This window comes from Benincasa hispida, chromosome 12 (genome assembly GCF_027475165.1).
Source record: "Benincasa hispida cultivar pf3 chromosome 12, pf3_genome.v1.1, whole genome shotgun sequence".
NCBI lineage: Eukaryota > Viridiplantae > Streptophyta > Magnoliopsida > Cucurbitales > Cucurbitaceae > Benincasa > Benincasa hispida.
The window spans coordinates 17,663,292-17,724,239 of record NC_143489.1 but is presented as its reverse complement, the minus strand read 5'-3'; the positions used below and the strand labels follow the sequence as shown (position 1 = coordinate 17,724,239).

General features: G+C 34.8%; 3 protein-coding genes and 1 long non-coding RNA gene across 7 annotated transcripts; all 4 read right to left on the bottom strand.

The window, feature by feature from the left end:
• Window positions 1-3,815: 3,815 nt before the first annotated feature.
• Window positions 3,816-4,678, bottom strand: LOC150031825 (uncharacterized). Its single transcript, XR_016525340.1, has 2 exons — window positions 4,306-4,678; window positions 3,816-4,069 (listed from the first exon to the last, which is right to left on the bottom strand). It is a non-coding gene; the product is annotated as an uncharacterized LOC150031825 (long non-coding RNA).
• Window positions 4,679-6,836: 2,158 nt separating this feature from the next.
• On the bottom strand, window positions 6,837-15,457 carry ACD5 (Diacylglycerol kinase family protein). 3 transcript variants are annotated; one of them, XM_039021206.2, is made up of 13 exons: window positions 14,965-15,324; window positions 14,239-14,394; window positions 13,978-14,145; window positions 13,612-13,704; window positions 13,402-13,494; window positions 12,681-12,894; window positions 12,241-12,267; window positions 12,012-12,108; window positions 9,204-9,353; window positions 8,402-8,503; window positions 7,859-8,176; window positions 7,643-7,709; window positions 6,837-7,202 (listed from the first exon to the last, which is right to left on the bottom strand). In XM_039021206.2, the coding sequence occupies exons 1-13, from the start codon at window positions 15,127-15,129 to the stop codon at window positions 7,065-7,067; spliced, it is 1,788 nt and encodes a 595-aa protein (XP_038877134.1). In that variant the 5' UTR covers window positions 15,130-15,324; the 3' UTR covers window positions 6,837-7,064. The 3 variants fall into 3 exon arrangements, with proteins under 3 accessions (XP_038877134.1, XP_038877138.1, XP_038877137.1); XM_039021210.2 differs by lacking the exon at window positions 12,241-12,267 and having other exon boundaries at window positions 12,786-12,894; window positions 14,965-15,457; XM_039021209.2 differs by lacking the exon at window positions 12,241-12,267 and having other exon boundaries at window positions 14,965-15,374.
• An 8,907-nt stretch (window positions 15,458-24,364) lies between these two features.
• On the bottom strand, window positions 24,365-27,595 carry LOC120069435 (protein NRT1/ PTR FAMILY 5.10). 2 transcript variants are annotated; one of them, XM_039021185.2, is made up of 5 exons: window positions 27,108-27,595; window positions 26,632-26,911; window positions 26,331-26,548; window positions 25,646-26,193; window positions 24,365-25,465 (listed from the first exon to the last, which is right to left on the bottom strand). In XM_039021185.2, the coding sequence occupies exons 2-5, from the start codon at window positions 26,738-26,740 to the stop codon at window positions 24,649-24,651; spliced, it is 1,692 nt and encodes a 563-aa protein (XP_038877113.1). In that variant the 5' UTR covers window positions 26,741-26,911; window positions 27,108-27,595; the 3' UTR covers window positions 24,365-24,648. The 2 variants fall into 2 exon arrangements, with proteins under 2 accessions (XP_038877113.1, XP_038877115.1); XM_039021187.2 differs by having other exon boundaries at window positions 26,632-26,856.
• A 3,605-nt stretch (window positions 27,596-31,200) lies between these two features.
• On the bottom strand, window positions 31,201-45,931 carry LOC120069442 (GroES-like zinc-binding alcohol dehydrogenase family protein). The gene is made up of 5 exons (XM_039021200.2): window positions 45,457-45,931; window positions 45,106-45,247; window positions 44,209-44,435; window positions 43,463-43,720; window positions 31,201-31,658 (listed from the first exon to the last, which is right to left on the bottom strand). The coding sequence occupies exons 1-5, from the start codon at window positions 45,679-45,681 to the stop codon at window positions 31,353-31,355; spliced, it is 1,158 nt and encodes a 385-aa protein (XP_038877128.1). The 5' UTR covers window positions 45,682-45,931; the 3' UTR covers window positions 31,201-31,352.
• Window positions 45,932-60,948: the final 15,017 nt, after the last annotated feature.

Below are 60,948 nucleotides of genomic sequence, written 5' to 3'. Positions count from 1 at the left end.
ATTTAAAAATATTTTCAATAATTTTCTCATTTAAAATAATTACTCTAAAATTTTTAGTATTTCGGTTAAAATAATAAGGATGTCCATTTATTGTGTAATTTGAATATAAAGTTTTAACTTTTATATTTGTATTATTACTTCTAATGGTGATGACAAATTTCTATAGGGTGGCTTTTCTTGATATGTTACCTCAGTTATGAATTTTAAATTTGTATCTATTTAATGGCTAAGATTTGAAGAAAACTTTCAAGTTTATAATGTAAATTTAACTACGTGTTAGTTCAAACATAACTGATTGGATAAAACATTTATAAATCTCACAAATGGTTGATCTCAACCTTTTTAAGACTGTTTGATAACTATTTCATTTTTAGTTTTTAGTTTTTAGTTTTTTAAAATCAACCATATTTGTCCTCCATTTTTTACTATGATTTATATCTTCTTAATTATAGTAGTTGAATTCTTAGCCAAATTTCACAAGTAAAAACAAATTTTTAAAAGCTACATTTTTAATTTTCAAAATTTTCCTTGGTTTTTTAAATTATTGGTAAAAAAAACAAATAACAAAAGAAGATATTTGGAGATAGAAGTAATGTTTATAGACTTAATTTTTAAAAATAAAAAACTAAAAACTAAGACCTCATTTGGTAACCATTTTGTTTTTTTTGTTTTTGTTTTTAAAAATTAAATCTATAGAAACTACTTTTACGGTCAAATTTCTTCATTTGTTATCTACTTCTCATCAATGGTTTAAAATTGAGAACTTAAAAAAGTAGCTTTCAAAAAGTTATTTTTGTTTTTGGAATTTGACTAAGAGTTTGACCATTGTACTTAAAAAAAATATAAATTATTATAAGAATTGTATATGAAATATACTTAATTTTCAAAAATAAAAATCAAAAACTAAATAATTATCCAATGAGATATAAATGATTATCCGAGTTTAATTGTTGGTCATTTAAAAATAGAAAACAGTTAAAAAAGTAAAATCTTCGAAAATTCAATGATTAACCTCACTTTCAAGCTTCAAACTAATAATGGCTTATTATATGTCAATTTGGAAGTTTAATAATGCCTTGAATAAACAACTTGTAAAAAACAAATGTTATATACAAAGTGTCTCTATCTAGTGAATATCATAGTGGTGCATAAAATGAAGTTTATTATATAATATGAAATTATTTACTTAAAATATATTGTAAATTAAAGATTTTATTTGAATATTGTATCTTTTCTTCAAAGTCTTTGAATATAATATGGTAACTTGATAGACTTGGAAAAAGCATGTCATGATAAAAATTTAAATCCAACTTTTGGCATTTTCAAAACCTCTAAAATTCTTGAATGGATGATAAAAAATGCTAAATTATAAATATATATAAATATATATCCTTGAATTTGATAGTGATTAGAAAAATACTCTTACTCTTTCCAAAATTTTATTAATAGCCTTAAAAACTTTTAAAATATTGAAAAATACATACCATTCGAATAATTGTTATAAATGGTACGATACTGCTGAAAATATTTTCAAATATAGCAAAATGTCACTGTTTATATGTAATAGACCGCGATAGACTTATTTCACTAAAGTGATAGACTGCGATATGTATAAATTGCCATTAGTATAGATTGAAATTATTAGTACTCTATGTTTATATTTTTATTTTTTAGGCTATATTGAATTATATGCGAACCATTGAGACTAAATTAAAACTTTTAAAATCATAGTAATGATATTAGATTTTGGTCGAATCTCAAATCAATCGGACAAAATTTGTAGGTTAACTTTTAATTTACATACGTTTAAGAATTAAAATAAAATATTTGAAAATTAATGAGTTTAAATTAAGATATTTGAAAGGTTTAGGAAAATTAAGATATTTGAAAGGCTTAGGAACCAAAAAAAACCAAAATTAAATTTGAACTAAGTCATCTATTGTTTAGAAAATTGTTTTGCATTTGATTCTATATAATTCCTTGGTTTTTTTTAATATTTAATAAAAGAAAATTATTTCAAATAGTAAAACTGTTGAAAATATTTACTAAAATTTTAGAACTATCAATGATAGATGTTGATAGATATTGATAGACTTCTATCAGTATCTATCAGTGAGGTTGATAGACACTGATAGAAGTTTATCAGTGTCTATCAGCATTTATCATTGATAGTTCTAACAAATTTTGTTATATTTTGTAAATATTTTGATTCATTTTTCTATATTTAAAAACAACCCTTTAATAAATATAAACATGATACCAACATAAACATAGTTCAATTGAAAAATTAAGTTTTTAATACTACATCTATTTATTGTTTATCACAAAAATAGAATGGAGTGGGATTCACAAAATAAATAAATAAAAAATGAAAGAATATATGATTTAATGACATTATTTTCAAATGAGTAAAGTCTAATATTGAGACAGGAAAGAAGTCACAAGTTCGAATAACTTCTAAAATGACATAAATAGATGGTCATACAAAACCATATCAAAGTTGATGTGCATTTATGAACAAATATTCAAACACAACTTTACAAATTAAATACTTTTCCACCTTTTGAGTACCTCATAAAGTGCAATTAAGCCTTTACCTTACTATGATAATAATGGATGATAAGATTTGTAGGATTGTTCACCGTTCGATTAAAAAACTGTTTGTTTGGTCTAAATCGAATTTTACGAAATGTGATTTGATTTTCAATTTTTTTTTCTTTGTTTAACTTTTTCTTGTTGTATACTATGTTTTATTTATTTATTTTTACAAAGCTTTTGTTATTATTTATTCAACCGTAACTAATAATTTTTAGTTAGGAATGTTAATAAGTATAGAAAAATGAGTCAATTTATTTATAAATATAGTAAAATATTATAGTCTATCAGTGATAGATAGTGATAGATACAGATAGACATCTATCAATATCTATTAAACATCGATAAACATGACATTTTGTTATATTTGAAAATATTTTCATCAATTTTTTCATTTAAAATAATTTAATTAAATATCATTTATTTCCCATTTTTGGCATAATACCAAAACTTTGCACGTGAAGATGCTAAGAGATTAGATAAAACTTATGATTTTTAGGGATTTTTACATAAAAAAAAGTCATCTTTTGACCATATATTTTATAATGTCTTTAAATTTGAATTTTTCTAAAGATGTCTTTTTAGTGTTAATTTGGACAGTTTTACTCTTTTTCCATTTATTTATATTCGTTTTTTTATACATATTTTCCTATTTTTTAAGTTCATGAAGAGAGAAATATATTTATTATAGAGAGAGAAAATGTATTTGATATGTTTTTTCCCATTTTCAATTGGAGAGAGAGAAAATGCATTTAATATAATTTTTTCATTTCCATTTGGAGAAAGAAAATGATATTTATTATGATTTTATTTTCTATTTTCTATTTCATGTTGATATTTGATATTATATAAGATATTCCATTGTTTATTTGGAAATATTCTAACAAATATATGAAATATACTAGTAAATATGTTTGATGTGTACTCAAATACAATTAGTTTCATAAAAATTTGTTGGTTTTTTGATGGATTCATGATTATTTTTAAATATACCTTAGAACATTATATAGATGCTTACAAAGATTATAATCAATATATGAAATATCAATGTACTCAAATATATTGTAGTATCATTCGAAAGTTTCAATATAACTGTATCCATATGACATTATAATATAAATCACAGTATATATTATAATATATATATATCATAAATTCAAAGTAGTCAAAAATAAGCAAAAATATCTATCACAATATATAAATCACAAATGAACCTAATGTTCAACACAATATATATATATATATATATATATATCATAAAACAAGAAATCTAAATACAAAAACTCATTGTTTATATAAAGTAAACTACTATATATATCACAGTATATATATGTACATTTATTCCTTGGTTTGTGTGTCCAAGAACCCTCATCTCTTCATCTCTCTTTCTCCCTATCTTCATCTTCATCTCATCCAGAACCTGTGTCGTCGACTGGATTTGCTCGCCCCATGCCATTGACCAAATCTTTTCGCCCTGCGTCGTCGACCAGATATACAATAGAATGTCGCATACTAACTATATTTAAACAACAATGATAGACGGTACTACAACCGTATCTATATATATTTGTAATTGAATTTGAAAACAAAATATACAAACACAGATCCGTTGTCCATCTATTTTTAACCTCAGATTAGATTGACCATATATATATAGATTATTTGAAAGAAAGCCAAATATATATATGGATTATTTGAAATAAATCCGACCTGTCCAGTCTTAGAACCGTGTCCAGCTATGCCGTTGACTTACCAGATCTGCACACGCCGCTGCTCAGATTTGCCCACCGCAGTATCGTTGTTCATCGTCGACAACCTCCATCAACTTTGACCATTGCGCCACCATCGTTCATCTCTCGCCATCCATTGTGCCTCCATCGATTCCTCTTTCACCAACGAAACCGACTACTCATTGTGTGATCTTCATTCACTTGAATCGCATCATCATCATTAACCACTTATAACTCATGCCACGAGGAAGAAGAAAAAGAGAGAGGAGGAAGAAAGGAGAAAGAAGAATAACGACGAGAAAAAGAAAAAGAGAGAGGAAGAAAGGAGACTGAAGGAGAAAAAAATGGAAGGTACAACAAAGCTTCTTATATATATATATATATAAAGTATTATCAATGGGCATATGGGTATTAAACCCTAGGATATGCATGGGGAGAGATATACAAAAATCTAGTTTATTTATTTTAATATACATATATATATATATATATATAAAGTAGGTGAGAGTTAAATTGTAAATAGCCACTAAAATAGGGAGGCCAATAGATGATTTCCTTTTTTTTTTTTTTAATGTAAAAGATTAAATGTTCAAAATAGTAACGTAATGAGCCTATTTTTAAGGCTTTTATGTAGAAACCCCTAAAACATGTCATAAAGTCCAATTCTTCTTAAATAAAAGTAATTAGTAAATGGGTCGTCACAAGCCCAAGCTCAAAACCACTGACCTATAATACAATATAGGGAATTGGGTTTCGTTTTGAAACCTAACAAAACCGCAAAGAAATAAGATTTATGGCTATTCACATGACATGCGCATGATCACAAATTTCTAAATCTCTTACATGCTCTTGTTTGTTTCGTAGTACTTGTTGTTGATGAAACTACAAATACTAGATAATTGTAGAATAAAAAAACACGATCGAGTTGTGTATACAGAGTAATTGTTGATATTCCTTAACAACAACAACTCTCTTTATTTTAGATTCTGTTTGACCACTTTTCGAATTAATTTTATCTTAATTAAATTTCTAAATTTTTTCTACCTAATTATATTTTAAATATCCATATATTATTACTTTTATTTTATCCATATATTTTATTCAAATCTTTGAATGATTTTTCATTATATATTCAATTTTATTCAAATCTTTGAATTGTTTTTCATAATTTTTGACATACATTCTTAATAAATTAGTTGTATATTTCTCATATTCTTAATAAATTAGTTTTAGATACAAAAAGAAATATCACTACGTAAAAAAAATGATCATGACTGTTGTTACTCACACAAAGTGTTCATCGATTTTGGTTTTGTTGTGGTTTGTTTAATAAGTTACTTTTTTTTATGGTTTTACAATGTATTAGACTCCTCTTTGATGGTTGATGGGATGAGAATTCTCACTACTATAATTTTTAAATTTTTTCCCTCCACCGAGTTAACTATATTATTTGATAATGTACCAGATTGGTTCTGCCAATTCAAATATCGTTGAAGATAAAAATATTTTGTGGTTGATGTCAGTTTTATCAGAATCCCACCAAATTGATTTATGTGTAGTGGTTGATCATGTCTCCCCCGAACACTGGAAATACACTATATTTGAATAATGAATTAGCAAACATTGATCATTCTCCTTAATCTCGTGAGGGCAACACTGAAATCGTTGATTTCCAAGATTTTGATTCCTTTCAATCTTGTATTCCCACTAGAGTATGTTTACTTTTTAGGAGCAAGTTTGTATTGAAGAAAACAGTTTATTTCTTGTACACGTGGATTAAACATTTTGTCAAAATGCATTGTTTAATGGGTAATAATTGTCTAGATAGAATGTATTTGTTGTTTTTAAACGATTTTGAAACTCTCAAACCTTTAGAATTCCATGTAACGATAGTTTTGACAATTGTTAATCATTGTTTTCTAATTTTCTAATTTGTTTTACTATTTTTACAATTTTAAAAAGTTTTTACTATTTATCCAAATGAAAACTTAAAGTTTGTTATTTATTTAGTCAACCCAATAATATGAACAGTTTGGTTTTAGGTTCAATCCAAAATCAAACTAAACAAAAATTTTCAATTTCTTTATTATTTTAAACAAAAAATTAAGACCTCGTTTGATAACTATTTCATTTTTTGTTTTTTGTTTTTGAAAATTAAATCTATTTTCTCCCAATTTCTTACAACATTTTATATTTTTGTCAAGTACAATAATTGAATTCTTAAACCAAATTCCAAAAACAAAGAACAAGTTTTTTAAAGTTACTTTTTTTAATTTTCAAAATTTGACTTGGTTTTTTAAACTAAAAAATAGATTACTAAGAAAGAAATTTAGTGATAGAAGTAATGTCTCTAGACTTAAAGCCTAAATTTTTCAATTAGATTCAATGTGGTTTTGTCAATTATTTCATTTTGGTCGGTTTTAGTATTCACCCCTAATTGTTTTTTTTTTTTTAATCATCGTTTGATAATTACTATGTTTCAATTTAGGTAGATTATAAAACAAACAAGAATGTTATCAAATAAGTATTAACTATTGAAACGAAATGCAAAAATGTTATAAACAGGTTTGAAATAGTACAGATTATACATTCAAACAGTCGCATCCTTTTCAGATTCCCAAACGATCGTACATTTCATTCAACCCTGACCGTAAATGGAACCATTCTTTTCATTTTCTAAACCTGAAAGGACTCGAACAAATATTTAGAAGGAAGCCTATTTGTATATGAATACCTCATTCAAACTTCAGGGCCAGAAGCAAATAAGCTAATAAGGCCACGAAATACTTGCGCTGAAAGCTGGTGTGCTTCAAGTAGCTCCCCATCCAAATTCCAAACACTTTGATCACCAAATGAAGTGAATGTAAAAGCTGTAGTCTGTGCGCAATGCAGCAGAAATTAGAGAAACAGACCACGAAAGAAACTGGCTTTGATGCTTATACTCCGTCCGTAAACTTTAAAAAGTGTCCAATACATTTTTAAATTTGTGCTAAATGATGATATGACATGTCTGTTGAACAAACATCAGATATAGTCGTTCTTTTTAAAAGCAGTATATCAATTTGCCTAATTGTTGACTTTGTTTTCGTGTTTGTCGATACATTGAAATAAACCAGACAATATTTATCTAATAAACATGTTATGTCATAATCTAGTTATTAACATTGGCAGCAAAAACTACATAAATTATAATTCAAAGTTAAAAACTTAAATTAAACTTTAAAATAAAGGTACTAAATAGACACCGCTGTCAAATAGTTCGAACTACGTTTGTTATTTAACCAGAGTTGAAAAGGAGGATACTGCACTAAACATACCTTGTGATGTTCCACAAACTTGAAATCCATTGGTTTTCCACCTTTTCTGGCCAGCTGGGTAAGGTGCCTATTCATATCCATTTAAAACAAACTAAAGGCTTTCAGGAGAATGAAAAGTCCCCAAACAAAAAACAGAAGGAACTTGACGAATCCAATGGAGACTAATAAATGTGGCAGAAAAAGCTGAAACGACACAATGGATAGAGATTGTTTTACCAAAGATAGAGAGCGTGGTGGCAGTCTCTGATCAATATCAGATGCAGGAAGCCGTCTGAAAGGTGAGCATCAGCCACTAAGCCATCTGGTGCTTTTTCATTACGACAAGAGATTACAGCAGCACCAATACTTAGGAAACGTCCCTTGGATTTCAACCATCTCGTTTCATCCTGACGTGAACGCGAGCCAGTGTGAGAATGCTTTAAGTGTGGCTTTGTGTTACAAATACTACAATTGCGACGACAGAGCACTCTTTTCCCATTTGTATTAGTGTCTTCCGACTTTATATCAACATAGGCTACCTCTGCTTCGTATGAACTGTAAAAAAGTAAAGTTTTATTATAAATGAGAACATGTAAACTAATCAGCATAACATTAAATTATAAGAGGCATACGTATACCCTCAACAAGAAAGTTTCCATGACGCATCAACCAAAAAAAGAAGCCACGGGTTTATTCAGTATGAAATGCAAAAAGCATAAGTTCAATAACCGAGTTCAAAAGAACTTTGGATGTTTTTCAAGTAAATCTGACTGGAGATACCTATGCCTCAAGAACACTCTTGTGCCGGCATAATCATAACGTCTAGGCCCCATCCAGCGTAATTTTTCACTCTCTGTAATGACATCTCCATAAAATCCATAACTGAAAATAAAAAATGCAAAAATTTAGAGGGAAGCTTCCAAAAGCTCAACAAAGTATGTCAACAAGCAGTGGCTGAGAGATTGTGCTTATCAAGAAAGTTGTGCCACCAAACAACCAAATTAATGCTTTCATAGTTCAGAATTGCACGTTGATTCTTAATAGGGAAAAAGTAGAGAAACTTTTGATTATATAAATTGTAGCACAGACAGACAAGAGGTATGACCGTGTCTTTCCCACCAATCAGAATACTAATTATTTCCGAACGTTCGATAAAAGTCGAACCTAAATAATTTCTTAGAGAGAAACTAGACGGAAAAGAGAACTCCTGCGACATGTGCATGAATTAGATAGACCATGATTTTCTTTCAGAATGTATTGCATGCCAACTCAAGTTTCCATTTGAAGATTTGCTACTGCAACTAAAATAAGCCATATGTACATATGCTTCTTTTGAATCAATAAACAGTAGACATATAGCTTGTGTATTGTTCTTGCAAGAAGAAAATACGTTCTTTAAAGCCATTATGATTGCAACCAACTTCCTACACACTGCAAGTCTATGCACACAACAAATCAACTTCCTGGAAGATAACAAACCAGAAGTAAAGATTGGATAGAGTTGCGAAAAAGAAAAACTATTCCAATGAAAGCTTAATTATCATCCTATTTGAAGTATTACGCAACAAAAATGAGAAAGTACCCAGCAAAAGAAGCCGCATAGCGTACATAAGGATCAAAGTTTGATGTTGGAGTCTTTTTCCACCTAACTACTTGAGCAATATCAAGGTGGACTCTTTTACCCAAGACAATTTGCAAGGTTGAAGTAATAGGATCTCGACATCCAGTAGAACTGCAAGGATAGGACAGCCTCAGAACTGATCAAAAAGATGATTAATGATGAATGCAATTGGCTCCAGTAGAAAACAGTAAGTAAAATTTTCTACCACAAGTTGTAATACTTTTACCGTGAATAAATTAAATCTCCCAATTCATTTGTTTTGCAATCTGCTTTGAGTCAACTCAAAAAAAAAAAAAAACAAAAAAAAACAAAAAAAAAACAAAAAAACAAAAAAACAAAAAAACAAAACAAAACAAAACATGGCGTCTAGTTCAGGAACACAAACCAGAAGGTGGTGCCTCAATACCAAGCAAAGGTATAGGGGCATCAGGTTGATAGAGATAGATCTTTCATGACCAGAATATTATAACAAGAAACAAAAATTTTTTATTGACGAATGAGAACCCTAAACCCTAAGTCTTTCCTTCTTCTGCTTCTTCTTCTATTTATTTATTACTTTTTTTTTTCTTTTTTAATTACAAGAAATGGAACTTTTTGTCGAAAAAATGAAAAAAAAAACTAGCTCAAAAGATACGAACTTCAGAAACGAGAGACAAAATAGAACAATAAATCAAAATTATAAAGGAACGACAAAAGCATCCCAAACAAAAAATATATCAAGTAAACTACTAAAGTGTTGAGAAAGAGAACACCGCAGAGAAGTCCTGACACGAGCAGATTCAAAACGAAATGCCAAGGAAAATGTTTGTTACACCGATTGGCAGCTACAATGTAGCATTGCCCGACTGGAGATAGTTCCCAAGGGGGTGCCTAAATTTCAGCTACACGAAGGAAAATTGTTCTACAAGGACAGGTTAGTCTTAACTAAGTCATCTTCTTGTTGCACACTTTCCATGATTTAGTCTTGGGAGGGCACTCAGGGTTCTCAAGAACCTACAAAAGAATCATGAGTCAGCTGTATTGGAAAGGAATGAAATCCAATGTCAAAGCTTATGTGGAGAGCAGTTTGATTTGTCAAAGAAGTAAAACTGAGTTGTTGTCTGCAGTATGGTTGCTCCTTCCTGATCAAATATGGGAAGAAATCTCCATGTACTTTGTGGAAGGTTTGCCTAAATCATTGGGGAGTGATTCAATAATGGTGGTAGTTGATTGACTCAATAAATATGTGCATTTTATTCTTCGCTGTCATCCCTATTCAGGTAAACAAGTGGCAGAGTCCTTCATTAAGGAGGTCATTAGATTATACACAGGGTACCTAAGTCGATTATGTCAGATTGAGACAAAATATTTCTAACTTTTGGAGTGAGTTGTTTTTCGTTCAAGGCACAGTATTGAAAAGAAGCCCGACTTTTCATCCTCAAACCGATGGACAAACAAAGCTAGTGAACCAGTGCTTAGAGACATACCTGCATTGTTTTTGCAACGAGCAACCTAAGGTCCTAAACAATGGAGCACGTGGATCCCTTGGGTTGAATACTAGTATAATACCACCTTCCACATCTCTATTAACACCACCCCTTTCAACATCGACTATGGCCGAAAACCACTTCTTTTGCTTCCTACGAGGAAAAGAAAACATCTAACAATGTGATTGACAACAATTAATGGCTAGGAATGAAGCCTTGGTAGCTCCTTAAGAAAGTGGCAGATCAGAATCAAAGGGAGTTGGTCTTAGAGGTGGGAGATAAGGTGTTTTTGACGCTTAGGCCTTAACCGACAACATTCGTCAGCTAAGAAGAGATGTGAAAAGTTATCTCCCAAGTTTTATGGGCCATAAAAGTTATCAGAACACATTGTGGAAGTGGCATACTGGCTGCAGTTACATTCGAACACCTCAATCCACAATGTTTTTCATGTGTCCCAGTTGGAGAAGTTGGTGGGAAGTAAATATTTAGTCCAAGAGCATCCCCCCGACCTTCCTGACAATTCCGATCTACAAGTGAAGCCTGGATCTGTTTTGTGGGCAAGATGGAACATGGAGTTAGCAATGAATGAATCGTTAGTAAAATGGATGAATCAACCTGCTAGTGAGGCTACTTCGGAACCCATTGACTTTATAAAGGAACATTTTTCTTACTTTCACCTTGAGGACAAGGTGAATCTCGAAACAAGGGGTATTGTGAGACCCCCAATCCTCTATACATATGCTTTGAGGGGTAATAAAGGAAATGCATAAGGGGCAAATGGGTAACCAAACGACAAAAAGGGTTCCATTGCAGGTGAGAACCACTTGGAGGGTTTATGAAAGGTTTTGGGTTTTCATGGTGAGGCAGAGAAAAATTTGGCTGAAGGCTGAAATATTATATAGCAGAGGAATTTCAGCTCTCTCGAAAGTGCTGGAGTATTTCGTGACTGTTTTATCTTTTCTGTTTCCCATTGTTGTTTCTTTGTGTTATTTTGGCTTAGCAACTTTGATATCATTGTAAACTAGTGGTGGAATTCATATTTGAATATATCATCGAAACAGGGATCGTCTTCCCTATTTTTCTCTATCCCTTGTTGGGTTTTACTTGAGTGCAAGTGGAGTAGATACCTAACAGATTGTAGTTACAAGAGTCACTAGAAAGACTACATGATATAGAAGCAAAAATATTCGCTAGAATTTTTAATCTAACTCCTTAAATATTAAAGATTTTCAAACTCGAAGTTGATATTGGACAATTAAATACAAGTTGATGTGGACATGAGTTGCAAGAGAAGAAAAGGTACCACATCACAATAGCATCTGTTGAACCCGCAGGAATGATTCCAAATCTAAACCATGTATCAAATGGTGAAATTTCAGAATCATGATCTGTTGAGTTCCCTGTAAGAAGATTGAAAAGTGTTACAACTCAGTGACATCAGTTGAGGAGCAAAGAACCAGGGGACAGGTGAGGATTGAATATAGCCATTATAATACATTGGCTTCACCTCTAACAGTGTGAAATATTCTAACCTGTGTCCCAAGAACCATCTTTACTCCCTGAATTTTAGATATATCCAATTATACATCAGTGAACTACCTATAACCAAAAAACTAGATAATTAAGGCCTCATTTGGCAATGATTTTGTTTATAGTTTATTGTTTTTAGAAATTAAGCTTATAAAAACTATCTATACCTATATATACTCGCCTTGTTGGTTTTCACTTTCCAAAACACTTTTGGAATCTTAGCCAAATTTAAATAAACCAAGAACAGGTTAGTGAAAAGTGAAAGCTATTTTTCTTTTCTTTTCTTTTTTCTTTCCTTTGTTCTTTCCCTTTTTTAAGATTTAGCTGATTTTGAAAACAATTTTATACAGGTTAGTAAATAAGCATAAATTCTAAAAACAAAAACATTATCAAATGGGCCTATGATTTTCATTTGAAAATAAATGTTTTCCAAAGTACATACGAGAAGTTGAGAGTCCTAATCCACCATATTTAGCACTTGATAGGAGTGGTGCCTGATCTTCACTTCCATTGTCAATTTCAGTTATCGCTTCATTAGGATAGTTACCTTCAGCCTGTGGGAAATCTATGATATCAGAAGGTGTAGGTGGGTAATGTGCCAAATGCCTCGACAAAAGAAAACCATTGAGGATCTCATTGAAGAAACCATCTCCACCCTAGGGAAAAATGCAGCATAAATAAGATAGAGGCACAGACAGAGAGAAACAGAAAGCGCAGGAACTTGCAAAATCTTTCGGAGGAAATATCAGTTATTTAGGTAAAACTGAAATATAAACAATTAAAGCAAAATAAGAATAATTAAATATCAGGTATTTAGCCACAATGTTATGACAACCAAGTTGGAGCACCAACAGGCAAGCTTCTAGGTTTCACATTATGTAATACTCTATGCCTCTAAAAATAGAAAAATAAGCAGTATCATGTTCCCAAACAAAACTAATGATCAAATTCAGCGTTGAATTTAATAAGATGCAAATTCTTTTTACTGGGAAATCAATTATTAATAAGAAAAAACTTCTGGGCCAATGCCACCTTTATAGGAGAAATGGAGGGTTGAAAACGAACAATACTTATGATTGACTAATTGCTCCACAATAATATAGCTTGACATGATTTATCCATCTTGGAGGTAAAAATTAAAAATGCAGAGATCTCTTACTTACAACAGCAACAATACCATCATACATTTTAAGGTCCTTGTTTGCAGTAGATGCCATTACATCAAATGCATGATTTGCCCTTTCGGTCACAATCACCTGAAATCGGGCAATTACTTTCTACCATCAGGAAATGGAAAGATAAGATCAAATTGTGATTGATGCATGTATTTGATAACCATACATACCATCACAGATATTAATGCAAAGTTTTACCTTTGTGTTTATTTTAGCCCGTAAAAATATGGGAGCCACTGCTTCCCAGGTTCTGCTTCCTATCCCTTTCCCACTCCTTGGATTAACAAAAACCTAGTCCGTCAAAAAGAGGTTAAAAAATATATAAAAAAAAAATACAAGGTCACTTATATTAACTAATCAACAGGATTGGATCAAAATTTTGATTTTACAGATCAAATATGAGAAACTGTCATCCCATCCAATTAAAGCAGGATGTGATGATGTCCTGGATCTATCTTATCATTTTCTTGGTAGAAGTAACTAGAACTAGAAGCTCAAAAATTTGTGTAGTCAATACCCGATTACAAACAAAATGGAAATTGGTCTATGGTTACCACAACTTACAAGAAGATTCTTTGGTCTCCCAACTTGAAGGACCAAAGATGCATCAATCTGATTTACCCACATCTGACATGTTTGCTGGTCCTCATGCCCGAATGTAAACTTAGTCAGGACCCACTGAGCAGGCTGAGATTTTGATCTTTGGAAACAATGCACTGTAAATCTATACATCTGTTTCAATGGCAAAAAACAGTAAGCATAAGGTATTAACATTAAAAAATCTAAGGACATGAAGAAATAATAAAAAAACAAGCAATGAAAAACCTCGTATTCATCACATAATATACAGCTTGGAGCAACTGCAAGTTTTGATTTTTGAATTACTCCAAAGTTGTCAAACTCAACAGCATATATATCAGAAAACTTGACCTCTGCTGGAGCTTCAGGAACAAGCTTAATGCCCAAGCAATGTGAGCCCTCCTATCCAATTGAATTGTACAAAAGTAGATATTATATTTGTCATTAGCATCCTATGTCAGTTGTAAGAAAATCACTATCATTCCATTATAAGCCATATTGAACAAACCACTTTGCATATTTTGAGTTCAACAAGGTGGAAACCAAATCATCTACTTTGAGATGATAATTGGTGCCTTGTCCACTAATTATGCACAGATCGACACCACTTTCCATAGTTCACTAAACAAAGATAGCAGAATAAGATAGGCATAGAAGCGCTATAAAAGACAATGGAAATCCCCAAATTAGCTAGACAAGGATAAGTAAAGGGCAATATCTTCAATGGTTGAGGTATTCTGGGTGAAAGATAAAATAAAAGACAGCACAATATCATACCATTATGCAAATATGAAGATACATTGTTTGTTCCCAATACACATAATTTTCACCCAATAAGAGAACTAATGACCCATATGAAGCAAAGGTGAAAAGATGAACGGGGATAAAAAAAAAACAAGAAGGAAAGAAAGAATTCAAGAACGTGGGCCAAATTCAAATTTGGGGATACCCATATAGAGAAGAAGAAATTACAGTTTCAGGGGAGTCAACGGATTCCCAAGACAAGCCATCTGAATTGGAAGTGAGGAGGACCTCGCCGAAGCCATCCAAGAAGAAAATCGATTTCAGAATCAACGTTTGGGGATGATTTGGATGAGTTTCACCTCCCACGGCGGAGCAGCTTTGTTCCCGCTCCATTGAAGAAAAGGGATGAACTTCAAATGGCGCTGATTCTGAAACCCACAAATTGGCTGGTGGTTGGTTGATCAGCCATTTTAGTAAGCAAAAGTCATAAGGCGAACGTTGTGTTTCAGCTGAGAATCAGAGGATGTCAATGGGTCTTGAAAGGATGAAGAAACGACTCAACACGTGTTAGAAAATGTTCATAAATTTGGAGGAAAAATGTTAAAATCCAAATTTAAACTAAAAAAAAAAAAAAAAAAAAAAAATCATATTTTTGGAAACGACTAAACGAGTCAGAACATTGGATGGCTTCGTCGCTTGGAAGACGGATTAAGATTTTTCCATTTTTTCCTCTTTTGGATAAATTATATTTGTAGTCCCTTCGTGTCAAATTAGCCTCTAAATTTTATAATTAAATAAACAACTTTTGGATTTTTAAGAAATGATCTATTTCAGTTCGTCAATTAATAGGAAGCGTTAAACCCAGAAGTTTAAGAAATGATTTTAAATTTTGTGATTTGAAATCTAAAAAATGATTTTAAATTAATTATTTTATTTGAAACCAAAAAGATTTGAAATAAATGTATTTAAAATTTTGTATTTTAATAGTACATAAATAACTAATTTACTAATATAGGCTTTTAACTTTGTTGTGTTAATTGAAAACTATAATTTGACAAGGTTAACTGAGGTCCCGTTTGATAACCATTTGCTTTTAGTTTTTATTTTTTAAAATTAAGTCTATTTCATCAACATTTCTTACAATGATTTGTATTTTGTTAAGTATAATTGTTGAATATTTAACCAAATTCCAAAACAAAAATAACTTTTTGAAAGCTATTTTTTTAGTTCTCAAAATTTGGTTTGATTTTTTAAATTATTGGCAAAAAGTAGATAACAAAAAAAGAAATTTGGAGATAGAACTCGTGTTCATTTTCAAAAACAAAAAACAAAAAAATAAAATGGTTTCCAAACGGGGTCTGAATAATTTATTTTAAATCTTATGAAATCCTACAAAATTCGAGCATTCTAGTCTGGAAAGCTTTTTAATTAAAATGGGATTTGAAATCATTTCAGATTTTAAAATCATTTCATTTCCTTTAATACTAAACAATGCAATTCATTTAAAATCCATTATGAATTGAAATCCCTCAAAATCATGAGTTCCAAACTGACCATGTTGATAATTAATGGTTTTTGTTAATTAATGGACTAAAATCAAGCATTTTCTACACGTTAGAAACTTGTTTATTTGATTTTAAAACTTAAGGACTAATTGGCCACAAAACTTCAAATTTTAAGGACTAAAGTATAATTTATTATTTTCTTTTTCTTTCTTAAATTGTTGGGTGGTTAGATTATGAAATTAATCCATTTTGTCTAGATATTGTTATTATTTTGAGAGTTCCAATTTTAGACTTTTAGGGGCCATTTGGTTCAATATTTTAAAGATGTCCGAGAATTAAGTATGTCTGGAATAAAAATCCTGGAAATAAGATTGTTGAGAAACAAAGATGACTATGTTTGGTTATAGATGGGAATGTTATCAAAATTTTATGATAACAAATTAACTTTGTATTTTATATAAAATTAATCATGGATATCTCTATAAAATTTTGATAGATTAATTGATAAACAATAGATTCAATTCAAGGTTTTATGCAAAATCAATTATTTAACTATCAGATAATAATATTAATTAAATTATTAATTAAAAATATTTGTAAATTTGAGTAATTTATAATTAAAATTACTTGATTACATAATCTGATGTATCAATCTGAATTTATATAAATATGATGTATTAATTAATAAACAATCAAAATCAATTTAAAAATAAATATAACATTTTTTTTTAGAATAGGTGATATTATTATACAACAACAAGGATGATCCCACAGCCCGGGATTAAGGCATGAAAGCAACAAAGCACAAGCAAAGACATGGCATCAAAACCAAAAACTTGCAAACCACCAGGAAGAAAGGTAGAGAAAAAACCCAAAACCCCGCAAACTAGAGACTACAGCAAAACAAAGAACAACGTGAAGATCAAAAGGAAAAAAACATCCGTACACACTAGATAAGACCAAGAAGGTCAACCCGCTAGGAAGTAGCACAAACACGAACCATAGAGACCATAAGGTGAACGAAAACAGACACCGACCTCAGTCGACTTCCATGCAGCCACCGATTACGCTTCTGCCAGATGTAGTATATGGACGCACACCAGAAAATACGTAACAGCTTACTACGCACCCCCTTACCCAACCCCACTCGGCACAACCAACTTAACTCTACATCCTAACCAGCCACCCGATGCGTCGAACCCAACTGACGCAACACACTAGACCACACCTCTCTCCCAAACCCATACTAAAAAAAAAATGATCCCGTGACTCCACACCTCCCCCACACAGAAGACACCCCCTTGATAACACACCACAACTCCTCAACCAATCCCGCGTACCCAACTTGTCCTTCACTGCTAACCATGCACAGAAAAAGTGACGCGGAATACCAAGCCCACAAAATACTAGCCCAAGACACCCTAAGACGACGAGGACGTATACTCTCTCAAGCACTAGCAATAGAAAACCGACCACTAGCATCCGACACCCAAACCCAATAATCTTCACCCCTCACCCTAGGCCCCACTGCCTGGATAAAACCCTAGATCTCAAGCAGCTCCCAAGACATTGTTGGCCACCTTTAACCTCCTTCACCATCTAAGAACTCCGACAACTGCGCTTCCAAACTACTCCTTGCATCATGAACCACCGTAGACCCGTATGAATCTAAAATCGCGCCCCCCGACAGCCAAGGATCCTACCAAACTGATGGAAAAGTAGGCATGCGCAACGAAATTAAGGATCAATTTTACTCTAATCACATAAATTAAACATACAACCCTAAATTAATTAATTAGGGTTTTTTTAGAAACATTACCTTTGAAACTCCCGAAACTTGTCTATCTCTACTCGAACATGAACCGAACAACCACTAGAGCTGACCTACTATCCTCTGGACTCAGAACCAGGTTGTGGGATCCGATGGATGAAGAACCCGAGAGAGAGAAAAAGAGATGGAGATGGTAGAGTGAAAATTTGGTTAGGTTTGGATTTTTTCAGCCCAATTTTTAAAAACTAATTTTTCAAAATTTCCAAAAGTTTTTAATCCAAAATGATAAACCCATATTTATAGAAAAGGGCCATGTAAAATTACATGAAATAACTTCATAAAAACCCAACACCTAGAATCCATTATCTAAGTGGGTTTAATGTCTTCACTATAAGCCAACACCTAGCTCATTATTTTGTTAGTGGAATTATCCAACAAAAGTTTGGATTTTTCCACTAACTTTAGTCAAAGGGCAAAATAGTCATTTGATTAAAGTCAAAATTTGACCGAAAAGTCAACATTTTGACTTTTTATGTTTTTTTCCGTGTTGACTAATTTTGACCTCCCGAGCATGAATCTGCATTCATTTTCTCAAAATTCAAATCACATTTGAATATAAGGTCGGTCAAAGTTTGACTTTTCAAAGTCAAAAGTCACTCTTTGACTTTTTACATCTTTGATCATTTCCATTATTTCCGAGCTTCCAAATATGAATGTATTCATATTCTTGATATTTAAATCACATTTAAATATTAAAGTTGTATCTCTAAACTAAAAAACGACCACTATATCACATATACTTGTCGATTACTCTCTCTTCACCTAATTCGAACATTTCAAATTATTCTATCATACCATTCTAAGTTTATTCCATATGAGTTAGTAGGGGAACCTAATGGACCTATAGATCATGGGCTCCAACGATCCGAGATTAGCTGGCTAAACTCTTTAGATGGAGCTAATCAACATTCGTTAACTCACAAGTCATTCCATTATAGTCCCGTAGTTGCACTCCCATCACTATAGATATATTTGTGTCCATATGATATAACCATGATTAGTAAGCTAATCCTTCATAGATTGTTTGTAATCTCGATTGGGTCATAAAAACCGTTTTACCCCCGAGACTACATCTTATTCTTTAAGTTCCACTGATCCTCTAATGAACAATTGGTTTAAGGTCCAACCTATAAACCGAACCCCTCTCGGGCCAATGAGAGGGTGAGACCCTTCATTCAAGACCTGGATTCAGTACTAAAGGGAACAACCTATCTACTATCCCTATAACGAGTAGGAGTGAATTCCGTCTTGCACCCTATGTTCCTAGCTATCCACCTGATCTTACCCCTGAAATGGGAGGCTTATTGGACCAGCGATAATGAGCTGCCCTCACCTATGCAAATCTAAGGTTAATTTCGAGTGAACAGGAGTTCATAGTTAGCTCAGGATTAAGATTAAGTTTCCTAGGTCATCAATTAACGAAATAGTCAGTTTTATACATTAAACGACATTTAGAACATAAAAAGTGACTATTTCATGGTTCAGTCTTATGTAAACTCTTTACATAGGATACCCCCATTTTCATGTTTCCACATGAACGGTTTAGGATCACATCGTTTGTACTAACTACAAAAATGGGCCGCATCCATAGTGTCCCTAAAATAAGACACCCAACCTTATGCATATACTATAGACCATTTTGGCTATATATATTTGAACTTGATCCATATTTATGTCACTACATAAAGTTCAAACTAAACTTAATAGCCTCAGAATCTCAGTTTATTGAATTCATGAATATACAATTTAAATTTACTAAAGATTTTCAATAACATCTTTATTGAACAAGAATATGATATTAAAAACTACGAGTTTTAGGACATAAAATCCAACAAAAACAAAACAAGACCGTCCATCGCTAATCATCAAACGAACCAGATGCTTGAATCTATCTCTACTTTGCAAGATAGCCCTCAAGCACCAAAACCTCCCAACCTCACTCAGAACAGCCCACAACGACCACCCACGCAAAACATACGCCTCCACCCATGCCACCCAAAATGACCCCGATTTAATTAAGAGAAGCTAGAACAACTTCATAATAGTTCTTTACCGTTTATTAATGCATCAATTCTTTACCGTTTATTATATAATTAATTAATTTATTTATAATTATGGAATAGTTGAATTCAAATATTATAATTTAAAATTTAATATAATTTTCTAAACTATAAATTTAATATTCATATGTTAATGAATTTTAATAATATAAAATAAAAGAATAAATTCATGTATTAAAAGAAAAGAGAGTGTACATCAAGAAAACCCACACTTTTAAATATGTATCATTCATGAGTATAAGAAATGCATGGGAATAGCTTATTCTCATGCCTAAAGCTTCAAAACTTATACCAAACAAGAGGATACCTTACCCATTCCCACCCTTATTCACATCACAATTTGCTCGATCTAAATGCCCTCTTATATTTTTTTTAGTTCAACAATCAACAAGTCGAGATTAGAAGATTTGAACCTTTGATCTATTTTACCTATCATATAATTAGATCAACTATTAGTTAGATTGTTATAATTTGATTAAATTTATTAATCATTTTTCCATACTCAAGTAGTACCATTTGAAAAACAGACACCATGGTATGCAAATTAAAAACTATTTTTAGGTTGAATTGCAAGTTTAGCCTATAAATCTTTTATAGTTGTTTTTTAGTTAATGAAAAATTTAAAAAGAGTCTCATAAGTCTCAAATTTAATTTTGTTTCCATTAGACGTCTGGATCGTGTTATATATTTTAACTAGTAAAATTACGTTGAAGTTTCACATAAGGCTAGAAATTCAAACTTTTTTTTCTTTCGAGAAAGGATTCAACAAACAACCACCTAGAGAATTACATCAATAGAAATTAACGAAACAAACCAATTCAGGTGGGGGAAAAAGAAAAGAGGAAGCTTGCTTATCCAAAGCCCTTCTCGTAAGAGAATGTGCCAAATAGTTATGCTCGTGCTTCGTATGGGAAAAAGAAATTGATCTCAAAATAAATGCTGACGATTTAATCTCCTCAATGAAAAAAGATATCTTAGAATAATTAGTAGACTTATCATTGAGGAGGTGAATCATCTCAAGACAATCTAACTTGATCGTAATATTTGAAGTAGATGTGGATAGGACGCTTTCCAGAACGTCATGAGTGGCCATAACTTCCAAGACCTTAATCTCCATGGGTGTTGTGCGGCCTCTTTAATTGTTGAGTCTGGAGAATGAAGACTTGATTCATAACAATTTTATTCCCTTAAATGTGGAAGCTATTCTTCAGATTCTGCTACCGAGGCGATAACACGACAATGAGATCTATTTGGGATTTGGAGACAAAGGGAGTATTTTTCTCTTAAATTTGCTTACTATTTAGGTCATGAAATGGCTAGTTTATATGATGCTAGACCTTCAAATGGAAGGTTTTCTAATCAATGCTAGAAAGCCTTTTGAAAGGCTAAGGTCCTCCCTGAGGCTAAAATTTATTGTTGGAAGATTATCCATCATTTTATTCCTTTCAAGTGTAATTTGTCTCAGACTCTACTGATCTTTGGTATGTGTAGGCCGAATCCTGAAACTTCCTCTCACCTTATTTGAAAATGTCAAGTAACCAAAGACATTTGGTCTCGTTTCCTTAACATTAATCTGGACATTTTTGTGATGACAGGACTAGTTGGAGCAATATGAATTTTTGGTTTTGGATTCTAGCGAGGAGTTCCCCTTAGGAGCTAGTAAAGATGGTGATTATTGCATGTCAAATCTTGGAGGCTAGAAACAAGCTTGTGTTTCAAAGAAGTCCGACTGATATAGACTACATTTGTGCATCGATTGCTATGTACCTAGTTGAGGAGTCATCTGTTCATGTGGAGCGTAATGGAAAAGCTATTTCAATAAAGGCAGGATTTTACCAGTTGTCTCTCCCCTTTGAAGAACGGGTGGAAACTCGACCCTGATGCTGCTTAGAATCCTTGAGAAAAAGTTGGAGGTATGGGTTAGATGCTTTGAAACTATCTAAATCGTGTTCGTCTTGTCAGTTAGAAATTCAAACTTAAAACTAATAATGTTGTAATATAGTTAACCATTGACGTTACATTATTTAGATTTATATATTGTTTTGGTCCATGTAACTTTAGTTCATATTGATCATTACACTTTAAGCTTTTGATTATTTTAGTTATTGTACTTTTGAAACGTCAATTTTGGTCACTGAACTTTTAATATAGTGACTATTTTGGTTCACTCATTCACTTTTCCCTTATTTATCTCCATCAAAATTTTAGCATGATACTTAATTCATTAAATTTCTTAAAACTAACAATAATTTTGTATTAAATGGTTTTTGGTGTTACAATTTTTACAAATAGAGATCAAAGTGGTTATTTTTAAAAGTATGTGACTAAAATAATATTTAAGATTATTATTTATATAAAAGTAGATCTATTTTCTATTATCAAAAGAGAGTCATAATAAATATACACACAATACACACATCGTGCCAAAGTAGAGAAATAATTTGACTAGATTAGTTATGTGGTCTCTTAGTTTTCATGAATAAGTTTAAATAGTTCATGTACTAATTAAACCAATAAATAACAAGGATAGGTGGAAAAGAAATATATATTCTTAAATTGTTCCCTCCCTACTTTTTCTCCCACTTCTCTTCTTCTCTCTTTTGTTCTCTCTCCTTCCTCTCCATCATCTCTCTTTCTTTATATTTTTCAGCCAAATTCAAGTTGGGTGAGTTTAAATTATTAAATATATAATTAATAAGCATATTTGAGATTAAAAAAAAATGGTGGAACAATACTCTAAAAATATATATATAGTTGTAGCATAACTCAATCCGATATAAAACTTATACTATCAACTTTGATTTCCCCACTCTACATATGATAATATATATATATAAAAAGTAAAATCTTACCCATACAAAAGGGAGAAAAAGAAAGAGACTTGATGCTTTTTTAAAAAACCCATAATCGGATCTCCATTAATTCCTTTTAATAATTTTGTTTGAGAAATTACCTTTTAATTTTAGTTGGTAACATTACAAATTTGTTTACTTTTATCTTTCCATAATATAATATAACCTCCTTCATATGGGAAAAAAATTGATCTCAAAACAAACACGGACTACTTAACCTCCTTAAAAATAACCCAACCATTAATATATCCTCCTTAAAACAAAAAATTCATAGATCAAGCTAAAGATGCCTGTTGGGTTACAAGATAAGAAATATCCTTTAAATACAACTGAAATAACCAGTTAGGAGGTTTCCTGAATCCACAAAAAAGTAGACTTGGACAAACTCTTCTGAGCTAGACAGTGAGCGGTACTATTACCATTCACGAGAAATGTGGATTAACACCACCTCATTGAAAACATGAAATGAAAAATAACGACGACGTAAATAGATATCTCACAATGCATTTCAAGAGTACCTTTTCAACAAGTGAACAACAAAAGAAGAGTCAGAATAAACCTTAATCCTCTTAAAAACATACCTTTCAGCCAACTGTATACCTTCAGAAACAGCTATAGCTTCACCACAAATCAGAGACAAAAACATGTTATGGAGAAACTATGCATGGCTGCAAAAAGATTCATAGTTGATAAACCAATAACCATGTTTTGATCCAAAAGCTTAAGCTGATAGGTGAACTAGGCCTAACGAGCAACTAGTAGAACCTGTTTTGGTATCATACTAAATCATCGTCGATGATTTAACAAACTTCATGGCATGTGACCTCCACATTGGGGCAACAGGAAGCATCCCCAATTGAATCATCCAACTAACATGAACAAAATAGAGCTCCCGAAGGACTATCCCTCCAAGAGAAGACATGGACCCAATCACCTTATTGGAACGGTGGGATTATGAATACTCTTCTTAAACTTTTATTCCTAATTCCTATCTCCCAAATAGACCATTGCATCGACACAACTCATTTAAAGACAAGAAATTAAAAATATCTAACCATTTATCCTCACACACTTGTTTCTTAGTGAACATCTTCCAAGAATAAGGACATAAAACCTTCCAAAACACTTTAGCCCTAACACACTAAATAATAACATGCTCAATCGTGGACAAACTTAACTTCTTTCAGTCCTCAAGCAACTCTTCAAGATCTTTAGCCGAATCCACTAAAGATGAAGAAAAACACAGACACATAACTAGCTAGAGATACAAAAAGCTAATTCCGGCACCAACCACTCGTTTCCCAAAAACAAGAGAGAAAACGTGGAAATGACACAATCTCCAAATTCTTTTTTTCTAATAGAGAATTTGGAGATAAGTGATGAGAACAAATTCACTCAGATAGATTTTGCTATATGACATGAATATCCAATAATCCCATAGTTTTAAATTACAAATCTCCTAGATGGTGGAGTTCATGTGGTATTTTCTTATCATGGATGTAATTTCTTGTTCCAACAAAGCATGGGAAAGACTTCTAAACAAGTAAGTATCAAGATGACTCTAAAAATAGAATTCTCCAAAAATGAAGTTAAGTTTCAAACCTTTGAATGTCAGTACATACGTACCATAGCTTTAAATTACAATGCTCCCCATGAAATTATGCTCACGTGGTGTTTGCCTTGTTATAGATGTAAGTTCTTGCAGAACACAGGAAGGCAGCCAACCCAATAGCACTAAGCCCAACAAGCAACCAGTAGAAGTAATCAAGATGAGCTTTGTTGAGATTGCTGTCAAGCCAGCTTTGTTTGCCATCCCCACTGGTTAATTTTTCAATGACAGAGATGAGAAAGCTGCTTAAAAAGTTGCCAATGCCAAAAATACTCAAGTACAAGGAGAGACCAATGCTTCTTAATCCACTCGGAACCTGGTCATAGAAAAACTCCTGCAAGCCAACCATGGTGAAAGCATCGGCAACTCCAAATAATACATATTGAGGAACCAGCCACCATATACTCAAAGGAACAGTCGCCTTCGGCAGGTCAACCAAACCATATTCTTGAGCTGTTTTGAGCCTTTTTATCTCCACTAATGCAGCAATGACCATGGAAATAACAGATAATAGCATCCCAAATCCAATTCTTTGTAGCATTGTAATTCCAGAAGGCTTCCCAGTGAAATTTCTTGCAATTGGAATGAGTATACGATCGTATATCGGGAGGGAAGTGACAATGGCCACACTGATAAAAGATTGAAGTGAAGCAGCTGGTACTTTAAATCCAAGAATTAATGATCTGTCCATGGTGACTCCTTGTTTTGTAAAGAAAGTTGATGACTGAGAGAATACAACAGCATATGCTAAGCATGTCAGCCATATCGGAACAAGCCTCAGTACTGCTTTTGCTTCCTCAACTTCACTGATGCTACATACGTGACTGTCTTCCTTCGAACTATCAGGTACAATCAAAGCTTTGTTGAGAAACCTAAGAAATTATAGAATCCAGTAAGGAAAATGGTTACAATAATACATACAAATTAAAATGGATTCTAAGGCAATTACATATTATATCCACCTCAGGACTACATTTCTGACGAGAACAGATATAATCTAATGGTAACAAACAAAGCATACGTTTTACCCTTCTTTTAGACCTCTGATTTACCTGAATTGTTTAGAGTTATGATGCGGTAAAAGGCCACGGATTTCCTCTTCACGAGCTATTTCTGAAGAATTTACTCGCCAATTTCTTACAGCAATGATAAACACCCGTCCAATTCTTACAAATGGGTTTTCCTCATCTCCTCTGCTACTGAACCTGTATGTCCTAGTTCCAAGCAAGAAGATTACAAGTGCAAAAACCATAGCAATACAAGGAATTCCAAACCCAAGACTCCAGCTGAGGTTATCTTGCACATAGCTCAAGATACAAACAGTTGGAAAAGTGGCCAATGATATACCGAAGTACCACCAATTGAAGAAAGAGCTTTTAGCTTTGCTCTCTTTTGGATGTTGTCCATCAAATTGGTCAGCTCCAAAAGCTTGGACGCAAGGCTTGTGTCCCCCTTGAGACAATGCCACCAAATATAAGGAGAAGAAAAACAATATTACTCGGACAAGATTTGGGGAACATGGTAGGGATTTGTCAGTCTGTTGGCAGGCAGAAATGCTGGGAGAAGGTAACATTGCAGACATGGTCAACAACCCAAGGCCCTAAATTCCAGAGACAACAAAAGGAAAAATAATCCTGAATCACCATATCCCTAGACATGCATAGTCTTGTAAAATTTTATAGCTGAGAATGGAAAAAGAAAAGCAAACAAAATAAGAGAATAAGGTAGTGGAGGAACCAGAATGTAGAGGGCAGAGGAAAGAACAATAGTACGGTATCGTCCAAGGAAGGAATCAGCCAGAAAGGCGCCGAGTAAAGGTAGCAAGGAGGCGGTACCAGACCAGGCATTGACATTTTTAGCTGCAGTGGCCGTTGACTGCTGGAGCTGGTCCGTCAAGAAGTTAATCAAGTTGGAGGAAACTCCATAGTAGGCAAATCTTTCGGCAACCTCCACTCCTGATCACGATTAGAGAGGATACAAAAATTGGATAGGGAAAAAGAAGAAAGAGGATAAAGAGAAGGGGCTAATGATGATTTACCTATAATGAGGGCGGCGGATCTCCAGCCGCCAGAATTGGATCTGCAGACTGGGTGGCCATTGTAATCAACTGCGCCCTCCACCGTCTCATCCAATAGAAGCGCTTCCATTATTATTTATAAAGGCTTGCAAGTAAGAATCTTACTAAATGAACTTTGAACACTCCTCGTGGCTAGCACTTAAAAATCTCATATAATTGCATTAGCAAAACCATTTCCTCCAATCTCTATCATTGCATCAATCGCATCATCAGACCATTCATCCAATGTTATTGGCAAAACCTAAATCGATAATGAGCTCAGGAATTTCTATAGCTATCACAAGACAGAACAAAAAATGTATCGTTCTACGGTATCTCTTGGCCTAACAAAAGGTCCAAAAATGCAAACAGAGACTTTCCAGAGGTTAAAGAATGATCTAACATACTTTAGTCGAGATTGAAAGGGTTTAAATATAACTTTACCATCCAAATCTTACCAAATTGACATGAATTGCTGCTGGAAGGTGTTTGAATTGGTATGAAACTTCTCCGAATCTACTGAAAGACGCCAAACAGCATAAAATGTAGTCTGGTTGGTTATCGAATAAGTTCGATTTCTACGTTCTGTCCTCTTCAAGTTTTTGACAAACTGATTCGAGACCAAAAGTGGTGTGGATCACAGCCGAAAGTCGATAATCAGCCAAGAAAAGCCTCGCCGTTGCAGTTCAGGGGTGAAAGCCGCCGGCTTCTGTCGTCACTGTTGTGAGCTCGTGTAGCACCGCCGCCCTTGAGCCTAGCTGAAAGGCAATGCGCCGGAGAAGAAATCGGCAGGGGCGGCGGCTGGAAGAGAGCACGGTGAATGGGAGCGGCGGCTGGTGCACGGAAAAGAGAGGGACGGAGAGAGTAAGAGATCAGAAGTGGATGATCATGGTCACGGATCTCTCCAAAATATTTCAAATTAAAAAAATGAAACAATAATTCAGACGTTGCCCAATTGATTTTTTATTTTATTTTATTTTATTTTTATGATTTTGTCACGTTTGAATTTATTAGAAAAAAAATTGTTTTTTAATAAATTATTTTCATTTATAAATTCTTTTAATAAAAATTATTAAAATAATTTTGAAAGTAAAAAATTAAGAACTGATTAGGATTGATTTTTTAAGTATTTATAAATATTTTTTTATACTTATTACCACTTATTTAAATATTCAGAGAATCAATCCAAACACACCCTAAATCTAATAAATAACTTATTCTAAAATTAGAGAATTTATAATTAAACAAACGCACCCTCCTTCAAAGATAAATATGTGTGTTTGGATCTGGGTGATAATTTTAATTTTATTTTTAAAACTATTTTTTAATTCTACCATACAAATCTTGAAAAACATTTCTATGTTATTTGTGTCTAGATTTTAAAATATAAAATTATATTTACATAAATGTTTAGAAATATATAATTTCATATGATATATTCAAAAATTTAAAGAATGTATTATATTAAAATAGTAATCATAAAGAAAAATTAACATAAAACATGTTCATAATTAGTTAATATCCAAAATTAAAGTAAAAATTTTATCCAACATTTGGATTCAAGAAAGTTTAAGAAATGATTTTAAATCCTGTGATTTGAAATTTAGTTACTTTGTTTGGAACGGAAAATATTTAAAATGAATGTATTTAAAATTTTGTGTTTGGACGGTAACGAAAAAAGAAAAGAAAATTATGAATTTACTAATATAGGCTTTTAATTATAATGTTTTAATTGAAAATTAGAATTTGACAAGGTTAATCAATGTCTCGTTCGATGCCTATTTTATTTTTTGTTTTTGTTTTTAAATTTAAGCATATGGACACTACTTTTACCTCCAAGTTTCATTATTTGTTATCTACTTCTCACCAATAATTTAAAAAATACGCCAAAATTTGAGAACTAAGAAAAGTAGTTTCAAAAGGTTGTTTTTGTTTTTGGAACTTGACTAACAATTCAATCATTATACTAAGAAATGTGGATGAAATATATTTAATTTTTAAAAATAAAAACAAAAACCAAATAGTTACGCCTAAGTAATTTACTTTCAAATCCTTTGAAATCCTGCAAAATTCGAACATTTTAGTCATGAAAGTTTTTAAAGTAAAACAGGATTTGAAATCACTTTGAGTTTTAAAATCATTTCATTTCTTACAACACTAAAACAATGGAATTCATTTGAAATCCATTAGGAACTGAAATCCCTCAAATCATGAGGTTCTAACCGTTTATTGACCATGTTTTTTTCTTTTTCTTTTTTATTTTCTGACGTTTTTAGTGTGCGAAAATCATCCGAAAATCAAATGAAATTCCATAATTTTTGCATTTTCTTCTTTCTTTTCTTAATTCCAAATGTGTTAAGTACTAAAAGGATTATTGTATGTCAAGCATATCATTTTCACTCGTTTTTTTAAATATATTTTTTATCACTTAATATACGATAAATGGGAACCACACATATTTTTTTTTTTTTTTTTTTTTTTTTTTTTTGGAGGTGGAGGGGAGGGGAGACAAAGAAGGGAAGGTTTTGGCATACCTATAAAGAAAATAAATCAAATTCTATTAATCAAATTCATAGATGGATGACATTTAACAATTGTCATAACTTTTCTAAATTAAAAAGTCTCCATCTTTTCTCGCAAAAATGCACTTTTTTTTAATAAAAAATATTTGAATTAATTGTTTATATTTTATGACTGTCAATCATAATCAATTTGAATTAATTGTTTATATTTTATGACTGTCAATCATAAACATAAATCGGTGAAAAAATTCTGATAAATTTTCAAGAATACGAAAAAATATATGTTTTCCCCAGTGTTCGAAATATCAATGTTGATAAAAATATGAAGGTCTTGATTTTATGAAAATATTGATATCGATGGAAATTTTGGTCAACTTTATGGAAATGGATGGAAATTGTTATAATTAGTTAATGAAACTTTAATTGTGTAATTAGACTATAATTGACAATTTTATCATCGTTTCTATAACAATAAGACAACATTTAGATGTATATTATAACATATTTGTGTAAATGTCGATGCGAGAACATAAATTTTAAAAAATGAAAAAAGTAATTACAAAATAATATCAAATATTGAGAATTAATTACATAATTAAAGGACATGAAATATTTTTATATAAAATAAACTATAAATTGTTTATTATAAAATGAAATGGATACAAAAATGAAAAATCATAGCATTAAACTCATAAAACGTAACATAATAAGAATAGAAAAATAATAACATTAAACATGACATAATAGAATGAAAAAGAAAGAAGAAAAGGGAAACTCTACAAATAGATAGAGTTGGAGAGAAAATGAGAGAAAAATATTAGAGAACTCGCACTAATTCCAATTTGAGGTGAAATGATTAAGGCCACATTTACACCAGTTGAAAGGTAATCCATCAACGATAATGTAAAAAGTACAATGACTTTTGTTGTTGTTTACCTACTTTTCATAATCGTAATGAGATGTCGAGCCCACCTTGAAATTTGTAATCAAATTGTATAATCTAATTGAGAAATAAAGAGTGAAAATTACGCAAGATCCATTACCTTTACCGTTATCATTATAGATATTGTTATTGTAACAGTATGAAAATTATGAATTTGTCATATTTATTGTTGCCGTTAATATTACCATTATAGTTAGGATCAAGCAAAAACAATAACGATAACGGTAACAGTAAAATATGACGAATTCATAATTCTAGGTAAATGCGATAAAAAACAATCTAATTATGTTTGTGATTCAAGCTTATTACGATTCATCCATCAATGAAATCTCATTTCATTTACACTCATTTTCATTACGGTTTGATAAACGTGACCTAAAAATATTTGAATGAAAATGTGGTTTCTTGAAAATAAATATTTTGTATGATGAAAGAGAAAAAATTTCCCTTACATTTCCCTTGAACTAGCATAGCTAATTGCTTAAAAAAAAAACCTTCAAAATTTTGAATTTTTAAGAAATTAGGGGGAAATCAAAATTCCCCAACCAAAATTTTGAGATTTCAAATTTCAAGCCTATTGAAATCCCGAAATTTCGACTAAAATTTTGAACTATGATTTTCCCCCATAAAAACATGCTTAGTTTCGAAAAACATACTAAAAAATATGAGCATTGAAGGGAAGTCAAAAGAGCATACTTATAAAAAGCTTCTAATGCAAAAAGCTTCTTCCCAACAAATTTTTTTTTGTTCAAACTTACAAGAAATGTTTGTTTTTGTCCTTATACTTTTCAACTTTAGTTTATTTTGGTCCGTTTGTTTTATTTTTTAAGAATCAAAATGAATATTTTGAAAGTAAAATAAATTAGAATGAACCAAAGTCAAAGTATAAAGAATAAAATAATATTTAAATAAAATAATAATAATAATATGTAGTAGTAGTAGTTTACAAAAGCATGTTGGCTAGTTAACAAAAGATCGAATCGCTTTTGCTCCAAACATGCTGAGACTTCCTTCGAAGCTCGTCTAGCAAGCCTAAGTACATTTGTTTTTCCAGTTATTTTTATAAGCATATTGGCTACCACAAAATTTAATGGTCAAAACTATGCATAATTTTATTGAAAGCAAAGTCCCATAGCCTTTTTATTTCACAAAGTCATTACAAAAAAGGTACAAAGAGAAATGGTTTTTCATGTTATCAGCATAAACCAACTTGAAACCTATTTCCAAAGACAGTATTTTTACGGTAGAAGCACAACTGACCCAGTCGTTTTTCTGCTCTCAAGGTCAGCATGTGCTTGTGCAGCTTCAGATAAAGGGTATGTATGATTAACATGAACCCGTAAAGTACCAGATTCTACTTTTTCAAATACCTCTTTAGCAGCCTCCAGTAGCTCGTCGCGGATTACGGTATATTGCATGAGGGAGGGCCTTGTTAAGAATAGAGATTTCGCCGCAAGTGCCGAGAGTGGAACTGGGTCAGGTGTACCTGACGATTGTCCAAAACTCACCATGTAGCCACGAGTTTTTAGACATGCCAATGATCCCTGTTTATGAAAAAAAAAGGAAAAGTTTCATGAATGAGGCCATCTCTTCCTAAAAACAGTCCAGTAACTAAGATCCCAACTAAAATCAGATCAGTCCATTCCAATTTAGGTCCATTCCAGTTTAGGTTTGTTCAAGTTGGTTACCTGCAACTCAAATGCCAATCAATTCAGTTTGGTTATTCGCCACCCAAATAGATTGCACACAAATCAGTTCAAGACTTCTAGTAAACGGAAAAAAAATGTCCCAACTTATGATCGAATAGAATTTAATGAAGGAACAGTATATTCTTCCACATTTTACCATACTAACCACAGCTGAGACGTAGATACAGAAGTGTGTGACAAGAAGAACACAGTCAAAGCCAATGGTATAGATATAAAAAGACAATTCAGACAGGTTCAACAGACTTAAAGAGAAGCTTGAGCCTCTCCTTATAATATACAAAACTTCACTGCCCTTCCCCTGCATATCCCACAAGCCAACACAGGAGTGATTTGCAGACTCCTTAACTGACTCATGCTTAAAGTGTTCTAATTACATCATGTTGAAAATAGGGTTTTACCTTAAGGTTTTATTGTAATTGTCTCTCACCCTAAGGCTCTCTACTGTCTATTTATTCACCCTGTTCTCTTGTATTCAGTGTATCAATTAAAATAATAAGAAATAGATTTGTATCGTGGTTTTTCTCCCTGTTCTAGGGTTTCCACGTAAACTGTGTGTTGGTCTGTCTCCTTTCTTATTTTCATCATGGTATCAAAGCAAGGGGACAAAACCCTAGCCATTATGGAAGAGAACCATCCATAGTCGTCTTCAGCTCTTCAAGTTTTGATATGAAAACTGCTATTTGAGTAGTTGTGAAGGAGTGTTTTCAAACTGCCTTACTGGAATTACTTTCTGCCGTCCAGTTGCAGTCAACGGAGAGCCGCCATCAATGGGAGCCGCCTCACCTAACAGAATCCAGTCGGTTGTTCGCGCCGCACACAGACAAATCTGAAGAACAAAAGACGGATCCGATCCTGCCCGACTTGCGCCGCACACAGACAGATCCGATCCGCCTCGCCTCGCGCCGCCGTCGACAGATCCGGCTCCGATCGGGTACGTCCGAAGCTCTCCCAACTCGCGCGCCTTCGATTTGCAACCCCTCGACGGATAGACTCGCAGCCCTCCCGATTCGCGCCGATTAGCTTTGCGCCGGTGTGCCCTAGGGTTTTCGCTTCAGATCCGGCGAAACCATCCATTCGGCAAGGAGATCTAGACCATTTCGTTTCTGCCCTAGGCGCGTTCGACCAGCGACAGACCGGCGGAACCTTGAGCAGTACAGCCGACCGGGATCCTCATATATGCCGGCGATCTCTCAGCCGGTGACGACCTTCCCGTTTGCGACATCTGTCCAGTCGACAGTGGCAGCCCAGTAGCCGCTTGTAGTTCGGTCCATTACTCAGACGATATGAGACAACGGTTGGCCTCTCTGCACTAGCAGATTTTAGATTTGGATATAATGTTTGGCGCAAATCCCCCAACCAGTTCAACTTGTTTGTTCAGAGAATCCGGTAAACTCGTTCTCTATTTTGCCCAATACAACTTACTTAACTGGTTCAATTGGAAATTCTGCAGGATTTCTGGTTGGAGAGAAACTAAATGGGGAGAATTATTTCTCCTGGTCCCAGTCGATTAGAATGACCCTAGAAGGAAGGCACAAATTCGGGTATCTGACAGGAGAAATTCCGAAACCTATCCCAGGCGATCCTCAAGAAAGAATCTGTAAAGGGGAGGATTCTCTATTACGGCCTGTTCTCATCAATAGTATGGAGCCCCAGATTGGCCGACCCTTACTGTATGCAGCAACTACTAGAGATATCTGGGAGGCAGCCAGGGACCTATACTCGAAGCGACAAAACGCATCCCGGTTGTATACGTTACACAAACAGGTCCATGAGTGCAAACAAAGGACCATGGATGTTACTTCCTACTTTAATAAATTATCAGTGGTTTGGCAAGAGATGGACCTTTGCCGGGAGATTGTCTGGAACTGCGAATAGGATAGGACGTAGTACTTGAAACTTGAAGAGGCAGATCGGGTTTATGTGTTTTTGGCTGGATTGAACCCAAAATTTGACAGTGTTCGGAGTCGCATATTGGGTCAATGACCTACCCTGTCTCTCAGAGAAGTGTGTTCAGAGGTTCGACTAGAAGAGGATCGATCACAAGCTATGAACAATCCTGTGGCAGTTTCCATTGATGCATCAGCCTTTGTTTCAAAGGCATCCCGTTCCGACAGTGATAAAAAGCCCACACCTGTCTGTGAGCATTGTAAGAAGCCGTGGCATACGAAGGACCAATATTGGAAGCTGCACGGCAGGCCCCCAAATAGTAAGAGACGACAGTCACATGACAAATCAAACTCCGGGCGTGCTCTTGTAAGTGATTCAGTTACTGAGAATACACAGCATCAGTCCTCAGCCGATAGTAAGACCAATTTGAGTGCTGTCGGTGTGAGTGCCATTGCTCAATCAGGTACATTTCCATCGTTTGGCCTTATTAGCATTAATGGCAAGAAACCCTAGATTGTAGATTCAGGGGCCACAGATCATCTCACTAGTTCTTCAGAATTGTTTGTTTCATACTGTCCAAGTGCGGGAAATGAACATATTAGAATTGCAGATGGGTATTTTGCCCCGGTTGCAGGGAAAGGAAATACCTCCCCGTTTGATGGTTTAGTATTACGTGATACACTTCATGTGCCTAAAATCTCATATAATCTTTTATCAGTCAATAATTACAAGAGATTTGAACTATAAGGCTATTTTCTCACCAGATTCTGTTGTGTTTCAAGATCAGAAGTCGGGGATGACGATTGGCACTACTCGGCACGATAGGGGCTCTACTTCCTTTCTGACGATGCTTCTTCTAGGGAGGATCATAGAACTGGTTTTATGTCTTTAAAGTTTTCTACTTCCGAAAATGACTTTATGTTATGACATTATCGTTTAGGACATCCAAACTTTCAATATATGAAATATTTATTTCCGCATTTATTCCGCAATATTAATATAGCGTCTTTGAATTGTGATGTATGTATTTGTGCCAAACAAAGTCGTATTCTTTTTCGTTCTCAACCTTATAAGTCGTCCAGTCCCTTCTCCCTCATTCATAGTGATGTCTGTGGATCATCACCGACTACTACCTCCACTGGTAAACGTTGGTTCGTCACCTTCATAGACGACCACACACGCCTCATTTGGGTGTTCTTACTTGCTGATAAGTCTGAGGTATCTTCTACCTTTAAACAATTTTATACCATGATTGAAACCCAATTCCATGCCAAGATTGGGATTTTGAGTGATAATGGACGAGAGTTCTTTAACACCTCTTTCCATGACTTTCTCGTGTCTAAGGGAATTATCCACCAGAGCTCGTGTGCTTATACTCCCCAACAAAATGGAGTAGCCGAGCGTAAAAATCGCCATCTAGTGGAGGTTGCCCGGTCTTTAATGTTGTCCACCACTCTTCCATCCTACCTGTGGGGGGATGCCATTCTTACAGTGGCTCACCTCATCAATCGTATGCCCTCTCGTGTTCTTGACTTTCATAATCCCTTGGACCTTTTCAAAGAATCCTTTCCGACTACTCGCCTGATTTCTAATATTCCCCTCCGTGTCTTCGGCTGTGTCGCGTTTGTCCACTCCCATGGCCCAAATCGCACAAAATTCCACCTTCGTGCTCAAAAATGTGTTTTTGTTGGGTACCCTCTCCACCAACGTGGGTATAAATGCTATCATTCATCCTCTCAAAAGTATTTTGTCTCCATGGACATTACTTTCATTGAAGACTAGCCCTTCTTCCCCGTTAGTCATCTTCAGGGGGAGAGCTTAAATGAAGAGCCTAACTGGTCCTCCTATGATATCCCCTTAGGGGAATCCACCCTGATTCCTTCTCCTAGTTCTGAAAAAGCTTGTCCTGTCCTCCCTACCAACCAGATTCCTTGGATAACCTACTATAGGAAGAATCGTAGAAAGGAAGGGTTGCCACCTATTGAACAACCGACTCCAGTCCATGAATCAGACCCTGCATCTGGTTCAGGTACGTGTATTCCTGAAACTAATGATGTTAATATATGTATGGAGACTGACAAGTGTAGGGAAGATAAGGATGAAGGAGGTGGCAATACTGAATATGTGACAGATGAGAAACAGCTAAGAGTGATAGCAATAAAGGGAAAAGTCTTGTTGGTGACAAGGAAGTGGAAGATACTACTGAAATCCTTGATATATAGGTGACCGGTCATGCTGAGAAACCAAGAGAGTTGGAAAATCATGATGCCTCTCTCGATCTTCCAATAGCACTAAGGAAAGGTACTCGTTCATGCGCAAAGTATTCTATGCACAGCTACATGACATATAGCAATCTGTCTCCCGAATTTAAAGCTTTCACCACCAGCTTGGACACTATCATGGTCCCAAGTAGTATTCGTGAAGCAATGGAGAACTCTGAATGGAAAATGGCTGTTATGGAAGAAATGAGGGCGCTTGAGAAAAATGGTACATGGGAACAGGTGCCTTTACTTGAAGGGCACAAGATAGTTGGATGCAAATGGGTGTTCACCGTAAAATACAAATCAGATGGGACGATTCATCGATATAAGGCCAGACTGGTTGCTAAAGGTTTCACCTAGACTTACGGAGTTGATTACTCTGAAACGTTCTCTCCCGTAGCCAAACTCAACACTATCTGGGTTTTGTTGCCGATTGTTGTAAACAAAGATTGGCCACTGCATCAGTTGGATGTTAAAAATGCATTCCTTAATGGAGAACTTGAAGAGGAAGTCTGTATGAGCCCTCCTCCTAGATTCGAGAATCAGTTCAAGCACAGAGTTTGCAGATTGAGAAAATCTTTATATGGACTGAAACAGTCCCCAAGGGCTTGGTTTGATAGGCTCACCACATTTGTTAAAGCACAGGGATACAACCAAGGGTACTCAGATCATACACTATTTACGAAATGGTCCGACTCCGGGAAGATTGTCATTCTCATAGTGTATGTTGATGATATTGTTCTATCTGGCGATGATGAGGGTGAAATTACAAGGCTTAAAACAAGAATGGCCAGAGAATTTGAGATTAAAGACCTTGGTAAGCTAAAATACTTCCTGGGAATGGAGGTGGCCCGATCAAGAGAAGGTATTTCAGTATTGCAAAGGAAATATACACTGGACTTGCTCAAAGAAATAGACATGACTAGGTGTAAACCTGCTGACACACCCGTAGAGTATAATGCAAAACTTCGAGGTATTTCAGTATCGCAAAGGAAATATACACTGGACTTGCTCAAAGAAACAGGCATGACTGGGTGTAAACCTGCTGACACACCCGTGGAGTATAATGCAAAACTTGGTGTTATAAACAACGAAGTTCCTGTTAGCAAGGAAAGGTACCAGAGATTGGTTGGGAATTTGATCTACCTGTCCCATACAAGACCAGATATTTCATATGCAGTAAGCGTGGTAAGCCAATTTATGCAAGCTCTCTATGAGGAACATATGAATGCGGTTGAGCGTATTCTTCGATACTTGAAGGAAACCCTTGGTAAGGGTCTGATGTTCAGGAAGTCTGGAAAAAGGACTATTGAAGCATATACAGATTCTGATTGGGCAGGCTCTGTCATTGATAGAAAGTCAACCTCTGGATATTGCACCTTTGTCTGGGGTAACCTGGTCACCTGGCGAAGTAAGAAATAGGGAGTGGTGGCTAGGAGTAGTGTTGAAGCTGAGTACAGGGCAATGAGCTTAGGGATATGTGAAGAAATCTGGTTAAATAAGGTGCTGATTGATCTTTATCAAGACAGGGAGCTTCCAATGAAGTTGTTTTGTGATAATAAAGCAGCAATAAGCATCACAAACAACCCAGTCCAGCATGACAGAACCAAACATGTAGAGATCGACAGACACTACATTAAAGAAATACTGGATAATGGGAGCATTTGCATCCCCTATATTCCCTTAAATCAACAAGTGGCAGATGTTCTCACCAAGGGGTTACTGAGACCTAATTTTGACTATTGTCTTAGCAAGTTGGGTCTTATTGATATTTATGCACCAACTTGAGGGGAGTGTTGAAAATAGGGTTTTACCCTATGGGTTTTATTGTAATTGTCTCTCACCCTAAGGCTCTTTAGGGTCTATTTATTCACTCTGTTCTCTTGTATTTAGTGTATCAATTAAAATAATAAGAAATAGATCTGTATCGTGGTTTTTCTCCCCGTTCTAGGGTTTCCACGTAAACTGTGTGTTGGTCTCTCTCCTTTCTTATTTTCATCACATCATTTAGCCCAAGCAACTTTCTCCCAATGAACTAGATTGGGGGATTATTCTGCCAATCAGTACGGCAGGAGATTTTAGTACGTAGGAAATAAGAAAGCCTTGCAACAACGGAAAGATATACCTGATCTAGAGCCAAATGTCACTCCCCACAAAAATGGCCTTTCAAATTGTGCCAATGCAAGACCCAAGACTCCTTTAACACAGCCAAGAAGGAGTCAAGACCCGTTGGAAGGCATCCCCAAGTAGCCACATAAGGCCAACTCGTGGCCCCTATCCCAGGCGCAAGCCCATCACGGACGCCCAATACACCCACGTGCCCAGGCACAGGCACGCAAGGGCATGCCAAGACAAGCACACGCCTGGATAGGTGCCTAGACAAGCACCTTAGAAAGCAACCACGCACACAGCCATTAGCACGCGCAAGGCCAAGTGCGCGCGGCCAAAGTTCCCAGTGTGCGCGAGTCTAAACGTGCACGCCCAGACGGGCGACCCAGCATGTAGACAACAGACGCGCACACCACCCTGCGTCGTGCCTTAGGACCAAACGCCTCCAGACGATGCCAAACGGCCCGTGAGCGCTCCAGACTGTCTGAAAAGCTTGTAGAAGACTCTAGACAAGCCTGGGCAAACCCAGAAGGTGCTAGGCAGTGCTAGCACCCCTCATGCGCGCCCCAGATGCGTTTGGAATGCACTAGACAGTGCCACACAGTGCTAGAAAGGGTTGGATAGCCCCAGAAGCCTCTTGAAGGCCCGAGATAGTGCTAGAACATGCTAAATGGTTCCAGAAGGCCCTAGATCGTGCTAGAAGGTCCCAACATCAGCCCACATGTACATACTCTAGAATGCTCTATAAGGGTCTAGAATAGACTAGGAGTATCTAGAAAAGTTCTGTATGTACTTGGTAGCATCTAGAAGGGCCTAGTATGGCCTAAGAAGTATGGAAGAGACATAGAGAAGTCTCTAGGAGAGTCTTAACCAACCTCCTAGGTCAATTCTAAGACCCCTAAAGTTGGTGGGGCTTGCCTATATATAGCCCATTGTGGCTCATTTGTAAAGCATCCCTTGGACATTTCCAATAAAGCTCTCATTCACTCAAACTCTAAGACCCCTTGCCCACTTATCTTCAAACCTCTCAACGAGTTCCTTTGTGCCTTAAATAGGCCAAAACTCTTCTTAAGGCTTACTTGGTGCACCCTTTGGTAGCAAGAGCATCCAAGTGCCGCACGGTTGGTCGTCTCAAACACCGACCCTCGTGACAGGTGGTATCAAAGCCACGCTCTTGGAACCTAGACCCCCGACATAGCCTTAATCTCTTGCCAAGCATATGGCATCTGAGGAGGGACATCACTCCCCAATCGAGCAGCAAGTGGAAGGACCAACCCACCCGAGGAAGGGGTGAGCAATGCACCACATCCAAACGCTCCAGGTCTAGAGGCCCGACAGCGAGGGATCATGTCGACACTCGCCTGACCACCCTTGAGAGTGAGTTAGAGGATGTGAAGCTCATGGTTGGCCGGTTGAGTGATAACTTTGACGAGCTGGTCCAAGAGAACACGGAGATAACCCTGGTAGCCAAGGAAATGATCGGGGCCCTTGGACAAGAATTCAAGTCGGAGGTAAGTTTACTCTCCACAGAAGTATCTAATCTATGTAAGTTTGTGGAAGAGGAAATTCATAGACTTTGTAAAGAAATCGATGATGTTCGAGCTAAATCTCGAGCTCATCAACGCACTAGCACTCCCGCCTCTACTAGTGCCCCTTCCGTTGCATACTCCACATCGGGCATCAAAGTCCCGAAACCAGACATGTATGATGGCACAAGGAATGCCACAATGGTGGAGAACTTCCTGTTTGGCCTAGAGCGATATTTTGAGGCCTCAGGAGTGTTTCATGATGATGCATGCATAAACCATGCCCCAACATTCTTGAGGGATGCGGCTCAGCTATGGTGGCGAAGAAAACACGCCGAGCGGGAGCGTGACCAATGTCGCATCAACACTTAGGGCCAATTTAAGGCCGGGCTCCGTAAACACTTTGTCCCACACAATGCCAAGATGAAGACTCGAGGGAAACTCAAACGCTTGAGGCAAACTAGTACCATACTCACAACACTCATTCTTGAGATCGACGATCTATGGGATAAAGATGCCCTTATCTACTTCAAAGATGGACTAAAAAATTAGGCGAGGATGGAACTTGACAGGCGCAATGTCACAACACTAGATGATGCCATTATCGCTGTTGAATTGCTCATGGATTACTCCACCCAAAAAGGCAAGAAGTCCATTCATTTGAATGCAGAAGGAGGGTCTGAACCGAAGAAAGATCTTGCTTGGAAGGATGAGGAAAACTCGCAAACCTCGAATGGCAAAAAAGGGAGAGGTTCTTCTACGGGAGAAGGTAAATCTCTCAAGACCACACCTCCTAATCCATATTTCATTTGTAGTGGGCCACACTGGACAAGGGATTGTTCAAGCAAGAATGCCCTAAGTGCACTTATAGCACAACATCGGGACAAAGAGGAGAAAGAGCATACACGGGCTCATTGCAGCAAATAACGGTCATCTTCGAGACCCAACCTGCCGAGAAAGGCAAAGACAAGGGCCTACTCTATGCGGACACCACAATCAATGAAAAAGAGGCAACCGTGATGCTGGACTCAGGAGCTACATACAACTTTATGGACGTGCAAGAAGCTCAACGACTTGGCTTAAGATATACAAAGGACGGAACCTCGATCAAACCCGTCAACTCAGGAGCCAAAACAACAAAAGGGATAGCTTGAGGAGTGAAAACAAGGATAGGCGATTAACACGGTAAGCTAGACTTTACCATTGTACCTATGGACAGTGTTTTAAAAAGCCCTCTCGGGCGTGCGCCTAGGCTCAAGGCGCAAGTCTGGTGCCTCGGTTTGGAAAAGCGAGGCTCACAAAATAAGGCATGCCTTAGACGCGCGCCTTTTGTGAAGCCCAGATCAAAGCCCCGCACCTTGGGGCTTTTCAATTATTTTTAAAAATAGTGATAATTAAGGATTTTCTTTCTTTATTAACTAAAAAGATCAAGTTTACCAAACCTAAATGCAAATTTTCTTGTGTTTTGGGTCCCTTTTTTTCCATATTTCCACTTCAATTATACTATCTCTTTTTAATGTAATATTTTTATATATAGTGCACCTCACAAAAAAAAAAACTCGCGCTTTTTTGTGTGCACCTAGGCTCCAAAGGGCCATTGCGCCTTAAGGCGCCTTGGGCATTTAAAAACACTGAAGGTGACTTTAAGACGGTACTTGGTCTAGCCTTTTTCAGAAAAACTAATGCCCTATTGGTGCCATCCCGAAGCACTCTCTTGGTACTTAAAGATCGCAACCTCCGTGTGATCCCCCTAAAAAGCATGGAGAGGCCTTAGTAACTGCCATGCAAGTGATAAGGAGAAGGCACCACAAGAGAAGAAGCGCAACAGGGACATTGCGAAAACAAGTGGGGGAAGGTGTCATGCCCCACAAAAATGGCCTTTCAAATCGTGCCAATGCAAGGCCCAATACTCCTTTAGCACAACAAAGGAGGAGTCAAGACTTGTTGGAAGGCATCCCCAAGTCGCCAAATAAGGCCAACTTGTGCTCCCCTATCCCAGGCACAAGCCCATCATGGATGCCCAACACACTCCATGCCCAGGCACAGGCATGCAAGGGCATGCCAAGACAAGCACACGCCCGGATAGGCGCCTAGACAAGTGCCCCAAAAAGCAACCACACACATGGCCATTAGCACAGCCGTGCACGCGCACATCCTACAAGCACGTGGTCGAAGGCCTAGCATGCGCAAGTCCAGACGCGCACGCCCCAGCATGTGGACGACAGACGCACGCGCCTTAGGACCAGACGATGCTAGATAGCCTATAAGCGCTCCAGACTATTCGAGAAGCTTTTGGAAGACTCTAGACAAGCCTGGGCAGACCCCGAAGGGGTTGGGTAGTGCCAACGCCCCTCATGCGCACCCCAGACGCGTCTATAATGCACTAGACAGTGCCACACGGTGCTAGAAAGGGCTGAACAGCCCCGAAAGCCTCTAGAAGGCTCGAGACGGTGCTAGAACATGCTAGATGGTTCTGGAAGGCGCTAGACCATGCTAGAAGGTCCCAACATCAGCCCATATGTATTTACTCTAAAATGCTTTACAAGGGTTTAGAATAGACTAGGAGTATCTAGAAAAGTCTTGTATGTACTTGGTAGCATCTAGAAGGGCCTAGTATGGCCTAAGAAGTATGTAAAAGACAGAGAAATCTCTAGGAGAGTCTTAACCGACCTCCTACGTCAGTTCTCAAGCCCCTAAAGTCGGTGGGGTTTGCCTATATATAGCCCATTGGGGCTCATTTGTAAAGTATCCCTTGAACATTTCCAATAAAGCTCTCATTCACTCAAACTCTAAGACCCCTTGCCTACTCATTTTCAAACCTCTCAACGAGTTCCTTTGTGCCTTAAATAGGCCAAAAATCTTCTTAAGACTTACTTGGTGCACCCTTTGTTAGCAAGAGCATCCAAGGGCCACATGGTTGATCGTCTCAAACACTGACCCCTGTTACACAAAGCTTTGATATCAAATGATAAAGCAACCCTAACCCTCAGCCCAAAGATCCAAACTATTATGTAGCAAGAACCTTTGAATCTAAGAAATTAACACCTCCCTATACCATTTAGTTCAATCTCGAGAAAAAGGCTAAAATTAGATTGCCTCTTGATCGAAGATCTAGAAGCAAGATTGGGAAATCTTGTTCTAGATTGAGTCACTCCACAATCAACTTGATCAAGGTTAGATTGAATGGCTCACATGCATTCTATCACAAGAATTGTAAAATTCTAAGGGAAAAGTCTCAAATATAAGATCTCAGGTTTCATTCATAAAAATCATAATCTCATTAGAAATGGATGGGGAGAAGGCTTTAGCCTTATAGAGTTTCTAATACAATTAATGTAAAGTAGCAAAAGTCAACATAAAACATTAAAGAGTTCTCCATCTTCCAACCACTCTCTTCCATCCACCATCTTCCAACCACCATATTTAATTCAACTCTATTAATTGTAGACTCCATCTTTTCAACCACCATCTTCCATGCATCTTCATAATTACCAAGACATAAATTTAACACTTAAAAGCTAGAAATTAATTAAAGACAACAAATAACTCTAAAATTAAAATGTTGGGAATTAATTAAAATCAACTAAAGTTTACTAATGCTTCTCATAGGTCCCGAACATATCATAAGCATTAGTAATACTTCCACTCCGAGGACAGACTACAGCTTTGGACCAATACAAGATGGGTAATTGAAATAGCTAAGAAGTTTTGACGAGGAGATGGGCAGTTTATAGAGAAGCAGTTCTAAGAATTGCTGCAATGTTCAGAAGTTGGCAAAAACGTTTCCTTGCAAGTCACAACAACTTAGAGTTTCTGCAAGAGTACATAAAAACAAGATGAAAAGAATAAATATTACCTGAAAGGTATCCTTTCCTACAGAGTCATAAACAATATTAACTCCATTTCCCGAAGTTATCTCATTTACACGAGCCACAAAATCCTCTTTTGTATAGATAATAACATGATGGCATCCATCCCCCTTGGCTTGAGCTGCCTTCTCTCCGGTTGAGACAGTACCAATGACAGTGGCACCAAGACTGTTAGCCCATTGGCATAACAGGGATCCAACTCCACCCGCTGCTGCATGAATGAGGACAATATGTCCTGGTTCAACCTGGAGAGAATATCAGATCAAAGCTTGTCGGTCATAAAAATATTTTTAATGCTGGGATAACATATGTGGGGAAAGCCAAGTTAGAAACTCTAACATCCCAATATTTGAAGTTTAGAAGATTGATGCGATGAAATGAAAAAATTACATCATGTAACAATATTCTAACCAAGTTACTTGTCACGTTGTTCTGATTTATTACTCATATTTGATGCCTCATTTAGGGAGCACTTTTAAATATTATAAGAAGATATCATTCACAGAATCATATCCAACCAAATGTAGTTAATTGGTCCAAAATGAAGTACAAAATAAATCTTAATTTCACCTTTCATATAGGCTTATTAAGCGCCAATTCTTTTCCTGAGATATACAGCACATCCATGTAAAGTAGATGAAAAAACACTCTAACTGCCCTCAAAGACATGTAAACGAAACATATATACCTTAAATCTAACATCCGAATATAAATACTCTGAAACTAAACCAACCTTGTAGCAACGTCGGACTAGAAACTGAGCTGTCATTCCCTTCAGCATGACAGATGCTGCAATTGTAGGATCAACAGAGGGAGGAACTGGAACAACTTTGTCAGCAGGAAGTATCTGTTCTTCAGTATATGAGCCCATTGGGTTCCCAGCATAAGCAACAAGATCCCCAACTTTCCTGTCGTTTACTCCAGGGCCCACAGCGGTCACCACCCCAGCAGCTTCCATGCCTGCATTGTAATTTTTTTTTTTCAAATAATGCAACATGTAAAATAAGGATCACCTCTCCTGCACTCTAATCGAGTATTAGCAAAGTAATTTTTGTAACTACACTATATTATATATAAAAAATTTAAAAATGTAAAAAGAAATGGTAACTCTCAGAATACAATATCTTATGGATACCAAAGGGACAATAGTTAAAAATTTAAATTTCAGCCTTGAAATTATATTTTGAGTCCCCAAGGGCAAGGACCCTGACTTCTTCCACTTATTTCAAGCATGAAGGAATTAAACAAGTTGAGAATTGTATGATATTGCAAAGACCAAACCTATTGTAAGCCACATGGAAAACCTCTAACCTACAGAAATTGATGTCAATATCATCAATAGTCCACAGCTCTCAGTTTAACCAATTTCATACAAAACTCTTTATCACACAGGCCAGTACTCGTACTTTTTGAAAAAATAAATAAATAAATAATACACAGGCACAACCAAAGGCTGCATTAGAGGGGAAAAAATCCCATAAGAGAAAAATGTGTCCACATGTAAACCAAAGCCTTCAAACTCACAGACAGGAATAAATCACCTAAACATCGAAGAAGGATAAGATGCCATTAAAGAAACCTTACACATAATCCATGATCTAACAACTAATTTTAAAGAAGAGGACAGAACCTGGAGTAAAGGGCATGGTAGCAGCCTTGTAAACTCCTTTCCTGAAGTAGACATCAATAAAATTTAGACCAATCGCCTTATTTCTAACTCGAACCTCACCCTCATTTGGCTCTCCAATATCCACATCCTCCCATTTGAGAACCTGTTACCATCATTTTCAATCATAAATCCAACAAGAAAGCAAAAACGTACTAGTTATTCCACAAGAAAACTAATTCAAATCCTACAGCAGGGGTTTTTTCCCCCTCCTAATACATACAGAATCCACATAAATCCATGCTCAACCCAAAGAAAAGAATCGAATACTGAATCAAGAAACGAAGAAAAGACGATGAGAGAGGGGAAACAAACCTCAGGCCCACCAAGTTCATGAACTCTTATCGCCTTCACCATTTCTAGGGCCGACGATTCTGCTCGCGAAGAAATTGCTTTCGCTATGAAATTTTCAGTCCTGTCCTTCAAATGGTAGCGATGAGTGGCAAAGGAGCAAGTGGGTGACGACGGAATTCGGTAGAAGAACTGCTGGAAAACAATGGGTTTGCAGTGGAACTGGAAATTGGTTCTTAGCAAGAACATCTATGGCTGATTCGTAATGCAGTTGCATGAACTGACGGAAGCAGATTTTGATAGCATTACACCTCACAGACCGTAGAAATTCATTTGATTGTTGTAAATTGTAATCAAACTTTACTATAGTTCGTCATTTGTCGAGCATTCACTGTTTTCTCCATGGGGAGTTAACATTGTTTTGGGCCAAATTATAGTGAATAAATGTAAACTTTAGGTATTTCTCAAAAAATAATAGTAATAATAATAATAATAATTCAAGAGTTTTATGATGATTTTTTATTTTATACTTAATATTTTGCCATTTAAAATAAAATGTTAAATTATAAAAGTGGTCCATATTATTTTTAAAAAGGTTAGAATTTAGTTAACTTTGTACTCATAAAAATGGCCAGAATATTCTAACAGTATGATTTTGCATTTAAAAAAGTGACAACTATGCCCTCCTATATAAAATTTCTATATTTTTTGTGGATTTAAAAACAAAATCTTTTGAATAAAAAATTCCCTAGTATCCACATTTATAGTGATAAATGATACTAATAAAGCATATCTCCATTTTCTATATTCATTACTATATCACCATTGTTACATAATATATAAAAAACAAATCAAATCAAAATTAAAAATCAAATCAACATTTAATACCTCAAAATAGAAATATGTCTTCTCCCAATCTTTATATATCCTAAGGAGAAACCCTTCATCTTCCTTCAACCTCCCATACCCCAATCCTTCATCTTCCTTCAACCTTCCATACTCTGTTTCATCTTCCCACGCAACTCTGAAATAAACCACCATTTCATCTTCAGAAATCCTCGAATCCAAATTAGAAACATATATCTAATTTGGAATGCCAAAATGCCGTGTATGTGAAGAATAAAACCTAATTTGGGATTCTCCATATGTGATGGGAATGTCCTAAACTCGCAGTTCGTAAATGTTGTTAACATATTCTATTTATCAATAAAAAGGTTGTTGAGTTTTTTATTCAATAAATTACTATTGATATTGCATCCTTTTATGAAAATTCAATAAACGAATCCATGGCTATAACATGAATAAAACATAAAAATTGATCAAGTTTTAGTATGTAGCCAAAATGGTCTATAAGTATACGGATGAGATTGGGTACCTCATCTTGGTGACAATATTGGATGTGACCCATTTTGTATACTGATACAAGTGATGTGATCTAAAAATCATTCATGTAGAGACATGTGAGTGAGGGCATCCTATGCAATGAGTTTGCATAAGACCGGATCTCGAAATAGTCACTTTTTTTTATAACAACTGTTTACTGTTAAAATTGACTATCTCAACTTCAATAACCTAGGGTAACTCAATCTTAATCCTGAGCTAACTATAAACTCCTGTTTATTCGAGATTATCCTTTGATCTGCATAGGTGAAAGTAGTCCAACATCACTGCTCAATAAGCATCCCATTTTAGGATAAGACTGGATAGATAGTAGGGGACATAGTTTTGCAATATGAAATTTACCCCTACCCGATTTAGGGATAGCAGATGGCTTGTTCTCTTAAGCATTGATGCCCTGTCTTGAATAATGGGGCTTCACCCTCTCATGGAAGAGAGGGTTATGATATAAGTTAGACTAAAAATCAATTATTCAATGGAGAATCATGGGAGCTTAAGGAGCAAGATGTATTTACAGAGGTAAAACGGTAATCTTTGACTCGATTGTAAATACGAATGACCTATCAATGATTGGCTTACTGATTATTGTTAAAATGGACAGAAATATATCTACAATGAGGAGAGTGCAACTATCGAGCTATAATGGTATGTCTTGGGTAGTTAACGAATAGTAATTAATTCAGCTTAAAGAGTTTATCCACATTTATAGTGATAAATGATACTAATAAAACATATCTCCATTTTCTATATTCATTACTATATCACCATTGTTACATAATATATAAAAAACAAATCAAATCAAAATTAAAAATCAAATCAACATTTAATACCTCAAAATAGAAATATGTCTTCTCCCAATCTTTATATATCCTAAGGAGAAACCCTTCATCTTCCTTCAACCTCCCATACCCCAATCCTTCATCTTCCTTCAACCTTCCATACTCTGTTTCATCTTCCCACGCAACTCTGAAATAAACCACCATTTCATCTTCAGAAATCCTCGAATCCAAATTAGAAACATATATCTAATTTGGAATGCCAAAATGCCGTGTATGTGAAGAATAAACCCTAATTTGGGATTCTCCATATGTGATGGGAATGTCCTAAACTCGCAGTTCGTAAATGTTGTTAACATATTCTATTTATCAATAAAAAGGTTGTTGAGTTTTTTATTCAATAAATTACTATTGATATTGCATCCTTTTATGAAAATTCAATAAACGAATCCATGGCTATAACATGAATAAAACATAAAAATTGATCAAGTTTTAGTATGTAGCCAAAATGGTCTATAAGTATACGGATGAGATTGGGTACCTCATCTTGGTGACAATATTGGATGTGACCCATTTTGTATACTGATACAAGTGATGTGATCTAAAAATCATTCATGTAGAGACATGTGAGTGAGGGCATCCTATGCAATGAGTTTGCATAAGACCGGATCTCGAAATAGTCACTTTTTTTTATAACAACTGTTTACTGTTAAAATTGACTATCTCAACTTCAATAACCTAGGGTAACTCAATCTTAATCCTGAGCTAACTATAAACTCCTGTTTATTCGAGATTATCCTTTGATCTGCATAGGTGAAAGTAGTCCAACATCACTGCTCAATAAGCATCCCATTTTAGGATAAGACTGGATAGATAGTAGGGGACATAGTTTTGCAATATGAAATTTACCCCTACCCGATTTAGGGATAGCAGATGGCTTGTTCTCTTAAGCATTGATGCCCTGTCTTGAATAATGGGGCTTCACCCTCTCATGGAAGAGAGGGTTATGATATAAGTTAGACTAAAAATCAATTATTCAATGGAGAATCATGGGAGCTTAAGGAGCAAGATGTATTTACAGAGGTAAAACGGTAATCTTTGACTCGGTTGTAAATGCGAATGACCTATCAATGATTGGCTTACTGATTATTGTTAAAATGGACAGAAATATATCTACAATGAGGAGAGTGCAACTATCGAGCTATAATGGTATGTCTTGGGTAGTTAACGAATAGTAATTAATTCAGCTTAAAGAGTTTATCCACATTTATAGTGATAACTGATACTAATAAAACATATCTCCATTTTCTATATTCATTACTATATCACCATTGTTACATAATATATAAAAAACAAATCAAATCAAAATTAAAAATCAAATCAACATTTAATACCTCAAAATAGAAATATGTCTTCTCCCAATCTTTATATATCCTAAGGAGAAACCCTTCATCTTCCTTCAACCTCCCATACCCCAATCCTTCATCTTCCTTCAACCTTCCATACTCTGTTTCATCTTCCCACGCAACTCTGAAATAAACCACCATTTCATCTTCAGAAATCCTCGAATCCAAATTAGAAACATATATCTAATTTGGAATGCCAAAATGCCGTGTATGTGAAGAATAAACCCTAATTTGGGATTCTCCATATGTGATGGGAATGTCCTAAACTCGCAGTTCGTAAATGTTGTTAACATATTCTATTTATCAATAAAAAGGTTGTTGAGTTTTTTATTCAATAAATTACTATTGATATTGCATCCTTTTATGAAAATTCAATAAACGAATCCATGGCTATAACATGAACAAAACATAAAAATTGATCAAGTTTTAGTATGTAGCCAAAATGGTCTATAAGTATACGGATGAGATTGGGTACCTCATCTTGGTGACAATATTGGATGTGACCCATTTTGTATACTGATACAAGTGATGTGATCTAAAAATCATTCATGTAGAGACATGTGAGTGAGGGCATCCTATGCAATGAGTTTGCATAAGACCGGATCTCGAAATAGTCACTTTTTTTTATAACAACTGTTTACTGTTAAAATTGACTATCTCAACTTCAATAACCTAGGGTAACTCAATCTTAATCCTGAGCTAACTATAAACTCCTGTTTATTCGAGATTATCCTTTGATCTGCATAGGTGAAAGTAGTCCAACATCACTGCTCAATAAGCATCCCATTTTAGGATAAGACTGGATAGATAGTAGGGGACATAGTTTTGCAATATGAAATTTACCCCTACCCGATTTAGGGATAGCAGATGGCTTGTTCTCTTAAGCATTGATGCCCTGTCTTGAATAATGGGGCTTCACCCTCTCATGGAAGAGAGGGTTATGATATAAGTTAGACTAAAAATCAATTATTCAATGGAGAATCATGGGAGCTTAAGGAGCAAGATGTATTTACAGAGGTAAAACGGTAATCTTTGACTCGGTTGTAAATGCGAATGACCTATCAATGATTGGCTTACTGATTATTGTTAAAATGGACAGAAATATATCTACAATGAGGAGAGTGCAACTATCGAGCTATAATGGTATGTCTTGGGTAGTTAACGAATAGTAATTAATTCAGCTTAAAGAGTTTATCCACATTTATAGTGATAACTGATACTAATAAAACATATCTCCATTTTCTATATTCATTACTATATCACCATTGTTACATAATATATAAAAAACAAATCAAATCAAAATTAAAAATCAAATCAACATTTAATACCTCAAAATAGAAATATGTCTTCTCCCAATCTTTATATATCCTAAGGAGAAACCCTTCATCTTCCTTCAACCTCCCATACCCCAATCCTTCATCTTCCTTCAACCTTCCATACTCTGTTTCATCTTCCCACGCAACTCTGAAATAAACCACCATTTCATCTTCAGAAATCCTCGAATCCAAATTAGAAACATATATCTAATTTGGAATGCCAAAATGCCGTGTATGTGAAGAATAAACCCTAATTTGGGATTCTCCATATGTGATGGGAATGTCCTAAACTCGCAGTTCGTAAATGTTGTTAACATATTCTATTTATCAATAAAAAGGTTGTTGAGTTTTTTATTCAATAAATTACTATTGATATTGCATCCTTTTATGAAAATTCAATAAACGAATCCATGGCTATAACATGAATAAAACATAAAAATTGATCAAGTTTTAGTATGTAGCCAAAATGGTCTATAAGTATACGGATGAGATTGGGTACCTCATCTTGGTGACAATATTGGATGTGACCCATTTTGTATACTGATACAAGTGATGTGATCTAAAAATCATTCATGTAGAGACATGTGAGTGAGGGCATCCTATGCAATGAGTTTGCATAAGACCGGATCTCGAAATAGTCACTTTTTTTTATAACAACTGTTTACTGTTAAAATTGACTATCTCAACTTCAATAACCTAGGGTAACTCAATCTTAATCCTGAGCTAACTATAAACTCCTGTTTATTCGAGATTATCCTTTGATCTGCATAGGTGAAAGTAGTCCAACATCACTGCTCAATAAGCATCCCATTTTAGGATAAGACTGGATAGATAGTAGGGGACATAGTTTTGCAATATGAAATTTACCCCTACCCGATTTAGGGATAGCAGATGGCTTGTTCTCTTAAGCATTGATGCCCTGTCTTGAATAATGGGGCTTCACCCTCTCATGGAAGAGAGGGTTATGATATAAGTTAGACTAAAAATCAATTATTCAATGGAGAATCATGGGAGCTTAAGGAGCAAGATGTATTTACAGAGGTAAAACGGTAATCTTTGACTCGATTGTAAATGCGAATGACCTATCAATGATTGGCTTACTGATTATTGTTAAAATGGACAGAAATATATCTACAATGAGGAGAGTGCAACTATCGAGCTATAATGGTATGTCTTGGGTAGTTAACGAATAGTAATTAATTCAGCTTAAAGAGTTTATCCACATTTATAGTGATAACTGATACTAATAAAACATATCTCCATTTTCTATATTCATTACTATATCACCATTGTTACATAATATATAATATAAAAAACAAATCAAATCAAAATAAAAAATTCAAATCAACATTAATACCTCAAAAATAGAAAATATGTCATTCTCCGCAATATTTATATATCTAAGGAGTAAACCCTTCATTTCCTTCAAACCTCCAATTACACCCAATCCTTCAATCTTCCTTCAACACTTACATACTCTTGTTTCATCTTCCCACGCAACTCTGAAAATATAACCACCTTTTTCATCTTCAGAAATCCTCGAATCCAAATTAGGAAACATTTATCTAATTTGGAATGCCAATAATGCCGTGTATGTGAAAGGAATTTAAACCCTAATTTGGGATTCTCCATATGTGATGGGAATGTCCTAAACTCGCAGTTCGTAAATGTTGTTAACATATTCTATTTATCAATAAAAAGGTTGTTGAGTTTTTTATTCAATAAATTACTATTGATATTGCATCCTTTTATGAAAATTCAATAAACGAATCCATGGCTATAACATGAATAAAACATAAAAATTGATCAAGTTTTAGTATGTAGCCAAAATGGTCTATAAGTATACGGATGAGTTTGGGTACCTCATCTTGGTGACAATATTGGATGTGACCCATTTTGTATACTGATACAAGTGATGTGATCTAAAAATCATTCATGTAGAGACATGTGAGTGAGGGCATCCTATGCAATGAGTTTGCATAAGACCGGATCTCGAAATAGTCACTTTTTTTTATAACAACTGTTTACTGTTAAAATTGACTATCTCAACTTCAATAACCTAGGGTAACTCAATCTTAATCCTGAGCTAACTATAAACTCCTGTTTATTCGAGATTATCCTTTGATCTGCATAGGTGAAAGTAGTCCAACATCACTGCTCAATAAGCATCCCATTTTAGGATTAGACTGGATAGATAGTAGGGGACATAGTTTTGCAATATGAAATTTACCCCTACCCGATTTAGGGATAGCAGATGGCTTGTTCTCTTAAGCATTGATGCCCTGTCTTGAATAATGGGGCTTCACCCTCTCATGGAAGAGAGGGTTATGATATAAGTTAGACTAAAAATCAATTATTCAATGGAGAATCATGGGAGCTTAAGGAGCAAGATGTATTTACAGAGGTAAAACGGTAATCTTTGACTCGATTGTAAATACGAATGACCTATCAATGATTGGCTTACTGATTATTGTTAAAATGGACAGAAATATATCTACAATGAGGAGAGTGCAACTATCGAGCTATAATGGTATGTCTTGGGTAGTTAACGAATAGTAATTAATTCAGCTTAAAGAGTTTATCCACATTTATAGTGATAACTGATACTAATAAAACATATCTCCATTTTCTATATTCATTACTATATCACCATTGTTACATAATATATAAAAAACAAATCAAATCAAAATTAAAAATCAAATCAACATTTAATACCTCAAAATAGAAATATGTCTTTTACCACTCTTTATATTTCCTAAGGAGAAACCCTGCATCTTCCATCAACCTCCCATACCCCAATCCTTCATCTTCCTTCAATTCCTTACTTGTTTCATCTTCCCAAGCAACATATGAAATAAACCACCATTTCATCTTCAGAACTCCTCGAATCCAAATTAGAAACATATATCTAATTTGGAAACTGCCAAAATGCCAGCTGTATGTGAAGAATAAAACCCCTAAATTGGGGGATATCTCCATATGTGATGGGATGTCCTAAACTCGCAGTTCGTAAATGTTGTTAACATATTCTATTTATCAATAAAAAGGTTGTTGAGTTTTTTATTCAATAAATTACTATTGATATTGCATCCTTTTATGAAAATTCAATAAACGAATCCATGGCTATAACATGAACAAAACATAAAAATTGATCAAGTTTTAGTATGTAGCCAAAATGGTCTATAAGTATACGGATGAGATTGGGTACCTCATCTTGGTGACAATATTGGATGTGACCCATTTTGTATACTGATACAAGTGATGTGATCTAAAAATCATTCATGTAGAGACATGTGAGTGAGGGCATCCTATGCAATGAGTTTGCATAAGACCGGATCTCGAAATAGTCACTTTTTTTTATAACAACTGTTTACTGTTAAAATTGACTATCTCAACTTCAATAACCTAGGGTAACTCAATCTTAATCCTGAGCTAACTATAAACTCCTGTTTATTCGAGATTATCCTTTGATCTGCATAGGTGAAAGTAGTCCAACATCACTGCTCAATAAGCATCCCATTTTAGGATAAGACTGGATAGATAGTAGGGGACATAGTTTTGCAATATGAAATTTACCCCTACCCGATTTAGGGATAGCAGATGGCTTGTTCTCTTAAGCATTGATGCCCTGTCTTGAATAATGGGGCTTCACCCTCTCATGGAAGAGAGGGTTATGATATAAGTTAGACTAAAAATCAATTATTCAATGGAGAATCATGGGAGCTTAAGGAGCAAGATGTATTTACAGAGGTAAAACGGTAATCTTTGACTCGGTTGTAAATGCGAATGACCTATCAATGATTGGCTTACTGATTATTGTTAAAATGGACAGAAATATATCTACAATGAGGAGAGTGCAACTATCGAGCTATAATGGTATGTCTTGGGTAGTTAACGAATAGTAATTAATTCAGCTTAAAGAGTTTATCCACATTTATAGTGATAACTGATACTAATAAAACATATCTCCATTTTCTATATTCATTACTATATCACCATTGTTACATAATATATAAAAAACAAATCAAATCAAAATTAAAAATCAAATCAACATTTAATACCTCAAAATAGAAATATGTCTTCTCCCAATCTTTATATATCCTAAGGAGAAACCCTTCATCTTCCTTCAACCTCCCATACCCCAATCCTTCATCTTCCTTCAACCTTCCATACTCTGTTTCATCTTCCCACGCAACTCTGAAATAAACCACCATTTCATCTTCAGAAATCCTCGAATCCAAATTAGAAACATATATCTAATTTGGAATGCCAAAATGCCGTGTATGTGAAGAATAAACCCTAATTTGGGATTCTCCATATGTGATGGGAATGTCCTAAACTCGCAGTTCGTAAATGTTGTTAACATATTCTATTTATCAATAAAAAGGTTGTTGAGTTTTTTATTCAATAAATTACTATTGATATTGCATCCTTTTATGAAAATTCAATAAACGAATCCATGGCTATAACATGAATAAAACATAAAAATTGATCAAGTTTTAGTATGTAGCCAAAATGGTCTATAAGTATACGGATGAGATTGGGTACCTCATCTTGGTGACAATATTGGATGTGACCCATTTTGTATACTGATACAAGTGATGTGATCTAAAAATCATTCATGTAGAGACATGTGAGTGAGGGCATCCTATGCAATGAGTTTGCATAAGACCGGATCTCGAAATAGTCACTTTTTTTTATAACAACTGTTTACTGTTAAAATTGACTATCTCAACTTCAATAACCTAGGGTAACTCAATCTTAATCCTGAGCTAACTATAAACTCCTGTTTATTCGAGATTATCCTTTGATCTCTGCATAGGTGAAAGTAGTCCAACATCACTGCTCAATAAGCATCCCATTTTAGGATAAGACTGGATAGATAGTAGGGGACATAGTTTTGCAATATGAAATTTACCCCTACCCGATTTAGGGATAGCAGATGGCTTGTTCTCTTAAGCATTGATGCCCTGTCTTGAATAATGGGGCTTCACCCTCTCATGGAAGAGAGGGTTATGATATAAGTTAGACTAAAAATCAATTATTCAATGGAGAATCATGGGAGCTTAAGGAGCAAGATGTATTTACAGAGGTAAAACGGTAATCTTTGACTCGATTGTAAATACGAATGACCTATCAATGATTGGCTTACTGATTATTGTTAAAATGGACAGAAATATATCTACAATGAGGAGAGTGCAACTATCGAGCTATAATGGTATGTCTTGGGTAGTTAACGAATAGTAATTAATTCAGCTTAAAGAGTTTATCCACATTTATAGTGATAACTGATACTAATAAAACATATCTCCATTTTCTATATTCATTACTATATCACCATTGTTACATAATATATAAAAAACAAATCAAATCAAAATTAAAAATCAAATCAACATTTAATACCTCAAAATAGAAATATGTCTTCTCCCAATCTTTATATATCCTAAGGAGAAACCCTTCATCTTCCTTCAACCTCCCATACCCCAATCCTTCATCTTCCTTCAACCTTCCATACTCTGTTTCATCTTCCCACGCAACTCTGAAATAAACCACCATTTCATCTTCAGAAATCCTCGAATCCAAATTAGAAACATATATCTAATTTGGAATGCCAAAATGCCGTGTATGTGAAGAATAAACCCTAATTTGGGATTCTCCATATGTGATGGGAATGTCCTAAACTCGCAGTTCGTAAATGTTGTTAACATATTCTATTTATCAATAAAAAGGTTGTTGAGTTTTTTATTCAATAAATTACTATTGATATTGCATCCTTTTATGAAAATTCAATAAACGAATCCATGGCTATAACATGAATAAAACATAAAAATTGATCAAGTTTTAGTATGTAGCCAAAATGGTCTATAAGTATACGGATGAGATTGGGTACCTCATCTTGGTGACAATATTGGATGTGACCCATTTTGTATACTGATACAAGTGATGTGATCTAAAAATCATTCATGTAGAGACATGTGAGTGAGGGCATCCTATGCAATGAGTTTGCATAAGACCGGATCTCGAAATAGTCACTTTTTTTTATAACAACTGTTTACTGTTAAAATTGACTATCTCAACTTCAATAACCTAGGGTAACTCAATCTTAATCCTGAGCTAACTATAAACTCCTGTTTATTCGAGATTATCCTTTGATCTGCATAGGTGAAAGTAGTCCAACATCACTGCTCAATAAGCATCCCATTTTAGGATAAGACTGGATAGATAGTAGGGGACATAGTTTTGCAATATGAAATTTACCCCTACCCGATTTAGGGATAGCAGATGGCTTGTTCTCTTAAGCATTGATGCCCTGTCTTGAATAATGGGGCTTCACCCTCTCATGGAAGAGAGGGTTATGATATAAGTTAGACTAAAAATCAATTATTCAATGGAGAATCATGGGAGCTTAAGGAGCAAGATGTATTTACAGAGGTAAAACGGTAATCTTTGACTCGGTTGTAAATGCGAATGACCTATCAATGATTGGCTTACTGATTATTGTTAAAATGGACAGAAATATATCTACAATGAGGAGAGTGCAACTATCGAGCTATAATGGTATGTCTTGGGTAGTTAACGAATAGTAATTAATTCAGCTTAAAGAGTTTAACCAATTAATTACAAGTCGTTAGAGCTCGATCGGTAGGTCCATAAGGTCCCTCTACTAGCTCATAATTTGGATTAGTGAATTGAGTAATCTTGATGAGATTTGAAATCAGGGTTTAGAATTTGAAAATTTCAAATTCAATTAGGGTTTCTATTCATTTTATTTGATACAATTGAAATGTTTAATTTTATCGAAATTAAACGAAATTGGAGAATCAATTAATGTTTAAAATATGATTTAAATATTAATTGTACAAAATTAATTTCATTATAGTCGAATTGGACTTTTATTAGTTTAATATTAGATATCAAAATTAACAAAATCAATTAAAAGGTTTAATTAATTAGTTTTATATAAAATTAATTAATTGAATATATATATATATATATATATATATATAATAAATCAAATTAAACTAGTTTATTTAAAAAATTAGTTTTAGAAATCAATTTTTGGATAAACTAATTTGAAAACAAAACTCAAAGTGGAGATTTCCAAAAGTAGGAAATCTCCACTATGGTGTATGACGCCTTATTCATCCAATTCCATTTTCTCCATGAAGTAGGAGTTGACCTTCATGCAAGATATGAATTTGCATGATGAAAGCTTTATAAATTGAAGTGTTGGGCTGAATAATTTGACTAAGCTTTCAACAACTTCTTGAAGAACTCCACCAAAACCAAAACCCTCTTCATATCTTCATAATATCCAGCTCAATTTAGTGTTTCCATCACACAATCCTTGCAAGAGAATAGTAGAGAAGATCTTTGTGGTGGTCTACTTGTAGATTGAAGCACTTTTACGTGGAACTCGATTGGTATTGAAGAGGATTCATTAAAGGTATTGTGTTCAGCAAACTCTCTTCTGTAATAGTTACTTTGAAGCATGTTTTAAACTCAAATTAAGTATAATTAGAGTGCTTATTGATTCTGATTTTCTCCGCTGTATGTTAATATACTCTATCAATATGCCATATACCCACTCATACCAGTTCTTTATTAATGTGCAAACTCTTCATGCTTTATTAATGATCTATTTTCATATTTATAAGAAGGGTATTTGTGTTATGTCTTATGTTCCCCATGTTGAGATTAGTGTACTAATTCTCTCAGAGTCTCGTAGTTTGTAAACTTTGTATACATTGTTAATAATAAAATAAGAGTTATTTTATTTGCATTTACTCACATCTAATAAATAAAGATTTGTGGTTATTGTATGTAAACTTAAGCACGTATATGAGATATACAAGTGGATTATGCCTTAAGTAATAACCTAAAAGGTTTGTAGTATAAGGATAAAGGAGGGATACCTTATTCTAGTGACACTACGGATACGACCTGCTTTGTAGAGGTTTACAAGTGTTGTGAACTACTACAGATGGTCTGATCCTGACCATTCATGTGGAGACATACGAGCGGGGGGTGTCCTATCCAAAGAGTTTGTATGAGACCGGACCACGAGATGATTTGTCTCTTTATATAACGTTGTTGATAATTGAGACTTACATCTCACTAAAACAACCATAGGTGACATGACCTTAATCCTGAGTATTTTGAGAACTCCTACCTATAAGGGCGGTCCTTTGATTAGTATGGGTGGGAGTGGCCAGATTGTCAACTCAACAAGCCTACCTTTTTGGGGATTTATCTAATTGGGGAGCTTGGAACTCAGTTACACAAGACGGAATTCCCTCCTTCCCTGAAGCAGAGGTAAGTAGATAGATTGCTCCCTTAAGATCTGATTCCGAGTCTTGAACATAGTGGTCACATCATCTCTTTGGAAGAGAGGACCAAGTCATAGTAGGACTATGACTTATTGTTCATTAGAGGAATCAGTGGTACTTAAGGAGTTAGATGTAACTATAGGGGTAAAACGGTAAATTGGCCTAGCTATACTTACGAGCGATCTATGAAGGGTTATCGCACTGTTGATTGGTTGATATGGACACAAATATATCTGTAGTGAGAAGAGTGCAGTTGTTGGTCTTTAGTGTAGTGCCCTACAATTAACGAATGGTGGATCCCTTGACTAAAGAGTTTAGTCAGTTATTCACGTACCGTTGGAGCTTCAAACTACAAGTCCATAAAGTCCCCTTGGTAGCTCAATGGATTCAAGTTGAGAATCAGTTCTTGGAGTTAGTTTGAAGTATTCAAATTAACAAGAGAAAATTCAATTATATATGGTATAATTGGTGTATATATAAAATACATCAAGTGGAGGAATTAATGTAAATATGATTTACATTAAATACCATAAAATAGAAAAAGAACTATGGTTTATTTGTTTCATGAGATGAAATATTAAAACTATAGGTTATAAATATAATATAGTAAGTTGGTTATCATATTTATTTATAATATATTAATTATATGATAATTAATTTCTTTTTTTCTAATAGCCAATTGAGTGAGAGGTTATTGATAGTTTTATGGTAACCATGAGATAAAAAGGAAAATTGTTTTCCTAAATATAGAGAGTTATTTCATTCGGAAAGAACTCATGGTGATAAGCTATCAAGTGACAGAGTTTCAGTAAGCGATAGTTGACAGAGACTAAACGATCGTGCACCTTTGACTATATGATAGTCATTCAGCTGATCGTAGCTAAACGATCGAGTGGCATAGTCTAAACAATAGGTTGTCATTTGCTACACGATCGAGCACATCATCTATACGATAGACATCATCTTATCTCCCACTTGCTCGATCGTAGACCTCTAGTCTTTTCCTCAAGCCAAGATCATACAGAGCATACAACTCTTGGATTCTTACATTGAGAATACTGAGGTAACCATTATGGTGGTGTCCTTACTCAGTTTGTGTTTGTTGTTCGTGCTGTTATCTGTCCGTTGGGTTCGTGTTTGTTGGCTATACTGATCATTGCGTTTGAGTGTTGTTCTTGGATGCATGGAGACTGATCGAGGGATTCTTGAAGAATGTTTCTTCAAAGGATGCATACTCTATCCCTTGATATTCTTGTTAACATGCTGTAATTTCGTGTTGTGCATGACCTGTTAGTTTTTGTTTTGAGACAGTAATTGTTAATGTTCAATTTGAATGGAATTTGGAATGATCTTTTCCGCTGCTCATGGAAATTCTCATGTTTGATTTCCTTCATCCCATTCATAGCATTCCGCGTATATCTTCTACTTAAAAACACTAGATTTTTCTTCAAAGTTTTGCCATACATAACCTTGTACTTAGCTAAAATTTTCAGTAGTCTTTTAGCAAAACAAAATACCTAAGACAATTTGAACCTCATACCTTGTAGCAACTTTTTTAAAACAAATACCTTTTTAAAAAATAAAAAACAAATAAAGTGAGCCATAATGTGCTATGAAATTACGTTGAATTCCAAATATATTGTCGAAAATCTTCCTAAAATCTACGATGATAAAAACAAAATTGATCTATTTTTTTAAAAAATTATTAAAATCTCTGGATATAGCATACTTGGATGAATAAACTAACCTAAATAATTGTAGTTTTTTTTAAAGGATTGAATGGAGTATTGGAAGATTGGAGATAAAAGATGGGTGGTGGGAGGGTTTTCGTCGGATATGGAAGATGAACGAACAAACTACCATTACAATTAATTAAATATATAGTGTTAAAGATTAAGAAATTGAACACCTAAAAAACATTTAGGGGCAATTGAAACTTTAATAAAAAAATAAAAATAAAAATAAAAATGGGCATATGTCCCTAAGTTTTGCTTTTTTACAAACATGTAAAAAAAACTTCTGCTTGAAAATTTGATTGCTATGTGATTGTTATCTGATTTCTATATGATTGCTACGTGATTGTTATGTGATTGTCACTCCTGCAATTACAAGAAAGTTGAAGTCATGACTTTGGTTCTTAAAATGTATCTATCATATAATACAATTTTCTAAATAATTAAACACCTACAACTAAAAAAAAAACCACCGGTAAAATGCACATTCGAAAGAAGCCTTCTTTCACTGCTGTGTTGATTGCAATTCAAAATGCACATCTGGGAAATGTAACCTC

What these genes read in the sequence shown, in the direction of transcription:
- LOC120069442 (XM_039021200.2), bottom strand. Translation starts at nt 45,681, where the DNA reads ATGTTCTTGCTAAGAACCAATTTCCAGTTCCACTGCAAACCCATTGTT. An exon ending in ATGAACTTGGTGGGCCTGAG is followed by an intron (nt 45,248 to 45,456) that starts GTTTGTTTCCCC and finishes TGATGGTAACAG; the next exon opens with GTTCTCAAATGGGAGGATGT. An exon ending in TACCATGCCCTTTACTCCAG is followed by an intron (nt 44,436 to 45,105) that starts GTTCTGTCCTCT and finishes ATTACAATGCAG; the next exon opens with GCATGGAAGCTGCTGGGGTG.
- LOC120069435 (XM_039021185.2), bottom strand. Translation starts at nt 26,740, where the DNA reads ATGGAAGCGCTTCTATTGGATGAGACGGTGGAGGGCGCAGTTGATTAC. An exon ending in ATCCGCCGCCCTCATTATAG is followed by an intron (nt 26,549 to 26,631) that starts GTAAATCATCAT and finishes AATCGTGATCAG; the next exon opens with GAGTGGAGGTTGCCGAAAGA. An exon ending in CATAACTCTAAACAATTCAG is followed by an intron (nt 25,466 to 25,645) that starts GTAAATCAGAGG and finishes ATAATTTCTTAG; the next exon opens with GTTTCTCAACAAAGCTTTGA.
- ACD5 (XM_039021206.2), bottom strand. Translation starts at nt 15,129, where the DNA reads ATGGAGCGGGAACAAAGCTGCTCCGCCGTGGGAGGTGAAACTCATCCA. An exon ending in TATTATGTGATGAATACGAG is followed by an intron (nt 14,146 to 14,238) that starts GTTTTTCATTGC and finishes CCATTGAAACAG; the next exon opens with ATGTATAGATTTACAGTGCA. An exon ending in TATGCGGCTTCTTTTGCTGG is followed by an intron (nt 8,504 to 9,203) that starts GTACTTTCTCAT and finishes TTTTATTTTCAG; the next exon opens with TTATGGATTTTATGGAGATG.